The 71,061-nt window shown below is 41.3% G+C and overlaps 5 protein-coding genes across 5 annotated transcripts in view; 3 read left to right on the forward strand and 2 right to left on the reverse strand.

The window, feature by feature from the left end:
- The window catches only part of LOC146991869 (uncharacterized), a 5,024-nt gene extending 2,170 nt beyond the window's left edge, over positions 1–2,854 (reverse strand). Inside the window, exons 1-3 of the mRNA XM_085780042.1 lie at positions 2,767–2,854; positions 1,871–1,998; positions 878–962 (exon numbers count right to left, since the gene is read on the reverse strand). Of these exons, the coding sequence (XP_085636168.1) occupies positions 878–895 (18 nt within the window). The 5' untranslated portion in view covers positions 896–962; positions 1,871–1,998; positions 2,767–2,854. The remainder of the gene's footprint in view (positions 1–877; positions 963–1,870; positions 1,999–2,766) is intronic.
- A 1,164-nt stretch (positions 2,855–4,018) lies between these two features.
- p2rx3b (purinergic receptor P2X, ligand-gated ion channel, 3b) lies at positions 4,019–13,447 on the reverse strand. The gene is made up of 12 exons (XM_085792059.1): positions 13,309–13,447; positions 12,188–12,323; positions 11,433–11,504; positions 10,362–10,431; positions 10,138–10,231; positions 9,946–10,023; positions 9,698–9,839; positions 7,606–7,742; positions 7,267–7,360; positions 7,117–7,182; positions 6,355–6,432; positions 4,019–4,603 (listed from the first exon to the last, which is right to left on the reverse strand). The coding sequence occupies exons 1-12, from the start codon at positions 13,428–13,430 to the stop codon at positions 4,478–4,480; spliced, it is 1,215 nt and encodes a 404-aa protein (XP_085648185.1). The 5' UTR covers positions 13,431–13,447; the 3' UTR covers positions 4,019–4,477.
- A 3,413-nt stretch (positions 13,448–16,860) lies between these two features.
- On the forward strand, positions 16,861–21,974 carry pold4 (DNA polymerase delta 4, accessory subunit). Its single transcript, XM_085780054.1, has 5 exons — positions 16,861–16,955; positions 18,441–18,556; positions 18,733–18,816; positions 19,893–20,004; positions 21,661–21,974. Exons 2-5 carry the CDS (start codon positions 18,451–18,453, stop codon positions 21,683–21,685), a joined length of 327 nt encoding a protein of 108 aa, XP_085636180.1. The 5' UTR covers positions 16,861–16,955; positions 18,441–18,450; the 3' UTR covers positions 21,686–21,974.
- A 1,301-nt stretch (positions 21,975–23,275) lies between these two features.
- LOC146991872 (sarcoplasmic/endoplasmic reticulum calcium ATPase 2) lies at positions 23,276–45,995 on the forward strand. The gene is made up of 24 exons (XM_085780066.1): positions 23,276–23,650; positions 25,035–25,154; positions 25,328–25,345; positions 25,507–25,589; positions 26,073–26,177; positions 28,718–28,856; positions 35,338–35,504; positions 37,153–37,308; positions 37,421–37,562; positions 38,501–38,667; positions 39,277–39,365; positions 39,560–39,662; positions 39,794–39,925; positions 40,602–40,727; positions 40,811–41,032; positions 41,201–41,312; positions 41,884–42,122; positions 42,687–42,907; positions 42,991–43,193; positions 44,124–44,209; positions 44,449–44,582; positions 44,713–44,830; positions 45,478–45,612; positions 45,710–45,995. The coding sequence occupies exons 2-24, from the start codon at positions 25,037–25,039 to the stop codon at positions 45,890–45,892; spliced, it is 3,198 nt and encodes a 1,065-aa protein (XP_085636192.1). The 5' UTR covers positions 23,276–23,650; positions 25,035–25,036; the 3' UTR covers positions 45,893–45,995.
- Positions 45,996–52,194: 6,199 nt separating this feature from the next.
- slc43a1b (solute carrier family 43 member 1b) lies at positions 52,195–68,218 on the forward strand. Its single transcript, XM_085780097.1, has 15 exons — positions 52,195–52,493; positions 56,854–57,015; positions 57,945–58,128; positions 58,219–58,274; positions 58,751–58,827; positions 63,654–63,746; positions 63,988–64,121; positions 64,552–64,694; positions 65,775–65,921; positions 66,069–66,104; positions 66,233–66,365; positions 66,594–66,723; positions 66,841–66,914; positions 67,190–67,313; positions 67,422–68,218. The coding sequence occupies exons 2-15, from the start codon at positions 56,859–56,861 to the stop codon at positions 67,635–67,637; spliced, it is 1,704 nt and encodes a 567-aa protein (XP_085636223.1). The 5' UTR covers positions 52,195–52,493; positions 56,854–56,858; the 3' UTR covers positions 67,638–68,218.
- The last annotated feature ends 2,843 nt before the right edge of the window (positions 68,219–71,061 follow it).

A 71,061-nucleotide genomic window follows, 5' to 3' on the forward strand; every position in this document is an offset into this window, starting at 1 on the left:
GCTCAATCCAGGGGGCGGGATGAAGGCTGTCTTTCAAACTGCCTCTGCACGCAATAGGGTAGCGCTACAACCAATCAGAGCAAAGAGCAGGATGACGTAGATTAAACTTTTCCCATATCCCGTTGGCAAAACACCAAATACATCCTACTTCGAAATGAATGACTTCAGTGCAGTTTCTTGCTCAACTTTTAAAGAAAATGACAAGTTAAATTCTTTCAAAGTTGATGCCAACGCCGATTCAAACGATTCCTTTGCCAAAGCCATCTTGTCATGTTTTTCACCGTCGCAAGTATGTCGTCATCATGTTAAGCCCGCCCAACGACTCTCTAAACAGATAGAGCGCTGTGATTGGTGAACACAAACGTTGTTCGAGACTCAAAAAGTCCCTATGGCTCGTTTCTAGACTGACCTGCGGAGCAAATATATTTGCTGCCGTTAGGGTGCGTCTAGATTTCTAGGCTACTGCAGTCACATTTTTGAGTTAAATTGCAAATGTTTTGCGTGCATTGCTGATGTTGTATGTTGTATCGGTCTCTTTGCAGAGTGATAGATAGATTTGGACAGTCTCTGATTGTTGGGATACCCCTGGAGTATTTTCTCAGTTGGATGCCCAGCACATCGATATGGCCAATCAGGATTCAGATTCCTGCATTATAGATGATCTCATATTGAAGGAGACAGAGCTCAACTCTGTCCCAGTTCTACCTCGAGCTCTGTTGAATCTGAGGTCGCACCATAAAGATCTATGCAAAAGTGAGAAAGATCATTTCTACAGGTTTTTCTTTTTCTGATTTCCTTGGCGTGTTAACTTGACACAGACCCTTTAGTCTTGGTCATGACGACTTGATGGATAATGTTCATTTTTGTCAGACCTCACCTCGTCGGAGGAACTCATTCCAAATCCTTATTGGTCGAGGGTAGCGTCCTGTGAATGCTCTTCTCCACGTCGGCAGGTTTCAGCTCTGAAATCATAAAATCAGACAAGCTGCTCAGACCAGACCAGGAAGGACAAAGACAACAGGACAATAATCCTGCAGCTGGAAGTGACAGTTGTAGGGTTCATATTGAATCACAAAGGCTGTGCCCAACACAGGGAATACACACTCCACACACATGGGGTCTGCCTAGCTACCACCGCCTGATACAGCAGCTCTATAACAAATCTAATCTGCTGAATAATTTTGATAAACTTGACATTTATAGCACTTTTTAAGAAACAAGTTCAGAAAGAAGCAGAAAGTGGTGCAATCCTGACATAGAGATGAAGTGAAACGAAGACTAGAGTTTCAAATGACAAAAAAACAACAAAAGCACAATGTAATATATTGAACAAACTCAAAATAAATGGTTTTTAAAAGAAAAATCACACACAAACAGGAAAGTGTCACTATTTACAGGTTTATAACTCCTCCGGTGTGACAGCTCTGTAGATTTCCAGTTTTAGGTTTTATTTCACAGAGCAGATAAAACAGATATGGGCGTTTGATCCTTGTGTCTTCATAACCATTTATCATTATGATCATTTTTTATAGTGTTGGTTTAAGGTTCTCAAACTAAATGCATCAGTGTTGTTGGGTACTGCAGACAGTACATGACCATTTTTTCATCCATGCAAGAGCAGCTTTAATAAATTCTCAAATGTACATAAAAAGCACGTGTAACACTGACCGTACATCTGATGATCTTTCCCTGATTAGATATTCAACAGCTTTCTGCAGTTCTGCACTAGTCACTGTATTATACAGAGAGGAAGTGAACCACTTCTCCACATGAAGACCAGATTAACCAATTGTTTGCTAAAATGAATAAACCCACTTGATCACCAACAGTGCAACAGAAATATGGTTAAGTTGCCATAGTATTGCCATACCTGTTTATTCAGACGTTGACTGAAAACTGAACGTTCTCCTGGGCGTTGTTTTTCGAGCTTCATGAAAACATGAGAGAAGAATGAGGCAAGCTGCTCTGAGTAGGACAAACTGGAGTAGTCGGACGAATCTGCCAAAAGAAAAACAGTGAATGCAAATTTATTAAGGATCTCAGTTTGTTATTGGTGTAAAATATTTCTGAACTTGGTTTTAGCCCTGCTTGCAGGTGAACTCAAGTTTGAGCTATAGGCCGTTTCTGAGACCATCTTTCTACTTCTACTTTACTTTTTTTTTTAGACCAGACGCTCTGAACTTTCTCACATGACTTGTGATTATGCATTTAGGTTCATTTTTTTTCTTTAATAATGCTAAAGCAAATAGAACAATTGGGGGAAGGCTCAAACTGGATTTAAACTGATTCATCAGACCAGTATGTTATAGTGCAGTTGCATACAACACAAGACAACTATCTAAACCAACACACATACGTAGAGGATTGTTTTGTACAGGTGGTGACTTCTCAGTGCTCTGTGGTCACGGTTTCTACCTCATCTACAGTCAAAGTGAGAAAACATCATTCACTGCTGTGTTCACTGACAGTAGGATTTCACAGCAGCTGTAACCCCCTAACCACAGATAATGTAACTCCAAAGGGACAAAACTAAAATAAAAACCACCGTTTTGCCCCCCATAGTCAACAGGCACATCTGGCTCAGAGCTAATGTAAACATCTGCAGCACTGCACTGCACATCCAAGCTAACGAGCTAATGCAAGAAAAACAGCCACACGCCGCTGCGTTCACGTGTAAAACTGTTTTTCCGGCTTCAAACATGGACTGACGCTGATATCCACAGGTAGCAGACACGGACAAACAGGAAACAGAAAAGAAACAAACACCTTTTTTCTCCTCGGCATCAGTCTTTCCTCTGGTCGCATCACTGTTGCCACGCAAAGGCCGCCATCTTGGAGTCGACGTCGCTTCTTCTTCCTCTTCTGTGAGTTCTGTGAGCAGCACATCGCCGCCTACTGGAGCGTGAACCGGACGATAAACTCCCTACAGGTGTGTTCACCATCACTTAGTGCGGGTATCAATCCTCACCTTTTTTTCACCAAACCTATTGCGGCCTATCAGTGTATTTTTTTTTTTGTGCTTTTCTGCCTAGGACAGTTGAGAGGGACAGGAAATGGGGAGGCAGAGGGAGGGGGGATGACATGCAGCACAGGGCCACCGGGCAGCAAGTGTTTGTTTTAATCAGTTTCAAGATGTAATATAAATCTATTCACATGGACTCCCTGCCCAATATTCCTGACATGTTTTGCACAGATGATCCTTGATGATAGTTGATAGTTTTAAAGGAAGCCTGCAGGAAACTATATTAAATGATAATAATAATAATAATAATAATAATAATAAAAATAATAGGCTAATAATAATAATAATAAATCTTTCACACATGTTATTTGTTATTAAAACAAAAAACAAAAACAACACAACACAAAGACTGAAAAATCTTCACCAAAATCTCCATTTCCCATGATGACTGACGGCAGAAAGAGAAGATCATTTGTAGGCTACCTACAGCCATCAGGCTTTTTAATTACCTACTCTAGATGAGCTGCCAGACGAACTAATTTGCCTTTGGGGGTTAATAAAGTAATTTGTATTGTATCATATCATATCGTAATCATATCGTGAATATCGAGGCTCATGAACTCTGCACCAAACTGCCCTCTGCACTTCAAAACTGCACGTTACCCCCCGCAACATGTCACTGCATGACTTTTATTTATTTTTTTATGTATTATACAATTTTAGGTTTCTAATGTGGTTATTTATTGTCTTTTTATTATCTCACTGGTCCTGAGAAACATGTTCTTTGTGTTTTAACATGTAGAAAGACAAATAAAGAATCTGAATCTGTAAATCCATCTGTACCTTCAGTATAGCCTACCACAGACAGTGTCATTGTTTCATTCATACACAGCACACTGAGATGTAGATAGAAGCAGAATGCAATGATTTGCAAAAAAGAAAAAAGATGTGCATATGCTCAAATTTTTATTCCTATGTTCAATCCACAATCCACTAAACAGAGTAAATCTCAATGAAAACCACCATAAAGCAATCAAAGAGGACCAAGTGAGTGAACCCTGTTCATGCCAGGTGTTTAGTTTATTTGAGTTGTTCTGTCACACAGGCTTTATTATAAGCAGGTGGAAAAGAAAGCAGCAAGGAGAGTTCAAACATGAGATAATGTAAATAAGTCTAATTCTAACAATCTTTAAAGACAAATTTTAACCAGCTTTGAAAATCCTGAACCGATATCAGGGTTTAAAAACATCACCATGCAAAGACAGCTTTCATATTTTATTTATTTACCGATCTATTTCTAATACATTCTACATTAGACACTAGCTGTTATATTTTATTGCAACAGTCCAAGATCTGTGATGTATTCTGACACTGATAAACTGGGTAACACTGGGATACTGTATTTTATAGAGAGAGCTCTGTAAAATTAGGTCGGTAAAATGTTGAAAAATGTATCAAACTTAAAACACCGACATCTCTAGAGAGGCAACTGGCTGTTGCTCCTGTCCTGTCAGTTTAGCCATAATGTTCAATAGAAAACGCCCCTGAGTCACTGGACTTCATGATGGTGTCGTTATGTCTGAGTGACAGCTGGGAACGGTAAAACCCGTTGCTTTGGGAATCCAGTGGGCTGTCTGACACCTACAGCAAGTGAGAGAAAGAGAGAGAGACACACAGGAGGAGTATTATTGTTCAGTTTAGTACAATATTTTAACACAAATTAGGTATTAGGGCAGACTGGAGGACACTGTTACCCTCCAATTGTGATACAGAGCCTTTCAGCCTCTTTTAGGTCATTATTTTGGCTTTCTACTGCTGTTGATACCTATTCTAACCATTTAAGGTTTACTATGTGACAATAATTTAATAGCTTGGTCTGATGTTTCAGAAAGTCAACTAATGCTGCTTGAAGGTTTGACAGACTTTATATTGGTGATAATTAACGTTTAGGTCTTAAAGGGATAGTTCACCCTAGAATGATATTTCGCTCATTATCTACTCACCCTCATGTGGACTAAGGGCTGGAAGAAGCTTCAGAGTCCTCCGTCCCTTCTCTGAGTTACAGGGGGTCTCAGCGTAGCAGTGCATGTCCATATAACGGTTGTAAAGGGACACCAGAGCTCTTCGTAAAAAAACACACACAAAAAAACATCCAAATACCTCCATGCTGCTCGTATGTAATGTCCGTCTTGTGCTGAAGCCCCAAATTGCGTAATTGTCCCGAAAAAAATTAAATAAGTCTATATTTTAAGCTTGTTTGTAGCGGAAGCTTCTCAAAGCTCCTCTTCCTGGTCCGTCCAAATCTCGCGTGATTCGCAGTAACCGCACTGACGCTGGCGCAAATCACGCGAGATTTGGACGGACCAGGAAGAGGAGCTTCGAGAAGCTTCCGCTACAAACAAGCTTAAAATATAGACTTATTTAATTTTTTTCGGGACAATTACGCAATTTGGGGCTTCAGCACAAGACGGACATTACATACGAGCATCATGGAGGTATTTGGATGTTTTTTTGTGTGTGTTTTTTTACGAAGAGCTCTGGTGTCCCTTTACAACCGTTGCATTGAAATGCACTGCTACGCCAAGACCCCCTGTAACTCAGAGAAGGGACGGAGGACTCTGAAACTTCTTCCAGCCCTTAGTCCACATGAGGGTGAGTAGATAATGAGCGAAATATCATTCTAGGGTGAACTATCCCTTTAAAGAAGAAGTAAGTGATCCGGTCGTTTTGGCTAATGCTGCGTTCCAGGCAGGCTTTTGAAACCGTAAATTACAGCTTCAAGTCACAACTTACGACTTTGTAGCGTTCCAGGCAACCCACTCGTGTTTTTCCGACCTGTTTTACCGGTGAAAGTCACTATAACGGCCACTCGTAACTTCCGACCGGTGAACTCGTACCAGATCGAACTGGTATGACTTCACAGGTCGGAAAAACACGAGTTACGGGTTGCCTTGAACGCACCATAACGTCTTGTCAGCCGACGGAGTGAGCAGCCCCCGCCCTCGTCATGGATCTATTGGTCCTCGTCCCTACGTCACCACATTCACGGCGTCCCTTGGCTGCACACACAGCCCTGCATGCCGTTCTCTCTCCTCATTGGATAAAAACTTGTAGGATACGATAAATGTTTTCTCCTCGGCTCAGAGCAGAGCAGAGGGACTGAGAGACCCGTGTTTCGGTCCAAACACTCTATGTAAGTGATTGCTGTCGGAAGATATAACTATTTAAGACTTACATTAACACAAAAATATCGCTTACTTCTGCTTTAACTACCTGATATGTTTTACTTTCATTCTGAGATTTTAGCACACTGCAACAAAACTTTTGCTTATGTTTTTTTCTTAATCTAAAAAGTGGCTTAGCTGAGCTCTGAGGGCCACCATGTACTTCACCTCTTCAAATTTCTTGGCTTTGTACTGCTCCGCTCCTTTCAAGAAGTTCAGCAGTATGATGTCACACAGCACCGTACCCTGCATAGGAATAAGAATAAGAAACTTTCACATCAATAAAAATTTAAATTAGAGGTGTACAAGTTAGTGTAAAATGAAGAGACAATATTGTTGAAGTTTTCATTAAAGGGACAACAAGGAGTTTCTATTTGGTTATAAAAAAGTCTCACGTTAATGTGGATGAATCTCCACTACCCACACTTGTTAATGGGCCCATTTTCGATAAATATATCGATTTGTCTCTATCGTCATTTTGTTATTATTAGTGGTGGCGGAAATGCTGGTTTCGTGGCGAGTCATGAGAATAACGCCGCCGAATCGCCGTTTATGGTCGGAACTACGACGGTATGTGATCGTCTTTGAACCTCTGACTTTAATTATTGATGAATGAAAACATGAGTCCGTCTTGCGCCGGTCAAAGAATTTTACGGTGCGCGCGGAGGCTCATAAATGTAGTGTGAAAACGCTTCGCTTTTCCAAAACTCCTCGTTGTCCCTTTAAGCTTGTCATTATCTTTTATATCAATTGACTCTGACATTGTTTGTATACTTTGTTAAATAAAGAGAATAAAAAAATAAGAGAAGAATAAGAATAGGAACAAGAATAAGAACAAAAACACGTATAGCATTCAAAGATGCTCTGGCCCTAAACATGACTGGTAACAAACTTAATGCTTGTTGTGTCGGGTATACTGGTCCAACTCACCACTCCCACTGATGTGAAGGCTGCCACCATGTTTATGAGTGTGGGAATCATATTAAATTTCCCCGCCTACAAAGGAATAACAATCATATAAGCAGGTTTCAATCATTTTCATTTATTAGGAAAAAGTCAAATGCACTATTGTGTACTCACATTTCCATTGACCAGAACATCAAACCTAATGGCATAGGCTTTGACTAATGTGCGGTAGTCTGTCCCATTCTCCATCTTAAAGTATTTGGCAAACCTATGAAGACAGATAGACCAAGAAAATGATCTCAGTGTTGCAATGTGCACCTGAAAAGTAAATCGTTGTTTCCACAGAGAGAGAGAAAAAAGAAATTCATAAGTGAATATGTCACTTCCATATAGTATGTGACACTTTAATCTGTAGGTTTTTGTTTTGATTTTGTGTGTAAATGAGATTATGTTGTTGTTGGTAGAGGAAAGGTCATGTGTTGATCACAGAAGTCCAACAACTAAGCTGAATACCTGAAATTGTAGCCCGGTGAGACGGCGTTCTTCTGTGACATGGCGTCCAGTCGGGTGAACGAGTATGAAGGGTTGCACTGGTCATCTGACTTGTCCAGATCACATATCCAGCCAATCTTTATTCCAATCACTCCGCCCTTTCAGCACAAGAGAGGGAAGTACATAAGTGTGTCTATATGTGTGTGTGAGTGCACTGACAACAACTACTGCTACTAGGCCAGTAGCATTAACGTCGACTGTGATGAAAGCACTTGAACGCATCGTGGTAGGGAAGCTACAGGGTGAGGTTGAACACCTCCTGGATCCCTGCCAATTTGCTTACAAGTATGGCTTTGGCACTGATGATGCCTTAAACACCATATCACATTTAATTATTAAACATCTCGAAAATTCCAGAGCCTATGCAAGACTTTTGTTCATGGATTTTACATCTGCCTTTAATACCATACTCCCTCACATCCTTTTAAACAAGCTGGAACAGATGAATGTGAATCCTTACATAATTAAATGGTATTTTTCTTTTCTTACAGGCAGGCAGCAGCAGGTTAAAATCAATTCAACTCTCTCCGAGGTTCAGGTGATTAACACTGGCGCTCCACAGGGTTGCGTCAGTTCGCCTATTCTATTCACATTATATACTAACGATTGTAGGAACTATCACCCGAATAATCATGTTTTTAAATTCTCTGACGACACGGCCATACTGAGTCTACTGACAGTGGACTCAGATGTCGCCGTGTACAAGTCAGAGGTAGAAAGATGTGTGCAGTGGTGTGAGAAGCATAATCTGATTTTAAATGTTAAGAAAACAAAAGAAATGCTGTTCGATTCCAGGTCTGTTGGTGATCACAGTCTAGTCTTTCTGAATGAGGAGAGGGTTGAACAGGTTACAGTACACAAGTATTTGGGCATTTATTTTGATTCTAAGTTACAGTGGGCTCACCATGTAGACTATGTTTGTTCAAGGATCAGCCAGCGCCTGTACTTTTTGCGCAGGCTTAGGGTTCATGGAGTGGATGAAGATGCCATGTTGTTGTTCTACAGAGCAGCCATAGAAACCATCATTACAACTTGGTTTGGCAACCTGACCATTAAATGTAAAGTACAACTAAAGTACTGCCTCCATCATCTCTCCAGGAGATATTCGAACAAACAGTTATGAAGCAAGGTCAAAAAATCACCTCAGACCCAAATCACATCCTCCACAGGGAGTATGAGTTGATGCCTTCAGGCAGAAAGTACAGGTTACCAAGCTGTAAGCTCAATAGATACAAATTCTCATTTATTCCATTATCAATTAAGCTACTTAATAACAGGAAATAAGTTGCATGTTATGTTGTGGTGTGTATAGAGTAATGTGCAATAATGAGTGTGCTGCTGAATGTAAAGAGGAATGTGCAATAATGTTGCTGTAGCAAGGGGTCAGATGGGCATCATGTTATTATTATTATTATTGTCTTTTTATTTTTATGTGTATAGGTGATTTCAGGACATTGTGCGGGGACGCGCAAGGAGCTGGGGGATATGATGTTGTGTTTGTTTATGGTCTTGATGTAGGCCACTGTTTTGTGTATGTGTTCATGGCGCCTGGAGTCTCTGGTCTGTCCACGACGAATTTCTCCCAAGGGAGACAATAAAGACAAACTAACTAACTACTGTTATCTCTTGCTTAAAGCTAGAGTTACACGTGGTGTATAATGCTTTTAAAGCTTAATACTGACATAATGTGCTTTTAACTGAATTTAATTTAAATGTGTTTTTCCCTATCCTCAGTTGTTCCTGAATGTTGGAGAATGGTCACCACCCCATAATGCTGTTGCAAGTGACATGTCTTTTAATATAAAGTTATTCTGTACAGTTAGAATTTTTAATTGTGTGACTGGTAAATGCAGGATCTTTTTTTAATGTAGTGCAATTGTTACTTGATTTCAAGTACATAAATACTAATGACACAGCTTTAAGGATAAATATATTCAAATGCTATGTCAGTGTAAAGTTCAGTGTAACATTTCAGCATGTTCTCACAGACACAGACAATGTTCCTCTAAAGACCTGACTTGAAATTAAACTTGTAAATGTGGCTGGACTCTACCTTGTCTGCGAGTTTCGTGAAGTTCTGCCGTGCGTAGCGGACCACGTCTCCCACTCTGAAGATGGGGCAGTAGGTGTTGTTTTCCATGTCAAAGTTACACGTTTTGATGTAACTGTCAGTGATCGATGGAAGGAAATTCCCTCTGCACACACACATGCACACATCAACATGTCAGTCAGACATTGATACCACCATCATCATTCTCTATCATCATCATCATGTCATCACAAGCTACCGAGAGGTCATACTTAGTGTAATTGAAGGTTGGGAAGCGGATGCTGTTCTTGATAAAAATGGTGAAATTCTCCACTTCCATCATGGGCGTACTGAGAGAGAGGAAAAAAGAGGAAAACAGCGGATGTCTATTCATTTTCAAGCATGTCTTTTGTTAAGCTTTAGTGTGTGTTGAGCACATTGTCATATGCACAGCATCGTCTTACGTCTTGATGGTGTCTATCTCTGCAGGACACCATCCTTTTATCTCACACATCTTGATAGTTGCATTGAAAGGGACACATTTCCCTGTGAGAATCCCTGAGGGCGAAAAGAAAAGCTTTTGAACAAACTGAAGAAGCAAACAAATACTGTTGGGGTTACAGTTAGTTTTTCATCAAATATTGTGAAGACAGAAGAAGAAGAAAAAGAGACAGACAGAAGGTCTCACCATAACCTCCTGGTTTATTCAGGTGTCTGGTGCAGTTGCTGTCTTGAGTACAAATATACTTCTTCTCACTCTGGGTTACATTCAATAACACACACACACACACACACACACACACACACACACACACACACACACACACACACACACACACACACACACACACACACACACACACACAAAATTTAAATCAGATTATATGGTAAGAGGAGAAGACAGATAGAGCAGAAAATAGACGTGCAGCAAGAGCTTAGTAATGTCACTGAAATGATATTCAAATCATGAAATGACTTCAAAACCTCACAAATAACCATTAGCATTTATCATGCCCCAATAAATGATGTGAAAAAAAACATAAAATCCAATTATTGGTCAATGTGAATGCGTCTGTGGCCTGTCAGTGTGGTCAGTGCGGCTAAATTCATCTAACTTTATCCAGTAATGCGTGAAACGTGATATCGTTATTGGCTGCCTTCATGTGTTGTCTTCTTGATGCACAGAGCGGATCAGAATTCATTGCCCTGAGTTTAGCCAGTGAATCCAAAAAGGGAGGAGTCCGTGTGTCAGCTCTCTTATAAACACAGACAGGCCCATTGAAACTAGGAAAAAATAAACAGTTTGGCCCTTTAAATTGTGGCTGAATCAAACTCTAAAAACGTGTAGTGAGGAATGGACGTTATTTTTCAATACTGAGCTCCTGCAGATTGTTGGCTGGTAGGATCAAGCAGAAGAAAGCAAGAAAGCAAACACTGAAGGCCGCAGTTCCTCTAATGACCACTAGAGTCTGGCTCCATCAGTGACAACGCCGTTTTTGTGAATTAGAGCTATATAAAGTATTTAAATTAGTGATGTTAATAGTAACAATAATGGCAGACTGGCAGCAATATTAAGAAAGAGAGTGACTGTAAAGCATCACGTACTAAGGTATATTTACAGGTGGTCAATGGAGAGATGCATCAGCTTTATCCAACTAGTCTTTGCTACTTTAGCCTGGTAGAAGTAGGACCTACTAGTGATGTGGAGGCACTAGTGGTGGTAGTGCAGTAATGGCAGTAAGTAGTAACAGTAACTAACCTCAGGGCAGTATCCTTGGACTTGGTTCTCTGTTGTGATCAATTTTGTTATGATGCAGAAGACTGAAGCTCCCTGCAGAAAATATACAACACGTCAAATCAACAAACCAACAAACTGACTCAATCGATCAATCAATCGATCAATCAATCGATCAATCAATCAATCAATCAATCAATCAATCAATCAATCAATCAATCAATCAATCAATCAATCAATCAATCAATCAATCAATCAATCAATCAATCAATCAATTGTTGGAGTTCTGGACCAGTCTAGTCAATCTAATATGATTTGCCTAAAAATAATGGTTAAAAAAAAAGTCCCTTCCCCTTCTAGGTGGGGCCTTCTTTCAATATATATTGCGTCACGTTTTTCATTGATTGATTGATTGATTCTTTGACCACACAGGTTCCAAACATATAACATAGACATACATACAAACATTTCATGATGCATATAGGGCCGTACTAAGTTTATCACATTTGTGTTGATTCTATTATTTCTTAGTCAAGTACAAGTTGTATTTTTTTTAAATTATATTTTAAATGTCCATTTATTTTATTACAACACCGTTCTAGTGAGTGCGTATAGTAATTCTTATTGCTTTGTTATTTTATGATCTTGCACACAGCTGCTACTATGTTTGTTGCGCACACACACACACACCCTCTCTACTTTTCTGAGCTTAACATTAAATGTTCTTTTTTCCAACACCATCCATCCATCCATCCATCCATCCATCCATCCATCCATACCTGTGTAGGGGTAACGTAGTCTGCAACATCCATGACTTTGTCGTTGTAAACTCCAAAACCTTTGACCTTTGTCATCACAGAGGATTCAATAGCTGTGTCTGTCACTTGGTAGGCCTTCTCATAGACAAAGACCCACCTGAAGCACACACACACACACACACACACACACACACACACACACACACACACACACACACACACACACACACACACACACACACACACACACACACAAATGATGAAGATGTGATGCTGAGCTGAAACTGAAATGTGAATCCTGTGCTGTACAGTTGGGTTGCACAGAGACAGAAACACTGTTTTCGTGTTTTTCTTTTCTTTGTTCCCACTTCTCTCCATCGGTTTGTCATTGATAATACTAAACCTGATACTCGTTAGAATAAAGAAGATTTCTTGCTTATTTTCTCTCTCGGATTTCATTCTAAGACACGACATTTTTTCACCTTGTCATTCACGTTAATTCGGTGATAAGCTGAATTCTGCCATGATTTGAAAAAGGTGGAGATGAGCAGCGTCTGGTTTGCTTTTTAGTATTTTTATGAAACATGCTGCTGTTTTCAGCTATAGGTTTAGACATTATTACAAGTGGATAGTACCTGCCATTTTGTGCTTTCTTCCTTTCTTTTTGTGTGTGTGAATGTGATTGGTGTAACTGAATGTCAACTCCACTACTAATATCAGAGAAACTCAAATGACAGGTTGTTAATTGCAACAGCATAGTAAAAAAAAAAAAAAATACATACAATACATTTCTGAGTTGGTGTAATCCAAACCCTTGTAATACACAACGTATTACTATGTAGATGATAAATAAAAAAACCCAAAGCTAAATACCAACAACTAAATTTTATAACTGTACAAAAACAAATAATATACCACACTGACAGTAGCTAAAATATTATGTAATATTTGAACATGAATGTTTGTAATTAACATTTAATTCACTGTGATTTAGTAACATAATCAAATGCTTGTTTTCAATGACAGATCCATTGCATTACATTTTAGTTTTCTGTAGCTGGAAGTTTTTTTTTTAGCTTAATTCAACACTGGAGAACTCTGCATGATCACACAATTACACCAGAGAGAAAAGAAACACTTACCCGATGAAGTAAGTGATGATGAGGAGCTGGACGACACGGTTGATGATGCCAATAGTCCAGCTCTTCACTACCACCGACTTAGTGGTTTCATAGGTGAAGAAGTCCGTTATGCAAGACCACATCCTAGCAGTGTGTGAATGTCCAGAAATACAAAAAAAAAAAGTTTGTTTATAGGAATTGCAGTCTGTATTTTTTGTAGGAAGATTACAGACTCAAGTCCTGAAATGTGGTCGACATCCTCAGTTTTTAATTTGTGTAAAAAAACAGTAGACGAGTATCCTGATCTCCAAGAGGTGTGTCTCCTACTTGATGGAAAATTCTCTGAAATCAATTGGGAGAAGCCAGCGGCTCGATCTTCAGCTGGTGCTCTCTTCCTTTGACTTCAGACTTAATGTGCCATAACTAGTTAACACATAAACAGCCCTCTTTCTCTCTCTCTCTCTCTCTCTCTCTCTCTCTCTCTCTTTGTGCTTTCACCCATACAGTCTCTTCTTTCCCCTCTTCTCTCTCTCTATCTTTGACTCACTCTCTGGTTACCCTCTCCTTCCCCTTAAATGACTCCTCACAGCCCCCTTCCCTCCCCCTGCTCAGTGCACAATAGATAGAGTCAAATGTGTCACAACGTGTATTACAATATAATGTTTTAGTTCTTAAAGTGTCTACAGGAAGCAACATGACACCAATAATACCTAGTCAAAGCAGAAGGATCTAAAATCTGCTTTCAATCAGCTTTTTTCTCAAATGTGTAACTAGTGGGAATAAGATATAAGTGATTTGGTTTGGCTACCGAACCCAAAACTTTGCAATGCAAACTGACAACCTGGGAATGACATTTAACAATCAACTTACTCTAGTTGTGTTCATTCGGGCCTATACATGACGCTACCCACAGATATACAGTATGAAGAGTTGTTTTCAGGTGGTGTGTGTGTGGCGCTGAGAGTTACTGTAATACTGTAACTGTGGCTGTAGCATAAACCCCTATTTGCTCTGTTTTTCTCAAATGCTTAAGGCAAATTCTATTTCTGGCTAATTAAGGTTCAAAAAGACATTATCTAAAATCTAATCTAATAATCTAATCTAAAATGTAATAACACAAAGCTAGAATTTCATTCACTTCATTGTGGTAGTAAAACCATTAATGTGCATTAAATGACCTTGGGCGACGTATTGTTGTTTCAGATTATCTTTGATAATTTTAGACTATTCATTTGGTTTGTTATTGACTGTCAGGCTTTTCCTTTTATCCTTAAGATTTAACTATTATTAAGTTAGATTATGTATGTAACTCCAACATCTGGCTTACTATGCAAGATTATATCCAAACTGCTTTACCATAAATATGGAATAGAACAATAAAATAACAGTGAATATGAAATTAGCCAAAAACCTTTGACTGTCCATGAAAGCACACCTTTCGCTGACCCCACCCAACAAACTGATCATGGAAAAATCCTTGGGTAAACACTAAGAAGTGCAGTTTAAATATTTAATGATTGAAAGTTGCTTGTGTCCATCACATCAGAGGTGGTTGAGCCGACCTTATCCTGTATAAAACGCTACTAAGCCCATGTACCACTTTGACATCCGAATACAAACCACAAACCATATCCAGCAGATAACATTTCACTGTAATCCAATCACAAGCTGCCTTCCATCTTATGCCATCCAGACTCCCTGAATGTCTGCATTATACTGTATAGCAGTCACTTACGATGAGTCAATAATGGACTGCCATGGAATGAGAACCAGGAAACGGTCAAATGTCATTAATTCTCTCTCCCTCTCTTTTTCATCGTTCAAAGAGAAGAAGAGGAGGAGACAGCAGCTTGGGCAGGAGGATACAATAGGTAGAACAAGAGTGGTAGTGGGGAAAAGAAAGGCGATGGGAGGAAGTAGCAGGTATAAGACAGTAAAAGAGATGGGTGGACTGAGTACAGGTTTACACAAACACATAAAACAAAGGCTGAAGAGAACAGGAAGTCTAGTTAATGTTGTTGAAGGGTCGTTGAAAGTCAGACTGACCGACGACGCATGTTAATGAAGCTGAAGAACATACTTTGCTCATGATGCAACATGCACATGTGCGTGCACACACACAAGCACCCCAACTTAGATCAGATTATACAGTAAGAGGAGAGGACACACAGTAGAAAATACCAAGGAAGAGGCCTGAGGGTCAAAAGGATTTGTATTGATTTGGATATTTACACCAATATTCACTCATCATTCAACTTCCATTATCATCGCCATCATTTTTATTACATCCGACCATGTGATTGAAGCATTAGCCACAAAAATCATGTCAGTACACCAGCGATATGATATAGATGGGTGGATTTCTTATTTACTGTAAAAGCTACACACTTTAGTCCTATTTTACATTTGTACACATAAACAAATATTATAATTCCATCCATCCATCTTCTTCCACTCACCCGGGACCGGATCGCGGGGGCAGCAGCCTGAACTGGGACACCCAGACTTCCCTCTTCCTCAATATTATAATTATACACCGATAATATTTTCTGCTCCAACTGCTGCTGCTAAATCTTGTAGTTATTATAAGTTGTGTTCATTAAGATGAACAGTGGGGCCCACAAAGACTCCCAGTATCTTAGTATGACTAAATTATATTATGGTCTTTATTGCAGCCACCCAGCCTCCCTCAGAGAGCACTGAGGCCGTGTGGCCTTGGGCTCGGCCATGTACACAGTCATGACACAGTAATTACACAGGAATTGCCTGGAACATGATGAATAAAGTGATAATAATACTGGATCATCCCGTATAATACAAGATCGTCCTGTATTGAGAAATAAAATGCACTGTCTGAATCAATACTATGCTCACCTATACTCTAATGCTACCATAGGTTTTCAAGTAGCCTATTAAATCAGAATGACAGGCGAATTGTCTGTTAATGTCACTAACCGTCGTTGCCCTGGTTGAAATGAATTTTAAAAAACGATATTTACATAGGGGGCCCACTTCTGTATTATTTATTCAGGGGCCCCAGATTTATTGGCAATGGCCCTGAAAACCACAAATCTAGATGTGCACGGCAGAACTGTAACCTCCTTTTGACCAAACAGATTTCCCCCCTCAAAGGAAAATGAAATGTAGCATGAAGCTCTGCGACAGTAGCATACAACTCTTTAAAAAATGAAAAAATAAATTTAAGCAATTGAAGATACAAACTCTCATAGAGGATAATTACAATAATACAGGTGAAATAGGCTATACAATGCAAAAAAAACAAAACAAAACAAAAAAAACATTTGGGGATTCATAAAGGAAAACAAAACAGATCAAAACAAAAGCAAAACAACACCCAATAGTAACACATAAGGTGTGGAAATACATTATATCAGGCATTTAAATTAAACATAAAACGGAGCAGTGGAATAATAAATAAAAAAGATGAATTATACATTTTAAACACACAACTCTTGTGTATAATTGTGTAATTCAGTGCTCTGCTGATCTGTAATAAGCGGAGTGGTCGTGGGGTGGCAGCACGGGGGAATGGTTTCCTCTGCACCGACAGAAGAAGAAGGAGGCGTCGTCGTCGTCGTCATTGTTTTGCTGGTTTCATTTCCAAACAGGACACATTCATCTGACAGAGCAGCAGTCTGTTAAACACGGTAAGTTCAGCCGACTGCTAAATAAAATATCATGAACAACGTCGACTGGTGTTGCACGCGCTGGGACGCGTCTGTGCTCGATCGATAAGATGATTTCCTGCAGCTTCGATAAACACACACACACACACACACACACACACAGACACAGACACACACACACAGACACACACAGGCCCCTCTGTAGCTGTTATGACACGGACAGGAAATGTAACTATGTTGAATGGACTGACTATAAACTTGTAACAACTTGTGCTTTATGACGTAATCAACAGGGTGCAACATTGAAGCTGAAACTGTTGCGTTAAACTGCACTTTTATTTTGAAAGTTTAAACCCTGAAATAACAACATGACCTGTGCAGGACGAGATTATTGAATGTGTCGAGTCAACAACAGCCTCACTCTCTATGGAACAAATGTTGTCACTTAATTATTGCTTACCAACTAATGCATAGATTATTAAATAAGTTCGAGTAGAAACGGGTTAAATGTCAGTGCAGAACTGATAACTACTGTGTTACTAGCCTACTATAATTTTACATGCAGAGGTGTTAATAACGTCATAGGCTACTGACTTGAGAGTCCTTTGGCCAACACTTAAAAACAAACAAACAAAAAAAACGTATTCCTCAATCAGCACTAAATTAAAAGTAGCCTAGTTTTAATATCGATTCAGTTTCATGACATGAAACTTGAACAGAGTTTTCGTTTTATATTTGCCTTTTTCTAGTCGTTGATGGAAATACAAACCTGGCACCTCTCGAGGAAAAGTCACAGTGCAGTGTCTTCATAGAGATGCAGCATAATACCAATAATAGCTCATCCTACGCATTAAAAAAAGTGATTAATAATATTCATGGACTTGCCCATTTGACCAAATCTGCACCTAAATGTGAAGGTTCATCCCTGACCCTTTAATGCAAGTGCATTTAAGTGTTTAATGCAGTCATTTTAGCAGAGGTAACAGTACTTATCAGGCTATTAATGATAATAAGTATTGTAGTACAGTAGGTGGCTGCAGTATCAGATTCATCAGGTGGAAACAGCTGCAGCAGTTTGCTGAAATGAAACTACATCTAATCTTGTCATGACCACTGAAACTGATTTGGCAGCTGGTGTTTCATATAACTTGATTTGTCTTGCATTATTCTCGCCACCATAACTTGTTACCAGAAGTTTTAAGAGTTACACACGTGTCTCTTACCCCCACCTCTGTCTTAGATAATTGTGAATTATTTAATTTACAGAGAAAACAACAGCTGTCATGTCCACACATTGAAATGTGAAGTGTTTCCTCTGTTATAGTTGAGTATAGATGAGGTTTGAAAAAAGATTTGAGCAGTACAAAAATCGCAAAGTCACTGCTCAGCTGATATTGAGTTTATTCTGGTGTGCTACCCTGTGAATGTTAATATTTGTAGATGTTGTGAAACTGGCAGTGTTTGTATTGATCGACCAACACGTGTGCATGTGTGTATTTGTTCCAGATAAGCCAACATGACAACCAAGCACCGACTGATCACTGATTCATTCAAGGTTGTGAAGAAAGCAAGAAAGGGGGGAAGACGAGAGAAGAAACCCACTCCTCCTCCGCCACCACAAGGTGAGGAGCAGCTCAGTGTTTGTGTAGCAGTCATGTGTGGTGTCTTGTGTCCATGTTTCATGTATTCATGTGCTGATTCTTGCAACATGTGTAAAGACTTTATATTTTTATTTTTAAGGTAACTGCGTTCTTGTTGTTGTGTGAAGTTATGACTCTGACTCTTTTTGATGATCTAGAGAATGAGACTGAGACGGTCAGAGAGGTGGAGCTGCAGAAGCTCAGACAGTTTGATCTGGACTGGAGATTTGGACCCTGCACAGGTAACACACACACACACACACACACACACACACACACACACACACACACACACACACACACACACACACACACACACACACACACACATTTTCACATTTTACATCTTTATAGAATACAACAGCAATTTGGTTGAGAGACAAAAGGAGATGTGATAATCAGCCCACGCCAGCTGCTGTGGCTCCCTCTAGTGTCAGTTTCACCAGTCTACAATACAATACTTTTATATCAATCTCCTCAAGCGTATGGTCTTGTTGTCCTTCATTGGACGAGGTTTAGAAACAGCTTTCTTCTGACAGGGATTTTGCTAATTGGAGTCATATGTTTGGTGGTAGCGGGAACTGAGGCACTCAGAGTAGGAAGGTGATTTTAAAAAGCCTTTATTGCAGCATGGCCAAACAAATTAAAACCAAGCCAACGCGTTGCGGCCACAGGCCTTCATCAGGGCTGGTATAAAATGGCCGCCCATATGTAACCTGTATATATAGAGAGAGGTCACATGACTGGGCGGGCCCCATGGTAGAGGCACATGTGAGGCTTGGTTTTAATTTGTTTGGCCATGCTGCAATAAAGGCTTTTTAAAATCACCTTCCTACTCTGAGTGCCTCAGTTCCCGCTACCACCCAGTATTTGGATCCTCACACTGAAGAGCACCAGAGGTAGAGACAAGAGACAAAGACAATTGATACCCATGCAGCACTCCATGCAAGTTTTTTGATTGAGTCATATGTTCGTTGTTTGGCAGCTTCTGTTTGGTCCTCTATCTGTGATGTAGCTCCTTTTCTAACTCAGGGAGCTTGAGGCATCGTTTTTTTGATGGTTTCTGCAAAGTGTTTTGCAGTCCTGCTCTCCCACCTCAAAAACAGGCTGTGATCTGGCTCACTGATCTGTAGTTAGAGTTACAGGGGAAATCCTGCGAGAGAGGATGTAAAACTACACAATGAAATAATTTTCTGGTTGTTAAAACCATGAATATATCTTCTTATGGATAAAAGAAAACCCGAGGAGAAGATGACAATGTGGGACCTTTAATGACAGAAAGAATTGAATAATTGATCATATTGCCTCTGTCTGCCAGGTATCACCAGGCTGCAGAGATGGGAGAGAGCAAAGGTCCACGGTCTGAACCCTCCTGAGGAGATCAGAGACCTGCTGCTGCAAGAACACACTGACCCCGAATACAACCATAGGTACCACACACACACACACACACACACACACACTCTAAGAGTATGTTGTATATTATGAACATGAAAGGGAAAATAAGGAACATGCCCACATGTGTTTATTTCCATGCTACCCTTGCATATCGCTTTGCCGGTGCTACACGTGTCATCACATCAGTCTTTGTTGTGTGCAACATAGAGCTGCCATATGAGCAGAGTTTAAATTATTATTATTTTTGCCTATTAATTGCCTGTTTCGGCTGCGGCGGTGCGCCTAGTGTTATCACAGTTACACACAACTTTTTTTTCATCAACTGATCCGGACCGCGGACCACTTGCGTGCTACTATTTAAACGGATCATGGATCAACAATGATCCGTTGCACCACGACCCGTCCATTCCTCTGCTCCACACATACGCTCTCTGGTGTCGATCGGCTGAGCCAGAGCACAATGGATATGTGGCGCTGCACAGCTGTAGTGTGTGTCTATGTGTTTTATAACATCGGCAAGAAAAGAAAACTGACACAAGCTGCTGGTGTTGATACAGTACACTGCTGTTATGATAGTTATGACAGTTTGTTGTTCATTTTATTTTATATTGGTTAATTTTTTCCTTAGTCTTAGTGAATGAATGAATGAATGAATGAATGAATGTTTTATTTTCGTGTCATGCCACCACAAAAAACAAAAACTAGACAGTCCTTCCTGTTGGTGTTACTTGCCACACAGGTGTGACATAAATTAACAATTTCAGATTACTTTCAGTACTCAACTATATATCGCTCTTCGTCTCATTGCCCAAGCCTTTTCAAGAAATAAAGAAAATGCAAAAATATTCAAATAAAAAAGAAGTTTTAGCTTCTCAGCATCGTCCAACCACACAAATTCGTATACATACATAAGTTACAAATTCTATCATCTTCTGCTGTGCCGACTTATCTGCCTGTCTCAATATGAAGACCAAGAATACCAGCTCTCAATTGAGCACACAGGGATCTTTTCTTTTTAGACAAATTATACAAAACATAGTTTTCTGGGCCAAATACCTGTTTTATTTCGCAGTAAGTACGCAGTTTTGGTTTACCCCAAGTATCTTAATGCCCATCTATCTTTACTTTGTTGAAAAATAATTTCTTTTAATACTTAGTTGTATTTATATTATTTAAATTAATAGTCTCTTCAACTCGCATGTCACAAAATGCCTTAAAAATAAAAAGGCACAGATTTTTGAAAAAGTTCATATGTTTTCCATTCTTTAAGCACCGGCACCACTTCAAAAGTACCGGTTTGGCACCGGTATCGGATAAAACCTAAAACGTTACCCATCCCTAGTGATCACATGACTGACTTGACTGATCAACTGTATTTAAGTTAACTGGAAAAAGCTGCATAGATCAACCCTGTGAATACATGATCAGTAATTAACAATAATAACTTCTCCTCCTCACTCATAAGCAAGATACATGCTGACACCTTGCAATTAGTCTACCACACATGATTATCAGTGACATTATTTTATATACTGTATCATGCTGTGACAAAAAACATGTATGCATTTGTTTAAGTAAAGGTCACGAAGTGTTGAAAAATGTAAAAATGTAACCCCGACTCTTGTAGACAGAATTATACTAATAATACAAACTGATGTTAAGTTTTTTTTCTGTTGTTTGTCTTTCAGCCTGTGGAGTGAATATCCTCTTTGAAAAAAATCATCGTAAAGAGAGGAAAAGAACAACGAAAAAGAGAACTCAAGTTGTTTTTAGATGTCAACATTTTCAGTAATGTAGTAGCTCAAGTCCTCAGACCCTTTCAAACAGGAAAAAATGTAAGGAAACCACAGCAACAGAGGGGGGATCCCGCTCTAAGCATGGTGACAGAAGAATGTAACAACTTCCGTGTTTGTGTGGTTTAAAAATTTTTTTTTATACGCTTTTACTATGTTTAACTTCTACACACTAAGTTTTTAGTTACATAATATTATAATGACATTTTAATAAAAAAAAAGAAAAAAAAGAAAGCAAAATATCCTGTTCTTTTTTGTAATGTAATAAATGCATGCAGCTTTAGGTGAGATGTTTCATGTTTTAGCATTGTTGCCTCTTGCATCTAGCATGCGGTCTGACTGACATACATTTGCCTGACATACAGTCTTTTTATAACTGACCTAACCCACAATCTCTCTCTCACACACACTCTCTCTCTGTCTGTCTGTCTGTCTGTCTGTCTATCTGTCTATCTATCTATCTATCTATCTATCTATCTATCTATCTATCTATCTATCTATCTATCTATCTATCTATCTATCTATCTATCTATCTATCTATCTATCTATCTATCTGTCTGTCTATCTATCTATCTATCTATCTATCTATCTATCTCACGCTCTCTCTCTTCCTCTCTCCCCCTTTTACACTCAACTCTGCCAGATACTTGTGTTAGTGGTTAAAGATACAGCACAGAAGACAATAAACTTTATGGAAAACATATTTACAATACCAATATAAGAAATACATTGCTTTGATCGTCGTTAAATTATATGATTATAAATATATAATCAATATATAATACTGATTAATTATATATAATTTAAGAGGCACTGAATTTGCCTTTTACCTGTGGGAGGGCGAAAATCATGCTTTAAACCTATAATCCCGCCTTCATCGTCATTTGATTGGTAAGCATTGTCGTCACTCGCTCGCAGCCCAACGCTGATTGGCTCACATGTCTGTCAGTTTCAAAGACGGCAGACGCACCTCCCGCTGATTGATCAGGAACTCGATGACTGGGAATCACGGGCGGGTCATTTTTGCAGTAAAGCCAGCAGTGGGCGGGACTATTGAAGAGCTCTAGACGCCTATTCGCCAATTTGCTGTGTCAATCTGACGTCCTGGCCTCTCATTGGATGATTCTAGGCAGCCGTTGGGACTAATGCGTCGCCAAATGCCGTTAAGCACGTTCGATACGGGGGCGCAGCATCAAGAGCGGAGGAGTTATTCGCGACAAAACAGGAAGTTACACCACTTCTTTATAAAACAAAAGCCGACAATCTGATGATGTTGGACGAAATTAAGCTGAAAGTTTCTCGTTGGATATGTAATTCTTAAAGGCATTATAAAAAAATAGCCCTAAATAGTCACCCTCATGAAATATATATTCACGTGTTAGTGCTAGGCCGCATTTCTCAAGGATGTGTCTTTTATTTTGAAAGCTCAAACCGGATGTTGTGCGTCTTCGCTCGTCTAACTTGATGTGATTGGATGCTGTATCTTGTCGCCTGAGTAATACTGACCTACAGACTCTCCTGCAGCCCGGATAAAGAGTAATAACAACCATATTGTCTGTCTGGCTAAACTAGTCTCGAACCGTATTTTAGAGAAACGGTTACATTTAATAAGCCGTCATAATTTATTTATTTTTTTAAACGGACAATATATTTACCTGCTATCGGAGAAAAAAACACAACTTCAATGGGAATAACGACCGGATGATTTTTCACTTGTAGTGAAACCAAATAGCATGTTGTGAAACAGTGTTTTTTTCTTCTTCTTAATTTATCCTTCTCCGATAATATAATGCTATATAGTGCTGTGATATAATCCTGACTTTACTACAATTGTAGCGGCAGTGGGAGAGAGACAACACACGGACAACAGCGACCGACCGCTCTGGTAAGCAACCTGTTCATCTCCGGAGGATTAACGTTAACGGTGGACCAGCAGCAGCACCGCTACTAGCTGCCCAGCTAGCTCTAACATCCACGTAGCTAACTACCGTGACTACCATGGTGACTACTAGCTTAGTAACCACGGCGGCTTCTGCCACTTATGACCCGTCACACCTGTCGTTTGACACGGTTTTTTAGTGTACACAATAATATCAAACCGCCCGCTGACAAACCCCCTCAGTCATTATGAGCAACATGTATCTGGCTGTGTCATCCCGATGTATAACCAGGATTTAGGCGAGGCCACTCGTAGGAATTGCAGATAAAGTGTTAAATGCTGTAAATGTAGTGTAATGCAACGTAAGAGCAAATGGTGTTGACGTGGTGGTTGATTTTTGTGTATTTTTGCAGATGCTGAACGCGACATAGGGCGTTCAGTATAGAGTACATTTTGCCTTACATGGGCCTTTTCCATATATCCCGACTGTGGGCCTTTTTTTTTTTTTTTTTGGGAATCAGTGGGGACAGAGTATTGATACTCAATCGGTACAGATAATGAATTAAATGAAGTTAAAAGTTTCTGAATCATCACCGCTATTACACACGGACATAGCGGCGGAAGCAGCATGGGAACAGATAGGGTTGATGTTTTTTTTTTTTTTTTTCACTGTTATATTATCACTTTTGAATGGTAGTTGGTGCATTGGATGTGGACCGATTTAACCAGTGGCACCTGCTTGTGTGCAGAAGGCCGAAATTATACTTCATAGAGACACGTCTCATCCAGTAAAAGGCAGGAGAGCCTTAAATTGCTGGGTTTTTTAATGTAGTTTCAGTGGCCAAGTAGGCTACATAAGCACAGCACACACAGCCAAAAAGGCAGCGAATAGAAACAAATGTTGCCCAGTGTGATGCAATACAGGGAGATATTTTTGTCAGCACCAGATCACACCCCACGGATAGTAAGTAATGTCTCCTGGGGCCTGTTAAATCTCCGTGGGCTCCAGTTTGTGTGCATTTTAGTCCCCAACCAAGTAATGCAGCTAGAGCCTGTAGTTGGCACTGCAAGTGGCAAAACACAACCACATTCAAGAAGCAGGTTACTTTTTAAAATGTTCAAACAACCACTGAATTCATTTCTGTCCGTGAAAATCAGAGTAGTTTCAGTCAGTGAGTGTCATTTGCTTCATACTTCCTCCCAAAAATAGACAAGATGAACAATAATCGATACATTCACTTGTGTGCATACAGCACAAGCAAATCACTGTAGAGTCTCTCAATCCAATGTTCCCTGTGGTGGCAGAATAGAAAGTAGTAGAATAAGGGTGTGAAAAAACTCACTGCAGACATTTATATTGCTGGTCTTCTTTCTCCCCCTACCCCCACAGTGATGGATAATGCTCATACTAAAACAGTGGAGGAGGCTCTGGGCTTCTTCTGTGTGAACGAGTCTACAGGCGTGAGCTGTGAGCAGCTGAAGAAGAACAGGGAGAGATGGGGACCCAACGGTAGGTTAACTAACTTAACTTGTTTTAACACAGTACTAAAACTCTGTGCACTGGAAGTCATCCATGATGCAAATGTATGGGGAATGAAAATAATCTGCACTGTTAAAAAAAAATGTGTCAGTGGTGATGATGATGTTTTTTTCTTTTTTTTTCTCCTACATCTTTACTCACAGAATTACCAGCTGAAGAAGGTGAGATCTATCTATCTATCTATCTATCTATCTATCTATCTATCTATCTATCTATCTATCTATCTATCTATCTATCTATCTATCTATCTATCTATCTATCTATCTATCTATCACAGTCTTTCACACTGCTGCTCACCATGTTTCTTGTGGTTCCTGTGCAGGTAAATCCCTTTGGGAGCTGGTCCTGGAGCAGTTTGAGGATCTGTTGGTGCGAATCCTGCTGCTGGCTGCATGCATCTCCTTTGTAAGGAAACACAGCTGTATCCAAATCATAAGCAAACACATGCACATGCTTATACACAAGTCATCACAGTGGTTTCACACTGTGTATGAATCAAGTCAAGTGATTTGTTGATCTCACAGCTCTAATCCTAATGCAGATCTCAAATACTAAATCACCTGTGCAAAAGCGCCTATATCTGTAAATTCATACAACATACGCAACTACAAACAATACACTGCAATGGTTATGCCCACAATTACTTACTTATATTAATCATAATAAGGTTTATAACTAGTGAAACAGGTCCAGTAGCAAATACAGAAGTCCACAATAACTTCCGTGGCCCTAGACTCTGGCTCGAAGACTTGAGATTTGACTTTGACTTATAAAAAGTGACCATCTCTCATACCTAAACACATACAGATGGGATGGGTGGAGGTAACACAGTATCACACTGCACACCAATCATCAGCTTTCTCTCTGTCTTCTCTTCTGTCTTTGTAGACCCTTGCTTGGTTTGAAGAAGGGGAAGGAACAATCACAGCCTTTGTCGAACCGTTTGTCATCCTCCTCATCCTCATTGCCAACGCTATCGTAGGAGTATGGCAGGTAAAGACTGTTCATACTCTTTTGGAGTTTGCACTGATGTATGTCGAACAACAGGTTCTTTTTTTTTTTTTACTGAAATTGGTACAAAGCAGAAAACAGAGGAGACATCAGAGCAGAAGGAGGAGTGTATGACCGCTGAGCTGACTGAGGCAGACGGACGGTGAATCACAGGTGCTGCGGTCTGTGCTGCCCAAATGTTGTCAACATACAGCATACAGTGCTATAATGTAGAAGTGTAAATTGACCTTAAATGCAGACAGCCCCATCATTCACATACTGCTCAGTCTTCATATTTTGTGGTAGGAGATGATGGGCTCCATATCCCTCCAGTCTGTTTGGTAATTTCCTCGCACCAGACCAGTGTGTCTGCATTGATGTAGGAGATACGTGCTTTTGTGTCTTTACTTGGCAGATGCACACACACGCACACACACACACACACACACACACACACACCTGAGAATCAAAATCCACATCACATCTTTTATACCTCCAAGCTGGTGTCAGTCAGAGCCGAAGACGTTGTTCTTCTGTGCGCATGTTCGTCCCATTTTCGTGTCGGTTATCTCAGTATCTCCTCATAATGCCTCAGTAATGAACTGAGTAAATGGTGTTGGCTGAAAGGTCAAAGGTCAAGGTCACAGTCACCTCACAAGACGTGATTTTGGCCTTGAGAACACAATATATCCAGAACAGAAGAGGTGTTTTGGGGGAGGTTTAAATTCTAGTTTGCAGATTGTTACATAAAGTGACACATGAAGAGTGTGAGAAAGATTAGCAGCTGTATCATTCACAGAAGCATAATCCAAACATCAGTCCCCTCCTGTTCTCCGTGACGACTTAACTACTCACCAACATCTGTGTTTCTGATTAAAACACCTGCATGAACAGCTGTGTTTCATTTACAGTGTCAGGGTTTCACAAAGGGAAAGCTGCAGCCTGGTTTCACTCATGATTTAAATCTCTGGATCAGTCTGGATCCAACAAAAAAAAATTCCATAACAATGAAATTGCAGAAATTTCTGTCGACTCATGATGAGGACAGCTCTGTCCTCATCATGAGTCGACAGAAACTGTTCTCTGAAGAGTTAGGAACGTTTATTACAGTTTTGTCATATAAAGTAACGTTCATAAATACAGTATATGCAGTTGTGCAAGAAGCTTATGATCAGTAACACCTCAAAATGATTGATCTTATATTCTGTAGGATGCTACAGGATAGTGTAACGGACACATGATGAGGGAGAGACAGCAACACCCTCCATCAGTCAGTGGATGATGTTCACTTGTTTTTCTTCTTCATAGTGAGAGCTCACACTGTCCCACGTCCTGCTCTCTTCCCTCTCTGCTGGCTCAGCTCAGACTTCTTCATTCATTATTCAAATTTCTGTATGAGACTCTGGGATTTAATGTTCACTTGTCTCTTGTGTTTTTCTAATTTGTGTTTATTTTTATGTTTTGTTCCGCTGGAGTTTTTTTGGAGTTGTAATGAATAAAAGATCCTCAGCAGTTGGAAGCTGTGTGCATTGTCTGTCAGACTTGAATAAGAAATATAGTCCAACTTGCTGACATGGGCCTTGATACATACAGTACTAGGTTTTGGCCCATTCTGGTTAACTTGTTGATGGAGATTAACTTTTTCAATCTCAGCCATTCGTCAGTGGAGTTGATTCTCTGTCTCTTCTCCATGTTGTTTCTGAGACAGTTTGACTTTGATTGCTTTTGTACACAAATAAATTTCACTCAGTCGCTGCTGACCCTTGAGAAACTTAAGTGACATGGTCCACACTTGAGGTTTACTTCTGCTGTCTGCAGAGACGTCCAGCAACACTGCTGAACCGGTGCTAGTTTGAAATCTCTGGTGGAAACAACAACTGATTGGGTCTTCATTCGTTCTCTTTACATTACCATGTCCTTTTTGTGTGAATGATGTCATATGTTCTGTTATGCGTGGACAACAGAGAAACTGTATTTCTGCAGTAATTTAGATCAACAGAATCCAAAATGTAATTTATTGATATACTCCAGCTTTTTTAAAATCATCATTGGTATAACTGGAAAACACAAGAAAATGAATTTCAATTGCGTTTGCAAGTGTTTTGTCCCACATGCGGGACGACAGTGTTGCTCATCTTGTGTTATGTTTTGGTCAGGTATTTCCTGTTGACCTAGTTTTGGTTTTAACAAATAAAAAATCAGGGCAAGCAGTTTTTGAGTGCCTGTTGGATGTGCCTGTCTCTGGGTGCAGCCTCATCTTCGCTGCGTGATGGGGTGATGTTTGGATTATGACGATTCAATCCTGATGTGGATGATGAGAATCAAACCGGATGTAGTCTGCGCAGACCACTCACACACTCATGAATTGAATCATATAACTTTGATAACAGCTGGAAGAAATGTGCTCTTCTATGATCAGGGTTCAGGGATGTGACATGACGACACCTAGACCTCAGCCGTACCTGTGGCTTTGCCCTGAGGTGAAGCTGCTTAATCCAAAGCAACCATCTTACACACTCTTATCTTCCTGTGTTGGCCTCTAGGAACGCAATGCAGAGAACGCTATTGAGGCTCTGAAGGAGTATGAGCCAGAAATGGGAAAGGTGTATCGCCAGGACAAGAAGAGCGTCCAGAGAGTCCGAGCCAGAGACATAGTCCCCGGAGACATCGTGGAAGTTGCAGGTAAAAAGATAAATACCACCGCTAAAAGCATCATCACTCATGTAGTGGTTAATGACAGAATGAGTGGGTTAACCTGATCCTGACACACTGTGCAATATGCAATTTTAATATCTCACCTTAAAGGTCCCATACAGTATGAAGGTAGATGTCCTTGTCTTCTTTGATATACATATAGCTGGTCCAGGTTCTGTATTAATCCTGTTAAAGTATTAAAGTCTCAGTCCATAGAGAAATCCACACAGGCTCTAATCAGAAACTGACCCTTAAACCCAGCCATCAGGACTTCAGTAACTTTGTGATGTCGCAACAAAACTCTCAACAAAACCTGGACCCTCTATCCAACCTTGTAGGATTACTGTAGGTCTCTCTGGGCATTTTACCTGAAATCTGCGACAGTTTTTGGATCTCTCAGAAAACTGACAGGCAAAGGGAGGCACCGAGCCTCCTCACTCCTGATTGGCTCACAACCTGTTGTTACTGGAGCTACAGTTGTTGAGCAATGTCTTATGGATCAAAATTTAAAATGAAACCCAGGAGAAGTGCAAAATATCGGACCTTAAAAATCCTTTTAGTGATACTGTACTCAAAATACTCTTGACCGTCAAATGCTCATTGTGTGAACCATCTGAAATCAGCATTCATGACGATCCCACACAGCTGCTGCTGCGTCGTTCAAAAGTCAAGTCAACAATAGCAATTGTTGTTCTTTTACCATTGTTTGTAAACACCAAAAATATTTCAGTAGAGGTTCTGGGTTTGTTGTCATCTCTGTATGTAGTTTTATTACAGTAATCAAGAGTTACTGTTACCATTGTGTTCGGCTGAACATTTGCCATGTGATCAGGCGAAATCCAGATCACAGTGGCTCCAATTACGAACCATAAATGAATTATTGTGGTGCTGCAGAGGCGCCCGGCCTGTAGATCATATTTTTGGACATATAGCAAAATGATATTTGGGATATGACCCAGCAAAAAAAAAAAGGTAGTTTTAGTATGAAAATATGAATTCATATTTTTTTCAATTAAAATGCAAATATGGCAGTTTCATCTGAAATCTGCCAAAGTGATAACCATCTGATTTGACCTTGGTGCTGTGACCAATAAGTGTGAGTGTGAACACAACATTTGCATTTATTTAATATTCCTAATAAAAGAAGATGCAGTGTCATATTGCTGTTACGACACTCAGACTGTTACCTGCTGCGTCTGCATCAGCTGTTTCATAACCTGTGCCAGCAGCTTCGCTCAGCACAGAGTGGAATTGAGACATGAGACACTTGTCCACTGAGTATCCACCATGTCTGTGTCTTCTAACCTAACATCACTTCCTGTTGTTCTGCTTGTGTTTGCATATTAGCAAAGCTAAATCGTGCAGTTTGGTTTAATTCCAGACACAATTAAAACAGACAGCGTGTAGTTGTAGCTGCAGTTTTATGTTATGTTTAGTCAAAAGACCTGAGGCTTACATTACTGTTTGTTATTCTACAGGTTCTACAATCGGTCATTCATTCATTAGGTTCTGTAAATGTGTAACAATACAACAACTTACAATACAAGCACTTACCCCAGTACTTAAACACAAGTAAGAAATGACAGAACAATTTGACCAGGAGGATGTATTCTGTACTCTGACTTTAGGAGTAGTGATGATGGTTCATGAGTTGAGAAAGTAAATGAAATACCAACAGAGATCATTAATGGTGGAAAACTTCATGTTCATGTTGTTTCAGTGCTATTTATAATGTCTACTACTAGAATGGAAAGAACTTCCATTGCATGATTGTTTAGACATCTCTGAAATAACAACTGTAGCTCCTTTGTTTAGTCGCTCCTGGCAAACCTCATAATCTGCATGCCTGCCGCTGCATCTCTGCCCTCTCCTCTGGCTGTCGTCATGGAAACCTTGCGACAGGCGCACAGGGCCTTGATGGAAAATATGTGATTGGAGCACTTCTAAAGGCAACAACCCTAGGAGGAGTATAGAAAGATGACGGGAGTAGGACGGTGTGAAAAACATATGTGACGTTTTAAATTCACAGCTTTGTGTAGAAATCTATTTCATCCGGTCAGTGAGTTTTTGAGCGTCTCCATCTCTTAGAGTTTGATGGTGCTTATCGCCTCTAATGGTCTGATGGCGCTTGAATTCAGCTCTGTGGTTGGTGGTGATAACTTTAGAGTGGAGTCATTATATTTTCAGGTGGTTCATCTGTCTGTCTTATTTATCATAAAGATGATGCCTAGGGTAACACAACACATTGAAGGATTTTCTTCTGGTACAAAGGTTGACATTTATTATAGGAAGAAATGATTAGACAACGCTGGGCAAGATGACTGTGACCTCACAAAGTGAGACTGGGATCATGCTTTCTTTAACTTGGCTGGTTGGCGGAGATAAAAAAAACAAACACAAAACCAGATTATTTAAGATTTTACTGAAATCCTTCAAAGTCTTAAAGCAGATAACAGCGGCACGGCCGTTTCGGCTAATGCTGTGTTCAAGGCAGGCTTTTGAAACCGTAAGTTACAGCTTCAAGTCACAACTACGACTTGGTAGCGTTCCAGGTAACCCGTAGCTCGTGTTTTTACCGTCCTGTTGTCTGTGAAAGTTCCCTATAACGGCCACTCGTAACTTCCGACCCGTGAACTCGTACCAGATCGAACTGGTATGACTTCACAGGAAGGAAAAACACAAAGTACGAGTTTCCTTGAACGCACCATGAGTTAGCAGCCCCCGCCCTTGTCAGGCATCAATTGGTCCTCGTGCTACGTCACCACATTCACGCGCATCCCTTGGCTGCACACACAGCCCTTCATGCCGTTCTCTCCCCTCATTGGATAACACTTGTATCCCACAAGGCAAGGCAAGGCAAGGCATCTTTATTTATATAGCGCATTTCATACCAAGGCAACTCAATGTGCTTTACATAAAGACAAAACATTAAAAAAAGAAGCATAAGACAGAATAAAAACAAACAAAACACTAAAAGCAGAGTTAAAAGCAAGAGCAAATAAAAGTAAAAGAAAAAAAAATAGATAAGTTTAAAGTTCTCAGCTATAAGCACATGAAAAGAGAAATGTTTTTAACCTGGATTTAAAAGTGCTCACAGTTGGGGCTGATCTCAGTTCTGCTGGTAGTTTGTTCCACTTGTGAGCAGCATAACAGCTAAATGCTGCTTCACCATGTCTGGTCTGAACTCTGAGCTCCATTATCTGACCTGAGTCAGTAGATCTCAGAGCTCTACTGGGTTTATACTCTACTGACATGTCTTTCATGTATTCCGGACCTAAACCATTCAGTGATTTGTAAACCAGTAGCAGAACTTTAAAATCTATTCTGTAGCTGACTGGGAGCCAATGTAAGGTCTTAAGAACCGGGGTGATGTGATCTGATCTCTTTGTTCTGGTTAAAACTCGAGCTGCAGCGTTCTGAATGAGCTGCAGCTGTTTGATACTTTTTTGGGGGAGACCAGTCAGAAGACCGTTACAGTAGTCAAGTCTACTGGAGATAAAAGCATGAATCAGCTTCTCCTGATCAGTTTGGGACATAAAGCCCTTAATTCTGGATATGTTCTTCAGTTGATAAAAGGCTGATTTGGTAACTGATTTGATATGGCTGTTGAAGGTCAGATCTGAGTCTATCAGCACGCCAAGGTTTCGGACTTGGTCTTTAGTTTCTAAAGACAGTGACTCAAGGTGTTTACTGACAGCAACCCTCTTCTCTTTATTTCCAAAAACAATGACCTCAGTTTTTTCTTGATTTAACTGAAGGAAATTTTGGCTCATCCAATTTTTGACTTGCTCTAAACAGTGACATAATGACTCTATTGGACTGCAGTCATCTGGAGACAGTGCAAGATATATCTGTGTGTCATCTGCATAACTATGATAGTTGACATTAGAGTTCTGTAGAATTTGACCCAAAGGCAGCATATACATGTTAAACAGAAGGGGTCCAAGGACTGACCCCTGAGGAACTCCACACGTCATAGGAAAATTTTCTCCTCGGGTTACAGCAGAGCAGAGTGACGGAGAGACTCGTGTTTAGGCTGAAATACTTCATGTAAGTGATTGCTGACGGAAAATAGGACTATTTAGGACTTATATTAACAAAAACATTCCACTGATATCTGCTTTAACTATATGAGTCTGGACAGATGTGAATATAAACTGGTTGGTGAGGGTTTATTACCATGAGGAGGGAGGTTGTGTTTCTATTTTGCCACTGTCACTCATGCGATTGGTCTCTACATGAGATCAGTCATTAGGAGATGAAATACATAATCTGGTCAACAGTGTTGCTTTTAACGTCTCTTCGAGCTGCTGGGCGTGTTTCCAAGTGTTTTTTCATTTGTTGGAGTCAGACACAGACGAGAGATCAGGTTGGTTCTTACTCAACTGAACATTCAACAACTGAACTGACACAGTTTTCTGTATTTGAGTGAACATGGTGAGATCCCTTGTATTCACAGCTGAGATCTACACACACACACGCACACACAAACACACACCTAACCCTGTTTCCTCTCTGAGCAGCTTAAAATAGCAGAGGGTATCTGGAGGACTCAAGAGTTTTCTTATTAGGTCAAGATGTGTGTGTGTGTGCGTGCGTGCGTGCGTGCGTGTGTGTGTGTGTGCGTGCGTGTGTGTGTGTATGTGATTTAGTGCCCCTTTGACTGTAGTAAAAGTACTCATCCTCCAGAGCGTGGGAAATCTGTGATCAGAGCTGGAGGCTGTGTTCATGATTATCACTGCTGTATTCTCTGTGCAACATGTAACGCAGTCTTTTTGGGTTTTGGATTTAAGACGCCAGTAACTTCAACCCCATGTAGCTATAGTACTACACATTACTCTATGACATATATAAACCATACATAAGCCTTTGTGTTTGCAGAGCAGTGATGCGTGCGCAGCTGCGTGAGGAAGACCTGTTGTGGTGTCCTGGTTCCAGACATCTGAGTCTCTGCTCACATCTGAGCTTTTAAGACTCACCCACTTTGGATGGAGACAGAGGGACTGGGCAGTTAATCTAATTTTATTTTCAGTTATGAAATTAACTTGAAAACAAGATAGTAGAGATACAATTATTATTGTTTTGCAGCATCTTGAGCAGTTTTCTGGTTTTGTAGACTTTTTTGATGCTGCAAATCTGTGAGAGATCATTAGCTGCTATATCTCAGGCTAAGAAATCAAAAAACTTGTCTATTCATTTCCCAACAAAATTAGCAGGTATGGGCATGTTTTTAAATTTAGTTTTTTAAGTGAGGGTACATTTGTAACAAAATGTGGTTGAGCCCCTTCTTCTTCACAGTCATTTTAGTGGCAGGATCATGACAGTCGGACAGTGTTGAGTCACTAACTTTATGTAATGATGATGTAGAAGAGCTAAAAAGTCTGCAGTGAAGAAATGTTTTATTTCTGTAAGTTCCCACCAGGGGCATCATGGGAAATAATCACAAAGGAATCCAGTCTTGTAAATATTGACCCTGCAAGATCCTCAGTGATTACAGACTAAAAGCTCTGAGACACATGACATATCGTCTTTAGATCTGAGAGGAAGTCAGACTTTAGACTTTTTAAAGTCTTGACCGGTCCGTCCTTAACATGACAAACATGTCCACCAATGTTCAATTGGAAGCGTCCTGTCTGAAAAAGCATAAAATCAGATCGAATGCCTTCCACTCAAACACTGATGGATGTTTAATTTAAATAAATACATTGATTATGATTGAATGTAGAATAAGATTGATGGGAAGGGATGTATGTATCGTTGTAGCTTTAACAGGTCTCATTATGTTAAACTCTCCTTAACTGCTCGGTGTAACGAAGAGAGAAAGCACAGCTCTGATGTGTCAGTGCAGCCTCTCAGTCTGACTCACTCACATGCATCAACACTCATGTAAACAGTTTGTGAACAGCTCTGCTTCTCCAAACCGAAGAATGCTGACCTTTATTGTGCTCTGGTCTGTCCTCATTTTTCTTGAGGCAAACATGTCCTTTCACATCATGAACATTATTTCTTCTTTTTGATTTTCTCTGTGTCTCTGTTCCACGGGAGCTGGTTATAGTCTTGTATCCAGGTCAAGGATCTTATTCACTATATTCAGGTCTTTAATAAAACCGGTGATAGTCTGAAGGCACTTCTGCATCAAATAGGAAGCAGAAACTTATATGATAAATGACTTGATTTAGCTACTCAAATTCAACATTGTAAACCTGATATCTCAGTAACGCCTTTAAGGAACCTCTTTGAATTTGGGACAAACATTCACTTGGACCCAAAGACAAACTGATTCTAGTCCAGTGGTCAAAGGAAAAATGTCAAATGTCTTTCTGTGAGCGCACCAAATATGTTTTTTTTGGCCATAAGCTCATGAATTCAAACAATAACTGTGACCAATTGAACCCTAATTTATATCACAGCATAGTAGTGTGGACATAGCAACAACATGAAATCAAGACTTTCTCTTTTTCTCTCCCAGTTGGGGATAAGGTCCCAGCTGACATCAGGCTGACTTCCATCCGCTCCACGACTCTGAGGGTCGACCAGTCCATCCTGACGGGCGAGTCTGTGTCAGTGCTCAAACACACAGACCCTGTACCAGATCCCAGAGCTGTGAACCAGGACAAGAAGAACATGCTCTTCTCTGTGAGTCTCAACAACCACTTTGTCTGTTACGTTGCCCTTGAAAGATATTTTTGTTATCGCCAACAACAGTCAGCTACGCTCTTGTGGAACATGTAAGCATCTTTTGGGGATAGAGTCAGCAAAGATGTGGCCCTTTATGGTCATCCAGCCCAACCTATCTAGTAATATTGGGTAAGTTGGACAACATGGGACCCATCTTTGACACTCCTTTCTTGCCAGGTCAAAGAAGGCTGCTTTGTAAGCTCCATCTGCAGGAGCTGTTGAAATGGTGCATTTAGTCACAGTGTTGTGACGCAGTCAGTCTTCATGCAGCCTCTGAAGGACGTGACCCCTGAATTGGGACGCAGCTGTTGAGTGAAAGACACTGTTATTTACTCTGACTCAGCACTGCTGCTGTGAATAACGAAAGGTGAAGAAAGAAGTGTGTATTAACCCACAAGTAAAAAATAATCCTCAATAGATGGGCCATTTCTTCCTGTTTGAGTAGCATTTGATTAAATCTGTATCTGCAGCGGTGTTCGGAAATTATTTGGCCTTTTTAGAAATGAAATTTTTTTGTGAGATGGTTTGGGCTTTGGGCTGAGAGTAAGGATGAGCACCAAAACCTATTTTTAAACAAGCTCCAATCCATTATGTGTTCTGCTCTTAGTATTTGAGCAATTAAGACAATAGACGTCCTGTTTATTTTTGTGACATTGAAGTTCTCTTACAAATGGAGAAATGTAGAGTTTTGGACCGACCAGCTCAATGTTTAATGATGAAAAGTAACCATCAGCTGGTCGTCAGGGGTTTGTTCTTAAATTCACCTATATTAGGTTTATAATATTCATTATTTGAATTGTCTTTCTAAGATGTTGTGTTTTTCAGGTTTCAAGCAATTAATTCTGTTCTTACTTAGTTTTTTATCTCACAAAAAGTACAGAAAAGAATAATCTCCAAGTAAGAGATTGATAAATTTCACTGATAAAAATAGTGGTTCTGTTAGAATATTACTGATACCCATCCCTACAAAAACAACTCACATTTTCCTAAATATCAAAGTCACTGTTTGTATCTTCACTCGTATGCTTTTTCTATTCAGAGGCAGAGCTACTCTACAATCCCTGTTCACTCACCGATACACACACACATACACATCTGACATTCAGTGGGTGTGTGTATTATATCTGGACACCTCAAAGGCTGCTGAGTCAACAGGTGGTCTGTGGTCAAAGAGCGACAGCGCCTGATGTTTTATTCAGTGCCATCACTCTAACAGAATGCGAGAGCTGCAGGTCGTCTTTGTTGTTGCGGTTACCAGACCGCCGCTGGACAGAGTGTGACTTCACATACCGACCTGAAGAAAACACATCACAGTCTTGTGTTACAGAGAATCAGCACATTGCAGGGCTCCAGATTCGCCCTAAATGGAGGCATTTGAGACAGTGCAAGTAAATTTTATCATCTACTTGCACATACGCAACCAGTAAATTTGCCTTTTTTATTTAACTCAAAGTGCCGTTAATTTGTCATTACAGGTGGCAAGCCAATGTTTGCGAGTATCATGAACGAAAAGGAAATGTGAATATTTGCTTTGCAAGTCGATTTAAAGTGTGCGCCCCAAAATTTTCTGCTTATGCTCCTGCTTATGCTCATGGCCTTTTCCCAGGGCACCAACATAGCAGCGGGGCGAGCCATCGGGGTTGTCGTGGCCACAGGGGTGCAGACGGAGATCGGAAAGATCCGAGATGAGATGGCGTCCACCGACCCTGAAAGGACCCCACTGCAACAGAAACTGGACCAGTTCGGAGAGCAGCTGTCTAAGGCAGGTCCCTGTGCCGAGTGTCGTGCAAGAGAGTTTCCAGTGTTGCTGTCAAATCAATAAATGTCCGTGTCATGTGTAACTGCCTAACCGTTGTGTGGCTGTAACCCTGCAGGTCATCAGTTTGATCTGTGTGGCAGTGTGGGCCATCAATGTGGGACACTTCAATGACCCAGTGCATGGAGGCAGTTGGCTGAGAGGAGCTGTTTACTACTTCAAGATTGCAGTCGCACTGGCTGTGGCTGCCATACCAGAAGGTCAAACAGCTTTCCTCTGTTTATTTATTTGCAATTCTTTATCTAGAGAGGATAATGTGGAACATTTCACAGAGAGAAATAACCTTGCAGTTACAAGTCAGGAAGCAACCAGGGCCCAGTGATGTTTTGTTTTTTTGGCTTGACAGTGGGGTCAGGCTACATAATAACAAATTATCAAACAAAGGACTTCGACCTACAGACCTGCCTCTGATAAAAGGTTATTACATAGTAAGCAAAGACTAAATTATTGTGGAGGTGTGTGTGAGGTTCTCTGAGTGATCACTGTTCAGTAAATTCAGCTTAGTTATTGTCTTTTATTTATGCGTTTGGTGATCTTGTCAGACTCTCAGACTTAGACTTAGACTTTATTTGTCCCAGAAGGGAGATTTGTTTTCACTTGACAGTAAACACACATACAAGCATCAAACAGAAAGCAGACATGACACAAATGAGTTAGACATACAGTTATATGCCAGTTATAAAAACAGGACTGTGCCTCAGGCGGTCCAGACACGTAAACTAGGTTTTGCCCTGTTCTTGTTTACCGGCTGGCGGCTGATATTAGCACACCAAACTAGTAACAAACGTTTCCTAAGAATAAAGGTGTTGAATTGGAAAGATATTTTTATTAGATGTCCTCCCAATGTTTTGTGCGTCTGTCCAAAAATGTTTTATTACTCAACATCCCAAAGATACAGTATATGCCATTCTGGCTGCAACACTGTCTCCAGCACTTTGGATCCTCTCCTCTAAAGTGTGATTTCTGCTTAATGAGACTAGGTCAAACATCTTATGCATCCACTTGATGATGTAACAAAACAAAACAAAAAACAGTAGAGAAAGAAACAACTGACTCTGAGACCAGCTGCTGCAGTGTAGAAGGTCCTCACTCTGTGACAGTCTTGTCACCATCCTCTACCAATGGTGTTTCTTCTCAGGCCTCCCAGCAGTCATCACCACCTGCCTGGCCCTCGGCACCAGGAGGATGGCCAGGAAGAACGCCATAGTCCGCAGCCTGCCGTCGGTGGAGACACTGGGTTGTACGTCTGTCATCTGCTCCGACAAAACAGGAACACTGACCACCAACCAGATGTCAGTCTGCAGGGTGAGATTATAGGGAAGCATCACATTGGCCTGATAAACATGGAGCTGCCATCCACCAGTCATCCTCATCAAGCTCTTATATCCTCCATCTCACATCTGTTTAAATGTCCCATACAGTATAAAGGTAGCTGTGCATGTGGCTGTTTGATTATAAAGCAGTTTGAGCCCCGATATTAAAGCTGTGAAAGTATCAGATCCACAGAGAAATGCACACAGCCTGTATTCAGAAACTGAACCTTACTAACAAAATCTCAACAGAGCACTCACTGCACTCAGCCAGGGCCCAAGCCCAAGCAATCTGTTATATTTATGTTTTGATTGGATCACTCAGAACAGTCAGCAAATCAAAGGAGAGGCTCAAAGTTGATTTTGTGTTGGTATTTCTGCAGCACTAACTCCCATCAGTACAACAATGTCGTCATGCTGAACTCACCATAGTGGCTGTTGGCTACACTCATTTTACACTGAAATCCCCAAGAACTTCAACTTCCTGTTGAAGTTCAGACTCAGTTATGAATGATGCATTTTTGCATGTGAAAATAACCTCATGTGATCCTCTAACATTATTGAACTAATGTCTATCTGTGTGTGTGTGTGTGTGTGTGTTTAGATATTTGTAGTGGACAGTGTGTCTGCGGATCGTTGCAGCCTGAACGAGTTTTCAGTTACTGGATCTACTTACGCCCCTGAAGGGGAAGTGTGAGTGTTTTTAACCTTTAACCCTCTAACCACTGGATGTTTATGTATTATGAAAGACAACATTTCTAAGCATACAGTTCCTCTCTCCCTCCTTTTTGGTATTAACTTGCTCCCCTCCCCTCCCCCTTCTCCACGTCTGCTCCTCTGCCTTGAGGTGTCCTCCACCTGTTCTTTCTGTCCTCCTCTGTCTCTAGCCTCAAGGATGGCTCAGTGGTGAAGTGCAGTCAGTACGAAGGCCTGGTAGAGATGGCCTCCATCTGTGCTCTGTGCAATGACTCATCGCTGGACTATAACGAGGTACAAAGTGCAGCCGATGACCATACATGGTCCTGGAACATTTTCAATTGAACATGAATGTGTTATCACAAATGCAGTCTTAAACTGCTGGTGAGTAAACAGCATACTTTGTGTGTGTGTGTGTGTTCCAGGCAAAGGGAGTGTTTGAGAAGGTTGGGGAGGCGACGGAGACTGCCCTCTGCTGTTTGGTAGAGAAAATGAACGTGTTTGATACCGACCTGAGAGGACTGAGCCCCGCTGAGAGAGCTACAGCATGCTGCTCTGTAAGTGTGTGTGTGTGCGTGTGCGTGTGTGTGTGTGTCCTCTTTGGGAGCCTTTCCAGTATAAACACCAAACCTGCTGGGAGAAGTAGTCCTCAGGAGGACCAAACCAAAGCTCGGTCCTAATTAGGCAAGTCAGACGGCCAGGCTGTCTGTAATGAATGGAAGTAAATGCAATGTCCTAATAAGATAGCTGTGCAAAATATATTTGTGTATGAGACATAAAGACGTCTCTTTAAATCTTTAATCTTTAAGTCCATTCAGTAAAGGGGTATAGGTAGAGCATCCCTGTGTAGTTTGATTATAAAGTGGGACGAGGGTCTATATTAATACTGTGCATAGAATCAAAGCCTTGCTCCACAGAAAAGTTCACACTGCCTGTATTTAAAAAACTGAAGCTGTGAGGACGTCTGTAACTTTGTGATGTCACAACGAAGCAGTTGCTGCCATCAGCCATGGGACCATCCAGCCTTGTACACTTTCCCTGATGCGACATCAAAACTATTAAATTTTCATTTAAAAAATTTCAAATGAATATGATCCCAATAACGTAGAAAAACTCCATCGAGCTGGTTTTTGGTATATAATAACATATAATAACATCACAATAGCCAAGGTGCTGTGTTTGTCAACGATACGGTGTATGTACTGAAGCTGTTTTCTTATTGGCTGTGCTCAGGTGATAAAGCAGCTGATGAGAAAGGAGCTGACGCTGGAGTTCTCCAGAGACAGGAAGTCTATGTCTGTCTTCTGTTCATCCAATAAGCTGACCAGGTCTGCCTCTGGTGCCAAGATGTTTGTCAAGGTCAGTTCCACACTGTTCGCCACGATTCCTTTCATCGTCCGCTCTTACATCTTGACGTCTGACCGTTCTCCGTCTCTGCTCAGGGAGCTCCAGAGAGCGTGCTGGAGCGCTGTTGTTACATCCGGGTCAGCGGCTCTGCTCGCGTGCCTTTAACCCCAGCGCTTCGGGAGCAGCTCTTGTCCACTGTGCGGGACTGGGGGTCGGGCAGAGACACGTTGCGTTGCCTCGCCATGGCAACAAGGGACACACCCCCTGACATCCAAAGTCTCAACCTGGAGAACTCAGCTACGTTTGCTGACTATGAGGTGATGATGATGACCGCTCATGGTCCAGCTCTGATGTAATAGTTAATGTCAGTTGGGTGCAGAACGGGACTCACTTTGTCTTTACCAGTCTCTCTAAATCAGAAAATGAACTGTTGTAGAAATGTACTTATTGTGCTGAACTAGTCCTCTGTGTCTTCCTCTCCCTAGTCGGACTTGACCTTCGTGGGCTGCGTAGGCATGTTGGACCCGCCCAGGAAAGAGGTGCTGGGCGCAGTCCGCATGTGTCGGCAGGCCGGCATACGAGTCATTATGATCACAGGTACAGCTGATGTATAGTATGCACGCACACACACACACACACAACTGCATTTGTGCAAAAATCTTCAAACCTTTGTGCCACAAAAAGGCACACTCCTGCAATTTATCCATAAAGATCTGTGTATCTATCACTGGCTCTGTTCAGATCTGGTGTTAACATGTCTTTAGAGTGACCTCTTGTGATAAGATCTCACTTTTTGCTTCTTATACAATGAAGGATACATACAATCTGGCGGGTTAGTACATCGTCGATGTGCTCGACTGAGTGACAGATCTGGAGAAAGAGAGAGAGCAGTGCACGGAGGGTTTGAGCAAACCATCACACAATGCTCAGCGCTAAAATGAGGTCGGGTTCGTGATGAAACTGTGTTAGATTGTCACAGAGGACATCAGAGGAGCGGCTGGTCCCTCAGCGGAGCCACATGTGGCCCAGACGACCTCTGAATCTTAATAGCAGTTCTGAACGGGGCCATTGTTACATAATACATCTAACGTCAACCTGAACTCTGAGAAAATATCTCAAAGTCGTCTACAACATTTCTACAAACTAATCAAACAACTTCCCATCACAGGTGACAATAAAGGGACGGCTCTGTCCATCTGTCGGAGGGTGGGAATCATCACGGAGCAGGAGGAGGAGCAGGACGGCACGGCGGTCAACGGAGGCCTGACGGGAAGGGAATTCGATGAGCTGCCTCCCCACCTGCAGCGTCAGGCTTGTCGGACAGTGCGGTGCTTTGCCCGGGTGGAGCCGGCACACAAGAGCCGCATAGTGGAGTATCTGCAGAGCCTGAGTGACATCACCGCCATGGTGAGTGTGTTTCCTCGTTGTCAACCTGTGACATCCTCAGTTGATCCTCGTACAAATTCCTGAGCATTTGACTTGAAGGAACTCATTTTCTCATTTATAGAAATTGATTTTCAACAAGATTTAAATCAGCTTGAACACTGTTGAACTGCTGCTTTTTCACATTTATCCCTATGTATTAGAGTCCATGTGTTACATTTTATTTTTTTTGCTCTTATTGACACTACTATTCCTCATGAGTTAATCTCATACACATCACATTCCTTCATTTTATACTCTTTTTTATATTATTTTTGCTGTTTATATTATATATATTTTGAATCAGTTAGGTTCTCATCGTTCTTCTGTTGTCACAACATTTTGTTTTACATATTTTTCAAATATTCATTTACAGATCTGTAATATTTCAACTTTATGTGGGTTGAATAAACCTGTTTTGCTTTTTGCCTCTTCCTGCATACTGTGTTCTGTTTTCTTTGTCATTTCCTATGTATTTTAATCCGTGCAGGAATAAATGAAACTGGAAAAAAAAACGAAAACCCCCCCACCCCTCTCTAATGCGTTCAGACAGGTGATGGGGTGAATGATGCACCGGCGCTGAAGAAGGCTGAGATTGGCATTGCTATGGGCAGCGGCACGGCGGTGGCCAAGTCGGCCTCCGAGATGATCCTTGCTGACGACAACTTCTCCACCATCGTGGCGGCGGTGGAGGAAGGCAGAGCCATTTACAACAACATGAAACAGTTCATCAGATACCTGATATCATCTAACATAGGGGAGGTGGTCTGGTCAGTAGAGGAAACACCAGACTGATGCAAACAGCCTGCAGGAAGTCCAGTCTTGCACTGACCCTCTCTTTTTTCCTCCATAGTATTTTCCTGACCGCTGCGCTCGGCATGCCGGAAGCACTGATCCCAGTCCAGCTGTTGTGGGTCAACCTGGTGACTGACGGTTTCCCGGCAACTGCCCTGGGCTTCAACCCTCCTGACCTGGATATCATGTCGCGCCCTCCTCGCTCCCATAAAGAGCCTCTCATCTCCAGCTGGTTGTTCTGTCGCTACCTCATCGTCGGATGTGAGTCTTGAGCGTTTCGTCATTATGAACCTCAAAACTAAGGATTTTAGTATTGTGTATTGATTGTAGACAGGATGCTCCAGCTGTCCCCTGGAGCAGTGTCATAAATGGCCAAGCAGTGGATGTGGTGACCAGCTATAAGTGTCTTGGCACCGTGTTTGACAACAAATTGAAATTTGATCTCAACACAGAAGCGCTGTGTAAGAAGGGCCAGCAGCGCCTTTTCTGTCTCAGAAAACTAGCCACATTTCAAGTCGATAAGACCTTCATGACTCTGTTCTACAGATCCTTGATTGAGTCGGTTATTTCCTTTTCTATTATTTGCTGGTATGGCAACCTTGGCACTAAACAGAAAAATGCCCTACAGGACATTGTGAAGGCTGCTAGTAAGATTGTGGGGACTCAGTTTGTTGAACTGAACTGCTTCTTTAAAAAGCAAGTACTGAGGAAAGCTACAGTAGGAGTATCTGTTTAGACAGTACCCGTCCTCTTAGCTCTGAGTATGTCTGGTTACCATCTGGTGTGAGCCTATGTGCCCCCAAGGTGAAAAAGAACAGGTACAGATGTTCATTCATTCATCCATTAGGGAACTGAACCTGGGTGAACAGGGGAAGATGATAGTGATGGTGATGTTGACGATGTGGTTGATGTTGGTGATCTTCCACTGTGGCCGAATACTTCACGGTTGCTTTGCTGTTTTTTATAGTAGGGCTGTGATCTGTTGTATGTGTGTTGGACTGCATGTATTGTTTTTATGTTTTCTATACACCTACTGCAACCAAATTGCTTACTTAACCATAGTTGACTTGACTTGACTTGATCAGTGCAAAGTTGCAAACACATCGAAGCATCTCTCCTGTCAGACGAGGTGTCCTTCACAGACGCAGCAGCTCATAAACCACTCCCCTACTTCCCGTCCTTCCTGTGCAGGTTATGTGGGAGCAGCCACGGTCGGAGCTGCTGCCTGGTGGTTCATGGCAGCACATGATGGACCTAAACTTTCCTTCTATCAACTGGTAAACACACAATATACCTGCACCTGCTGCTCATGCTCTGTGGCCTTTCATAATGTGCTGTGGTTCAGTGGACATGCTCAAGGAGCGTCTTTGTATTACACATACAAATAGTACAAAAAAATATAGATTGATTTAGGTCTGGGGAATACACTGACATATTTAAAGTAGTCCTGTCAAAAGTAACATGTTAATTTTTGCAATTATTTTGAAACGTCATCAGGCCTTTGTTTCCTCCACAGTCTCACTATCTGCAGTGCAGTGAAGGCCATGCAGAGTTTGCAGGTGTGCAGTGTTCAGTCTTCGAGTCTCCTTATCCCATGACTATGGCTCTGTCAGTCCTGGTCACCATAGAGATGTGCAATGCCCTAAACAGGTAAGAACTGTGTGTGTGTGTAATGATCTGGTGCAGAACTACTGTATCTCCAAGTTTTTGAAGGCTGTGGGTCTAGGAGAGAGATGAAGTTGTTGCAGCCTTGTAACCAGTGAACCGTCATGTTTTTCAGTCTTTCAGAGAACCAGTCTCTGTTGAAAATGCCTCCATGGTCCAATCCCTGGCTGGTGGGCGCCATCTGTCTGTCCATGGCCTTACACTTCCTCATCCTATACGTGGACCCACTGCCGGTGAGGAAACAGTCAAGTGTTAAAATAAACCTAATTTTATACATCTGATACCTCAGAGCCCAGCCACATGGATACGGGTTCAACTGAATCCACATAAGTCATTTATCGTCCAGACGGAAACAACGTTTTGGGGGGGAGCGATGATGTCATACCCCCCACTGCTCTAACCTATAACCTGAGACACACCGCTAGAGCTACATGTATACAGTCTATGGACGTAACATAACAACAACAAGTCGACTACTGTCGGGTCCTCGGACACTGTGGCTGAAATGCGCCCGTTAAATCATCACAGTCATATTTTCTCTGACACGACTCCCAGTCCACATTTAATCGACTTATAATGTTTGGAGTTTGAATACAGCAGGGAAGTCTTCTGTCTTCTTCTCAGTTTTTGGTGTTTATGTGTGGCAGCGTTACAGCGCCACACATGCTGCACACAGGCCTGGAGTATGTACTACAGCGTTTAGTTTTCAGTGGATCTGTGTGTACGCAGATATTTCTTGAAATGATTCCGTGTCTACGGAAAACCTTTTCAAAATGAACAAGAAAAATATCGTTGTAGGTGAAGCGCCGTTTCCGTATGGACAAGGCCTCAGTGACACTTTGAAGGAACATGAGCATCTGGCCTCCCTCTGTTTCCCCAGGTGATCTTCCAGATCCGCCCTCTGTCGTGGCCTCAGTGGGTGGTGGTGCTGAAGATGTCGCTTCCTGTCATCTTGATGGATGAGGCCCTGAAGTTCCTTGCCCGCAACTACATAGAGCCAGGAAACCAGATCCTGGTGAGGTCTTCTCTTTGTCTGCAGCAGAGTTACTTGATAACGTGAAGTGCTTTATGTCTGACGCTTTTCCTTTCCTTGAAACCTGTGACTCAAAAAGCCAACAGAGGAGGAGGAGGAGGAGCAGAGGACAAGGGCCAACGCCGGGTTGGTCAGCGCCATAATGGCACGGCTACACCAGTCAGTGAAGGGCGTGTCCTGGTCGTTCGTCTTCATCTCTGCGCCACTCGTGATCTGGATCTTCAGCCTGGACTCTGACATCACTAACATCTTCTGGGAGTGATGGGGGGACACATGAAAAGACAGGAGACTGGAAGAGGACAGAGAGAAGCTGAAGAAGGAGATCGGGGGATAAAAATGCGGGAGAAGGAATGTGGAGGAGTGAGGCATGCCAGGAGAGAAAGAAGACGATAAATACTTGAGATGAAGGAATGTGAGTGATGAAGAGGAAGAGTGATTATTTTTGGCCAGTAGACAATCAGAAAATGAAGAGAAAGGAGGTGGCAAGGCAGGTTTAGACTATCAATGAGAAGGTGCTTTGTGTAGCTAATTGTCCACACTTGACTGTTATTCTACCTACTAAACGTTTTGCTGCACCAACTATTTGGACCACAGTGAAATGTCTGTTTTAGTCCTCTGTTAGCATAGCATGCTAACTAAGTCTTGAGTCTTTATACATTAGCAAATTAGCATGTTAGTCCTCACTGACTGTCTGCATTTCTGCCTTAAAGCAACACAGCATTCAGAGTTTCTCACCAAAATGGAGCCACAGGGGGAACGCAGTTTGTTTTGGTGCATTTGAAGCAGATCTTGTTCTGTTTCACTTGTTTTCAGGTGATAAATCTTTCTTGAATTATTATTCCTATCTTCAAAACAAGAAACAAAACAATGTGTTGTAAGTGTAGGTATGACTTTTTTTATTAACATATACAGTATATAGTCATTGGCATAAATAGTGCTATTTTAATGAAATGTTATTTAAAGTATCTTCGGTTTGCATCTTATTTAGAGCCAGTTTTACCCCTATAACTTTAACTTCTGTTTGCAAGGTCAAGTTACCATGTTAAGTTCAGCTGATACAACAGGTTGCTGAAGAGGGAAATTAAATCAGTTCTTTAAAATTAAAGTCAACAGCTTGTGGGGTTTTACATAAAATTATGCTACACACAGCACCTTTTTCAGATGGTCGGCAAATAAGTGGATGATGAAGACGAGAGAGAAGCTCTGAATGGTCCACAGTCTCACATATATACACTCACACCAGCTACACACACAATGTAATTCTCCAGTAATAATAATAACAAGAGGTCAGTAACACATGATGAGGCCAGATGAGTAGACACACAGTAGAGCCCCAGCCAGCCGCTCCAGCACTCTTCATGCTGCGAAGCAGAAATAGTCACGCAAAAGGCTGACACCCTGTGCATGCAACTACAACAAGCATTTAACCCGTGAAGGAAGGAAGAAAGAAAGAAAGACTGCCGGCAGACGGTGTGCGGACGCATGTGAGCGCACATCACACACGCCTCACACGAGGCAGTGGAAGAATCAGGATCAGCCCGCTCTCTCTCTCTGACACATCTCAGCTGTTGTTCCTTCACTGTCTCTCAGCTGAAAAAGCTCATGAGTGATAGTTGGGGTTTACTTGATGTGGGACGTCGTCAATGTTTAGTCAGTGTGTTGCATCTGCAGTAGATTCAGATCAGTGCTGCTGGTCAAGTAGAAGCAGCAGGGAACACGTTACATTCACAGATGATGTGCTTTGCCGCGCAGACGTCGCTAAGATCTAATATTAATATCAACAACTCAAAAGCCGTTTGAATGTTTGTTACGTGCAGAATATTTCCCCGTCAAAACTTGACAGCACTTTCCCTCGGTGCCAAGTCTTTCTTAACTGATGAGCTACCGTATTCCTACGCACAAGTGCACCAACAGAGAGAGCTTAACTTCACTTTGTTCTGATGGGAAGATAAAGTTTGGTCCCCAGCAGCACATTGATCTGAATCTTCTATCAATCCATGCAGCCCCACCTCAAATAACCCCAACTGTTGTTCTTACGTCTTAAATGTAACTTGACGTGTTCTAGTTGTTCAGACACCCTGCGGCTTCACACCTTGACTGAAGCTGGACCTAAAGCCTTCACATCAGGATCAATGAGTTGAATCTGCTTAATTAGTTCATAAAGATGTTGACTATAGTATTTATATCCGTGGTTTAGACTTTAGAGGTGGTCGTGTACTCTCATGATGCTGTCAGCATCGGGACGTGACTTGACTGACACGTGTATGTAAGTTGAATGGATTAATATGGGTCTCTATGTTAGGGCTTTACATGATTATACTCTATGTGTTTATTACCCCCTCTGCTTGCTCCCATGCCTGTTTACCACAGATCCTGCCCCTGCATTAGCCGACAGGTTGCGAACTCTAACACACAGTGATATCTAACACACAAGTGGAGCAGTTGTAGGCCTGACAACGAGTAAATGTTTTTAATTATTTAAATGTTTTTTTTTTGCGTCCGAGTGCGTGAATCTGTGATCCGCCTGCCATTTCCTCCAGTGGTGCCATTGTGACATCTCACTCTGTTTGCCATCGAAGGGATTATTATTTTTCTTTGAACTTGAACGTGAACTTGGTTGTGTGTCACACGTGTGGAAGAAAATCCAAACTTTAGAGACGTATTATTTTTAGAGGAATTCAGAATGAAGTCACAGTTTGTGTTGTCCAGCAGTTCAGCTGCACAATTATAGCTTATTACACTGATACTCTGATTGTTTCTTCTAACATTTTGACTCTATTCTAATATTATGATCTTTTTTTTTTCAAAATGACACCATAAATCTCTTGATTTGTTCATGAAATTGTATCATGTTATTTTATCTTTTTTTTTCCACTCCTGATGTTGCTTTTGAAGTAAAATTTAGTTTTTTTGTTTTTTTTTATTAACACTATGATTTCTTTTTCAGTATATTGCAATATTCTGCTCAAAATGTTTTGTTTTTTCCCTTAATTGAAACATTTAATAAAAACAAAGTGGTTGCTTTAAAATCTAAATGTTAAACTTTGTAATATCTAAAACTGTTACATAGACAAACAATTCTTTCACAATTTTTGTTTTGTTTTTATTTATTTCTTCTTGTCATTTGTTTGAATTAGAGTTCAGCTGTTGTCGCCCGTCGTCGTCTAATGAACCAAAAACCACAGAAGAAGTTGTTTCTGTTGTTCTGCTTCTTTGTCTCTTCTCAGTTTTAAACTCAAATGTTTCTGTTGCAATAGGGTGAAAACTACAAAGAGTATTTGTTGCAATAACATATTTTCATTTTGATACCATTAAACACAGGAGAAAAATAGATTCTTATTTATTTATATTTTACTTTTCTGCATGGCTGTATGACATGACAGCCCAGCTCTGACCAATCCTGACTGTACCAAGTTTGTTTACACCTTTGTCCTTCATTATTGTTATTATTGTTATGATTATTATTATTGTCATTTTCAATGGTTAGCAGAAAGCCATGTCTTGAGGAGTAGGACGAGTGGAGGGGAGGAGTTTCTGAGAAGTGTCACTGTAAATGAAAAGTTGTTCTTGACTGACTTGCCTGTTGAAATAAAGGGTGATTTGAAGAACTTCATAATAGGAGAGACTGTTTTCAAATGTGTTTCATCTTGATGCGCTTCATCTTGTTTCTGTCTCAAAACACTGTCACTGATATTTATACTGAAGCTAATCGATTCTTCATTCTTCTTGTCTTTGCTTTGTATTTCTACAGTTTAGGGGTCTGTTGTCTTGGGAAACAACCCTAACTAAAACAAAACAAGAAATATATGACGCATCCATTGTGGATGGACCCTGAAGACTCGAACCTTTTCATTATGAAATAAATTGAGCTTGTAATTACTGAATGAAGGGTCTCTCTAGCTCGATCCAGTCTCGACATTTCCAACAGTTTGTGTTGTGTCCCAGACTTGGGCTGAGTGATACATTACTGCACATCAGATTTTTGTGATTAAAACGTTTTTGTTGATAATATTGTTCATGTCAAATGAAAACTGGCTCTTGAAAAGAGAAAGAAAATCTCTCTCCAATGACAGTCCAGGTCAGCGACTAAACAGTCGAATCAACTTGTAACATTCCAAGTTTATAGAACTGATTTTGTGGAGCAGAGTTAAAAACAGCCATGTGCTCTGAGCAAAGCAAGGAAGGCAAGTGGTGTCTGATGAGCTTAAGTTAAAGGGGACCTATTATGCTCCTTTTTGCACAAACTAAAATAGTTCCTGGGTGTCTTAAAGACATGTCTGTGACGTGCTTCGGTCAAAATACCCCAAAGATCAAACATCACAGCACTCTCAAAAACAGGGCTCTGCAAAACGGTCTGTTTCAGTGGCCCCTCCCTTTAAATGCAAATGAACCACTCCCTCAGCATTGCGTTACCATGACGATGTCTACTACTAGTACCTATACTGATTTGGCCAAAATGTAGTATGCAAACAAAAGCTAAATCTGCAGTAGGCAAATTGCCAGATCTCCAGTCTGCATCTGACCAGTCTACATTGTGTAATGAAATGTGCCCATGACCGTCTCACCCTAACCAAAGATGGTATGGAGTAGTCTTTGCCATGTAGGCTACTGTAACCATGTAACATGTAATATAAAAATGCAAAAATAAATATATAAAATAAATTAAAAATATATGCAGACTGGTCAGTTCATTGTAAAACAGTTATTTATAAATGTGGTGATTTGTGCACATAGACTACAGCAGCACTGCTCCTCTCCTCCTTCTCACAGCTTCACTTTTCATTCAAACTAATCCAACTGCCACAAGATTTCATCAATGAGACCAACATTCTGCTAAATAGACTAACCACACGGCGGTAAATGTCTAAAAAACCTGCGGGTATGTTTATTAGCGATGGTTTTCTCTACCGCGATGAGCACGGACGCCTGCCCGGCCAAGGAGGCCTGCAGACGGGCTCTGCCTGTGTGAGGAGCCGCTGCAGCTCCGGAGCTCCGGTGCTCCGGCGGTCCAGCGTTACGTCGGTCCGGCGAACAACGTCGCCCCGGCGGAACGTCGCTCCTCACACAGGTACAGCTTCACTTACATGAAACGTCTGCGTAAACTCCTAAATAAAACTTAGTAAAGTGACGCTACAGCGCTAAAACATGCAGGGAAGAAGCAGGAAGTAGTCCGCTCCGCTCTCCGCTGTGACCCCAGGCACAACAGAGCAGCATGGGAGGAGGCGGGGCCGGCTGGAGCAGAGACCTCGGCATGACCATGTAGGGGAGTCCGGCACGCATCGACGTAGACGCGAGCTCATGTAAAAAAAAACTCAGCGCAACCGAGTGCCAGGTGTGCAGAGAAATCTCTATTATTATCATTATTATTATCTAGCAGGGTTTACCTCCAAATGCATTAACCTCAGGATATGACACTTCCACGGCCTCTAGAACCATTATCCAACATTTTAAACATATATAAAAGTCTGAAAAGCTGGAAAAGCATAATAGGTCCCCTTTAAAATAGACATCAGTGACAACAATACAAAGGTCAAATATCTCTTCCATCATCTCAGGAAATCAATCCGATGCCCGTTTGCATCCAGCGTGTCATTTACGTAGTGCCCTCTAAACATCAATGATGCACACAAAATCATAGGGATCCTTACTTAAAGCAGAAGTAAGCGATCCGGTCGTTTTCGCTAATGCTGCGTTCCAGGCAGGCTTTTGAAATCGTAAATTACAGCTTCAAGTCACAACTTACGACTTTGTAGCGTTTCAGGCAACCCACTCGTGTTTTTCCGACCTGTTTTACCGGTGAAAGTCACTATAACGGCCACTCGTAACTTCCGACCCGTGAACTCGTACCAGATCGAACTGGTACCACTTCACAGGTCGGAAAAACCACGAGTTACGAGTTGCCTTGAACGCACCATAACAGTCCTCGTCCCTCCGTCACCACATTCACGGCGTCCCTTGGCTGCACACACAGCCCTGCATGCCGTTCTCTCTCCTCATTGGATAAAAACTGTAGGATACGATAAATGTTTTCTCCTCGGCTCAGAGCAGAGCAGAGTGACTGACAGACCCGTGTTTCAGACCAAACACTCTATGTAAGTGATTGCTGTCGGAAGATATAACTATTTAAGACTTATATTAACACAAATATATCACTTACTTCTGCTTTAAATATTGTTTTTCCTTCTCCTCTTCTCTGAGCAGCTGAACACTCGATAATTTTGTCCTTTTTCATCTCAAGAGTTCAACACATTAAGACAAACTGAAACCAACATGTGATGCAAACAATCAGTCAAAGACTCACATTTTGTTCAGTAATGAGAACATGAACAGAAGCTGCTGTGTGTGTGTGTGTGTGTGTGTGTGTGTGTGTGTGTGTATGTGTGTGTGTGTGTGTGTGTGTTAAAACAGCCATGCTGTAGTCGACCACATGATGGGGCCAGCGAGCCAGCGGACAGTGAGGGGGACATCCTCTTTGTCCAACACGTCTGACTTTCACGAGGAGGGGGTTCACAGCATTTCTGTCAAACCTTCCAGACACATGAGGTGTGGACAAATTTAGCCTCCGGTCCGTTAAAGTCAACAAGTTAATGCTGTGTTTCTAAGTGTGTGTGTGTGTGTGTGTGTGTGTGTGTGTGTGTGTTGAACACAGTAGTTTGGGTGGGCAAGCCTTGAGCTCCATTTATAGACATACTGTACACAGAGAGAGGCAGAGAGTCAAAGTGAGCGCACATGTGCTAGTTGGTACAGCTGCCACACCGAGGGAAGGAAATCTCACTTTAACTCTGCAGGAGCAGGAAAGAATCAAGTCAAACTCTCTCCTGAGACATCTGTCAGTCATCACCGTATCAAAACATCTCAGTCAAGTAAGTGACTTTAAACATGTTGTGTATTCATTCGTGGCTGTTCACCACCAAGATCCATGTGAAGACCTCCCCTCATGGAGGATCTCACCACTGTTGGCAACACAACAGCTGCAAAGGCTCCACAGCTGGAAGAAAACCATCCACTCAGCCACTTTAACAGCTGCTACATACTTTTTTCCTTTGCACATGAATTCAACAGAAGCTCTTTTACACTGTCTATCTGCTGTGACTAAGAGGTTCACACTTGACTAACCAACTATTGAACAATATGTCAACACTCAGCATAATGAAGTGGTGTCTGTGTAGATGCAGTGTTTGTCCTTGAAGACTTTTCACACTGTAGGTTAAGTGACGTGCAAAACAATTAACAGGACAAAGTGTGTGGAGAGAGGGCTGACTTCTGACTGTAGGATAGATCTGTGTCTGTCTGCTACAACTTGTTCAGCATTGGTACTTTCATCAACATGGTTTTATTTATCTTTAAAGCTCTCTTTCTCTCTCTATATATTTTTTTTTAAAGATCTCTGGGTGTGATCTCTGGTGATCTTTCACACTGTTTCTCATGTTGATGTTACAGTAAAAAGCAGCACCGACGAGAGCCTTTGCAAAATGATGGCGCTGCTAAAATTAAGATTATATTCAATTGCAGTTCAAAAATCTCTATCTCATCTCTCTATCTGCTCCAAGGCTGTGTTTTATTTGTTTATCTAAATCATTACTGACGTCAGAGGGAGTCTGGGTCACTCACGTGTAAAGTGTGAGACACCGTGAGTCACGCGTGGGGCTAAAGGTTTAGACCTAGTTCTGCTCATGGACACTACGATACAAGGTGACTTGTGCAAAGACATCATCTTTAGAAGAAGAACTCATCTTAAGTATTTTAAAGATTTAATTCACGGAGCAGCTTCCAGACACTTTTGAGGTGGAATGTTTTCTTAGATGTTGACAACATGAGAAAGTCCTGACTGATGGTGAGATCTGAAATGATGATGTATGCATTATTGTCCTCATAGGGAAATGTATCTTAGACTCAGTGCAAAAAAACCCTCCACAGTTTACACATAACACAACAAAATGCACACATCCAATACATAATTAAAAATCTTTCAAGTGTATACAAAGCTGTAGATAGCATGGCTCTCATCAAGCTGCTTCTCCTTCTCAATAGTGTTGCATTCACATACATGCTGCATTGTAGTTTCTGATGTTTAAAAGCAGTCTACGAGTGTGTGTGAGCATGAGTTAGCAGCTGACTGTGCTCAGGCTTCTCTGTCTGGTGTTGTCAAGGATCATTAATCTCCCCTGTATTTGGCCCTAAGACCCCTCAGTCATCCTCCACAGAGGGTGTCGTGTCTAATTGTACTGTTGTTTTACTCTCTGGGCCACAGACCTCTGGGCCGTTTTCCCTGTTCACAGTCATTTTAGTGTTATACATAATATGTGATATAATAGCCTATAAAGACGCCATATTTCCACTATGTTTGCACGTATTCACCTATTCATTTTATATCATCTATTAGACACAAATGTAAATACACCAGATGTTCTTCATAGTAAGTTGTCAACAGCCTGATCATCCCACATCCCAAAATGCACTAATGCAACAGAGCACTTCAGAGCCAACTGTGGTACCAGAAACTGTTTCCCATAGAGCAAACTTTGTCCCTCATACACATTTCACCCTGACCTGAGGCTACACCTGACAACAGGTGGCATTGGGATCTATCTCCATCTTTGGTGGGCATAAATCAAGAAAAAGAAAAGAAACAGTCTTAACAGCCTGCGGAGGTGAAGCTGAAACGATCATCTGTGTTCCCCTCCAGAGTCATTACATCTATTTAGCAACTTTGTATTACAAATGTTACTGTCTTTAAATTATTATGTAAATACTCAGAGGTTTGGTGGCATCTGAGTAAGAAAACTGTTTGAAATTTGGTGGTTGTTCACATTTTGTGTCAAAGTCACAAAAAGTTATTCACAGCTATAAAGTTAGAATCTGTTGATGTTGCACATTAATTATGTGTAAAACAACTAAACCCGTGTTGTATATGTTGTAAAATTTGTTGAGTTGTCTCCTCAAATTCTCCCAAATACTCCCATCAATACTCAAACCAGAGAAACCTGTGATTTTAGTCATGGTAAGGTTCAGTGTCACGGTTATCATATCCCATGTGATCATGTGTCTGTGTTGTGTTTGTCTGACAGAAGCTCAGCAAAGACTTTTTTTTTTCTTTTTTATTAATATATATTGTTGGGGGCCGCCAGCTGGGGCAAGGACTGTATATGGGGCTCCTGCTCTCCCAACTGAGCTGAATGATGCCCCAGCAAAGACTTTCATCCAGTTTAAGTTTTCACTTTGAACCACATTTTAGTCATCAGACGTCTGGATCTTAAATGACCAGAGAATCAAGCTGCTGCTGGACGCCGTGTCTGTGTCACCGATGTGTCAGTGAATCTGTGATTTCTAACAGTGAAACTGGTCGGTTGTGGGGAGGAGGAGACCACTGTGGATAATTCAGCTCCAGGTAAAAACCTCCTGAACCACTGAGACCAGAGGAATCAAAACCAGAAGAAGCTGAGGACAACAACTCCCATAATCTTACACTGCATTTACCTTGTTACCCAAATATAGTCTTTGTCCTGGTTACGCTCTGTGTGTTGTGATGAACGGTGAAGCTGCTGAGGCAGTGATGTCAGCGTTGAGACATGAGAGATGACAACTGGTAATATATATATATAAATACGTGACAGCTTTTCTCCACTGTTTATTCCAAATGCAAGTTGTTTTATTAGTCTGTTGCTGTAATCATAATTTTTCATATTTTAATTGATTAGTCAATTGACAAAAAAACAAAAAATCATTTGGATATTCAGAAAAGAAATGAAATAAAAATTAAGTGCAGGATGTTCAGAGTCTAAGCTGATTTTCTAGATATCTGTTTTATGTTATATTCAGTGTTATGACAGTTATTATAACCCACCTGTGTTTTACTGTGAAGGAACTAAGAAAGTGTTTAAAGTTGAGCAGTGAGAGAGCGAGAGAGAGAGAGAGAGAGAGAGATTTCCTGTGTCAGCAGGACTCCCAATGTTCAAACATGTGACACACACACACACACACACACACACACACACACACACACACACACACACACACAGAGAGAGAGAGAGAGAGAGAGAGTTTTAAATTCAGTCATTCAAATATTTACTCACCAACACTGGGAAGAACATTGGGATCCTTGATTTGTTGTTGATTTGTAGTTCAACCTGAATGTTTCAGTGTGTGTGTGTGTGCGTGTGTGCGTGGAGCTGGGTGCACGTTGGGTTGGATTGCTGCATGACACCTGATAGCTCCGGCTGCAGTTGAAGGTCAGGAGGGGTCAGATTTCTACCTCTCTGGTCTCATCTTTCCGTCCACTCGTTTCTTTTCAGATTTCCTGTCAGTTCACTGACATCGCGTGCAGCCTAACTCCGCCCATTTCTACCACACAGTTTCACTGTGATGGTGCGTCATGGTGACAACACACTTGCACTGTCCCTTTCTGACCCAGGCCTAGTGACTGTGGTGAAAGTTTTTCCCTATTCAGAAATCTCTGAGTCTTTTACTGGACACGTTTATATAATCAAACACACACTCTTATTTTGATATTTGGTTGTTTTAGGAGACATATCGACCACGCAGTTCTGGATTTATAGGACTTTTGCATTATTTATAGTTTGTCTTATAAGCCTGTGCAATATTATCTACATCACTGTGTATTGTAGATTGATATTCAAATATAAAATCCTCCAAAGTCCATCCGTGTTTCATGTCCTGATATATACGTCACCGCTACATTGGACTGCTGTAAAACCCAAGTAAACGGATAAAACATTTATATTTCTCTGTCTATGTCTATGGTCCCAGCTTTCATGTTTGGCTGCAATGATAAGTTCTCAGGATTGGATAGTCAAGACTTGTGAACGCATTTCCAGATCTCCAGGAGCCGGCGCCGTGTTTCATTACAACTTCATCTTTTAGGCCTGGTCATCAGTTGTAGCAGCTATGACATGTTACAACATGAAACCACAGCTGCACACTGCCACAACTGGCACAATCCTCCATATGGTTTCCATCATAAAGCTTATATGAGATGTTCAGATGAGCCTGACTAATGATAGCGTAGCTCTGCTGTGTGTGTTGAAATGCGAATGCAGTTTGATCTCTGTGCTGGAGAAGTGTCACCATTGTGCACTAAAAATTTTGTTAAGACGTTAAATTTCAATCAGAGACAAATGCAGTAAATGGTGGACTAACGCTGTCTTGTTCCCATGTGTGTGTGTGTGTGTGTGTGTGTGTGTGTGTGTGTGTGTGTGTCTCCAGCTGCCATGGCTCCCAGCTTGGCCCAGGCGTACAGCAGGAGGTGGTGGATGGCCGTCACAGCCATCATAGAGAACCTGCTTTTCTCTGCTGTCCTGTTGGGCTGGGCCTCACTGCTCATCATGCTGAAGAACGAAGGTTTCTACTCCCACGTTTGCGACGTCGGTAAGACCCGCCTGTTCTCCTTCTTCTTCTTCTTGTCTCTAGTGCAGACACTTGAGTGGAGTGGAGTGAGAGCTGAGGTGAAGAAGGAGATCCTGAACCTGCTGGTTCTGGATCAAAAGCTCCAGTTTCATTCTGTCGCTTTGTCTCGGACATGTGAAAGTGAACAACAGAGTTTTACTCAATATGTCTGTCCACTTTCTGCTGTTGGTGTTGGTGGGACAGATGGGAGCAGAGTCTGCACTGGCTCAGCCTCTGATAAAGACAGATGTCCTCAGGCCTCGTGAACTTTTAATATCTGGCTCACATCTCACAACAGTAATGTATAGTGGTGAAGCAATCAATGGATATTCACTCAGTCTTCTGGATTCATACAATATCTCAACGTACAAGTTTTAAAACTAAGTTACTGATGTTGCTGCTGAGAAACAGCCAACAGGAAAAGGCTGGATTATACAGTACCACACCACGAAAACGGAGCCTTCCGACAACATCAATATGATATCATTTATGTAATACTCACTAGTCTCAAAGGTCTGCTTTAAACTGCATCGTTTTACTTGCCAAGTGTTTGAAATCCATGACCAGAATAGTCAGATGTTCAGTCACCGTTTTACTTATTGATGGGATCATGAAAACCTAATTACCTCTAGCACTGTTTTCATCCACAAGGTGCTCTGTATATCAGCGATGAACAGTCACAATGTGGCAGACAGGAAAAACACAAAATTATCCAAGAACAATTCAAAGACCCAAACATTCACCGCTGACACTAACTGAGGGATGAGGGCACTTTCTGTTAGTAGCATTAGTGCACTGTGTTCATTCTGGTTCATACTGTTGTATGTCCAGCCGTCTCAGAGCAGAGAGGGGACATGTTGGCAGGCTGAGCCCCCTCCTCTGACTCTGTCTCTGTCTCTGACCCTGTCCAGGCAATGAGACGCTCCAAACCAACTCCACTTCTTTCGAGAGTGGAGCGTGGCCGAGCTGCGTGGAGCAGGAGGAGATCTTGAACCTCGGCTTCACCATTGGCTCGTTCCTTTTGAGTGCAGCCACTTTACCCCTGGGGATCTTGATGGACAGATTTGGGCCACGTCCTCTGAGGCTCATTGGCAGGTATGACAGACCTTGAATCATTTACTGTGACTGTGTTTGTGAGAGTTTTCCAGACATGCTCTGTCATTCTGTGTCTCTATGTGTTTCCAGTTCATGTTTCGCTTTCTCCTGTGCAATGATAGCTGCTGCAGCGTACGACCCTGAAGGTGAGACAACAGTCAATACACCAACCCTTAAAACATCATGTACTTGTTTCAGTCCAGCCTTGTTAATAATTGTTCTATTCAACCACAACAAACTCCAACTGGAGTAATAATCCAGTTCAACCAAATATATCCAGTTCAACCAACACAACTTGCAAGCAGGGCTTGTGTTAACCAAATATTTTCCATCATGACAAGAAAACCTGGAGGCCAGCCGTCACTTTGACAGATAAGAACATAGGATAGGCTATGTCTGATTATCAATAAATATTACAATTAAAGTGACAGTCAGAAAGCCGTTTTTGGAAGACAGTGCCAGGTAAAACCAATCAATACCTAAACCGTCTGAGCTTTGCTTAGGTTTGGTGGAAATGATGGAAATAGGTACAAAACCTAAGAGCCACATAATGAAATAAAATAAAAATATTTACTCTTAAAGTTTCATCATAGCTCATGGCATTCTTCATTTGTTCCATCAGCGTTGTCTGCCCTCATCTTCCCTGCTGTCTCCTTCAATGGCTTTGGAGGAATCTGCCTGACCTTCACCTCACTCACAGTACGATTCCTACGCACTTACACATTCGCATGTACAAACATTTATAAAATAACTGAGAGGGGTCAAACATGTCCTCATATAACAAGAAACCACAAAAAACCCACACACATTTACAATTCATTTTTAAGTACAATAAAAAACATGCTGCTAATTTAGCAGATAATATCTGTCACTGAAACACATCTTTGCGTCTTCACCTCCATCTCATCCCTTATTCTTCTTTATGCACAACTTATTGCGTATCACCACTTACACATAAAAAATATTCAGACTGTGTAATTCAGACCATGATTGATGGGTATTAAGGCTGTAAAGTGAGTGTCAAATGTACGCCGCAATCCGGCCTGCAGATGACATAAAAGACAAAAGAGGCATAATATTATTGAAATTGCACATATTTTCCCCAAGAAATTTCAGATTGTTCATAATGTTTTGTAAAAGGATAACTGTAAACATCTTAATAATGCACTTGTACTTATTTGCAGTAAAACAAAGTGAAACATTTCTCGTTATTTATATAGGTCATTATGCTATTATTTTACTGGTCCAGGCAGCTTGAGATCAAATTGCGCTGTATGTGGCCCCTGAACTAAAGTGAGTTTGATACCCCTGGTCTAGTCTTCAACACTCAAGTGTTGGTGAGTAGTATTTCTGCTAACCACAGTTGTGAGGAGTGGTTATCTGAGTCACCATAGCCTTTCTGTCAGTCTCGTCAGTTCATTAATTGCAAATCTTCTCTACTTCTAAAGTTAGCAACCAAACCAGCTAGCCCCAGTGCAACACAACCATCTCCTCATTCAGCATTTCAAAGTCACTGTAGTGTCCCCTCAAGAGGAAGTGTTGCTCAGAGGACATAGTCTAAAGTCTTGTTCTGTAGCACAATGATAACTGAGGTTGCTGGTAAACACTACCAGTGGTTCCTGGAAGAAATCATGTCCAATCACAAAAACAGTTTACAAATAACACTTGTTTCAGTTTTCTTGCCTACAAATGTCATATTACAGCAGCTGTTAATCCTCATGTAGACTTGGTGGTGGGGAATTGTTGGATGTGTGTGAACACTTGTAGTTTTACAATTGCTGGACCCATGTTAACATGAAAACACAGGGGGTGGGATGCTGTCCAGATGGGCAGAAATACAAGTTCTTGACCTAGTTGTCTTTGCACCTGTTGTTCAGTTAAATCCTGTGTGTTAATATTACCTACAGCTGATCCCTGTCCACTGTATTTTCTGCCTCTATTCAAGTGCCGAGTAGACTCAGCCTCAGTTCAGAGGTTTTCAATTAGTTAATTGACAATTGGTGACTTGAAGACAAATAAGAATTAAATGCTTGTTGTTCGTTTATGCTGTTTGTAACAGACAGAGGCTATTTCTCTCTAAACTAACAAGGTTTCAGGTTCAGCACCCACAAGGTGACACGATTGGTTTCCTAGGTTTGTGATGTATGAAGCTCTGGCTGTCTGAACCTGTTTTTGTGAAACTGTCACTGGTTCACTGTAGTTCATGGTGAAAACAATTATGGTGTTAAATGATCACTTCACACACCATGTCTTGCATTATATATAATAAAAAAAACACCATAAGGATTTTACCAAGGTTAAAAGCCTGATTTTCATCTGAGGGGGTTGATGAAGCATGATTTCACTGACACACTTACTGCATTAAAGGACAACATGACCTCCACCTTCATCATCAAAATAAATTAGGTAATATCTCTGGCTGTGGTGTCGATCCGCCAGTAGAGCTCAGAGACACGGGACAGTGAAGCTGTTCTGGAGACACATGTTGAAACAGCTGACTAACACCCACACAAGCACACTTGATGTTGGTTTTTCCTTTCATTTGCCACCTGATTGTTGGTATTTTGTTCTGTATTTGTGTCGTAAAAACATTGCCTGTGTCTGGTTGGGTCTGCTTTTTCAGTTGTGTACCTCAGATGATAAGCACACGTTTCCGTGTGAGTGTGTGCATTTTGGAAAGCCGCACATGTTGTTCCACTTGTTCTAAATTCTCCTGCAGTCTCTCAGCCAATCCAAAATCTGGGCAGTCAACACACCCTCCCACAGGCCTGTCCACCTGCCAACCCCGTCTCGCTCTCTCTCCTCCTCCCACTTCTGACGTAGACCATGCCCTGGACTTGACATTGTCTTTTTGGCCATTCCTGAGTGCATGTGTGTTTGTTCCTGTGTGTTGCGGTGTGTGTGTGTGTGCGTGTTACTAGGTTGATAAAACTGCCTAACATAGCCTATAATATTGTGTAGGCTACATTCCCGTCTAGCTTAGGTAGCTGGCAATATTGTTTGGTGCTGTGTCAACTTTGATAAGAGAGTTTGCACAATAATGAACTTACCAGAGACACCAGTGTTGTCCAGATCTTCCTACTTACAACAGACATTTAAGGTCAAAGTCTCTAATCTGAGCTCAGTCTGTATTAAACTCTCAACAATACAACTGTACTGAGAGCCCACTCATGGGACAAAGTTGTTTGGCGTGATGACATTTGTTAATTAGCCCTACAGTAAACACAAAGTTCGGAGCCCACCCCTCTTCTAACTTTGATTTTGATGTGGTACACTACAGAAGACAGGCAGTCAGGCCTTTAGAGGCAAAGTCACAAACACAACCGCTAATGGAAAGAGAAATGGAGGGGCGGGCAGATAAGAATGGAAAAACAGAGGCAAAGCTGCAACAGCATGGAAAAATGAGGAGAGAGAGAGAGAGAGAGAGAGAGAGAGATTCAGAGCAGAGAGGTTTCATGTTAGTTAAACCTGCAGCATGCAACAGGTGAGCAAAAGGAGAGGGTCGTTTGGCAGCAAAATAAAATGGCAAAAATATTAGTTAGATGCTGACATAGATATAGCCAGCAGTTCACAGAAACGTAACTCAGACTTGACGTCAGAGATAAAACAACCCCTATCACTTTCAGCAGCAGTCTTCCACACAATTAATTAACTATCAATAGAAATATCACCATCTTCTCCGCCGTATGTGGAAAAATTCAAGGCAGCTTGGGAACTAACCCTACAGGGAAGTGGAGGAGCACTTCCAATACGCTGGGCCTCACCACAAAAAAACTTGTTTACCACGACTGGGACGACTGGGAGTATTTCAAGAGCATGACCATTTTACGATATGTCTGCTGTTTCCTACTCCTTCTTCTTTCCTTCCGCCTTCTTCTTTGTTGGTTTATTTATGCATGTGAAACTTGTGAAACGCGCTCTCTGGCCCACTGGATTTTCCATCCGGGCTGCCGTACAAACATGACACGGCGCAAGATGACGGCACTCTCTAAAGCAAGACCCTTGCTACATGTATATATATTAAGGACGAACAGATTTGATTTTATAGCGATTATACACTTCTCACACTACACTTGTCATGGGTAGTATATTCAGATTTTGCCAATAAACCTTGCCAATTATTACACACTGAACCTTTAACAAGCTGTCTTATTATGTTGTGGAGTTGTAGTGAATAAAAACTAAATTGTTATGTATCCCAGACAGAGGTTGTGAGCCGTGTGAGAGACTATAGGGATGATAGTTTATGTTGGGGTGTGGACTTCATCCTTGCCCAGCGCCCCAAGTTTTCAAAGATAATTTTTTCTACATTTGATTGTATTTTCTTCTTTTTAAATATGATTTAATCTCTCGGAAAATATTGCACTGTTTTGCAAATGACAACACTTTGCAGCCTAGATCAGATCACTACACAGAACTGTGGTGATATTGGCTGAATGAAACAGATCCGCAGACAAATTGGGCAACAGTCAGCCCAACAGGAAACAGGTTAAATGGCTAGACTTTGTTTACTTTTCTCTGCTTATGCAATGTTGTTATGTGATTTGATCAGATCTTACCCTGAGTATGGATTCATTGGTAGAGAGGAATGATGTAAATACATCCACACCATCAGCTGAAAGTAAATGATCTATACAAATCATTGCTCATTGGTCCTGAATTGTTGTTAAGGACCCTGGCTCCACACTGGTTAGGTTTTTATCCACTGAATTAAGAATATGTCAGAGGAGATCCTTTGAGTTAACCTACAGGGTGAAGAATACACAGGCAGTGTAGCTACACAATACCCCTCCCCCCCAAACAACACAGCTGCTTGTTTTCTTTTTGACCGGGCACCAGTTGATGTTGGTAAGGGGTACTGAGAAACACAGCTGGTGACTTTGTAAAACAGAAATGTCGTCCAAAAGGTCTGACCTGAGCAGTGAGTTTAAACTGAGTGTCAGCCGAGCCACGTGCAGCAAGATGTGACTGGCAGATTTCCTTCTGCATCTATAGTTAGAGTGAGTCTGTAGACATGAACGCGTGTTGCGCACACACACGCACGCACACACACGCACACACACACACACACGCACACACACGCACACACACGCACACACACACACACACACACACACACACACACACACACACACACACATCAAAACTTAAGCATCTGCGTTGCCAGAGAATGTTCACACGCGCAAGTTGTACTGACAGAAAGTTGGCTGACGTGTGTGTGTGTGTGTGTGTGTGTGTGTGTGTGTGTGTGTGTTCATCAGCTTCTTCCACTCTCCCAGCTGAAAAGCTTTCATGTATACACAGCACCATCCTGTGGTTAAACTGTTAAGGTGCATTGAACCTCTGTAGTGAACATTAGTTTTCTAAAAAAAAAACAGTTCTTTATTTCTGTCAGTTTAATGTTGTATGTTGTTTGGTGCAACAGCTGATTCATACATTTAAAAGTGTTTTTTTTTTCACATTTACTGCTCACAACCTTACGATAAGGAGGAGTTTACTTCATTTCTCATCTCTCTCTTCATCAGCTTCCAAACATGTTTGGCAATATTCGATCAACAGTCCTCTCCCTTATGATCGGCTCCTACGCTTCTTCAGCCGTCACCTTCCCCGGTGTCAAGGTACTTTCTCTCTCTCTCTCTCTCTCTCTCTCTCTCTCTCTCTCTCTCTCTCTCATTGTCACAGTTGTATTTTTATTACATTATATTCATTGGAACAATCACAAGAGACGGTTTTCTAAAGAATATATACTGACTGACTGACATCTGAAAGGTTGGTCAGCTTTGAAAGAAGAAGCTGAGGGAACATGACATCCTTCTGTCTATTTGCCTCTGTTCAACCCTCCCTTTCTTACCGCTGCAGGTGATCTATGACCTTGGCGTGTCGTTCCGTGTCATCATGTGGGTCTGGTCTGGTATGGCCTGCATGGTTTTCCTCAACTGCTTCCTGAACTGGCCTGTTGAATCCTTCCCTGCACCTGAGGACATAAGATACACGTCAGTGCACTGGACATCTCGTAGTCACACTTTCTCCACTACAAGCAGGCGGCGTCTCACATTAAGGGTTATCATTTGGATGTTGAAGACACAGAGTTTGGTTTTAACAGCTAATTTTCTCAAGTCAAGTCAAATCATTTACTGTATATTTACATGGCACCAATTCATAACAAAGTAATCTCAAGGCACTTTTCAAATAGAGAAGGTCTAGACTCTCTCTACGTAACAGTATTTATGGAGACCCAACTGTTTCCATCAAGCACAACAGGGTGGGCAGGTAACAGATTACTGTAGGTGTGAAAAATGTTAAAATCTTACAGTAATACCACTGATGCAAAACTTATAACACTCAGCCTGGGCTGCTCAGTTCCCACCAGGTTCAAATTCTGGGGCTGTTTACCCATGAAACCTCTTCCTCCTCTTTCGACAGGAAAAAGGTGAAGATGAGTGGGGTTGTGACGGAGGACAAGATGACTGGAGACATGTACATCACTCATGTGACCACAATGGAGGACACAATGGGCGGCAAGATGTCAGACCCCAAGCCGACGGATTCTCAAAGCGCAGCACCAGGTAAGGCGGTTGTTAAAGGGATAGTTCAACATTTTTGGCAAATTGGCCCATTGCCATAATCCCTATAGTCTAGCATAGTTTCGTTACCTTTATTTGTTGGTGTGAGCTGTTTTTAGAACGGCTGAGTAGAGAAGCGAGCTGCTCAGAGCTACGCTATGGAGGCTCATGGGATTTCTTGGTTTCCCTCATCAGACTCATCAAATACACAATCCAACAACTCCAAAACGCTCTGGTGGACAAGTTGTGACCTGCACATTCACCACGATATGAGATAATAATGGAACATTACAAGACAGAGTTGTTTTAGAGGGAAATGCAGAGACTGCTTGCTGAAAAACTGTGCATCAGCGGTTTTGCATGAATTTACCTCTAAAACAACTCTGTCTTGTAACACTCTGTTATTATCTCATAGCGTGGTGAATGTGCAGGTCACAACTTGTCCACCAGAGCGTTTTGGAGTTGTTGGATTGTGTATTTAATGAGTTTGATGAGAGAAACCAAGAAATCCCATGAGCCTCCGTAGCGTAGCTCTGAGCAGCTTGCGGCTCTGCTCTGCCGTTCTAAAAATAGCTTGCACCGACAATTAAAGGTAATGAACCTACTGCTATGATTATAGCGATTATGGCAATGGGCCAATTTGCCAAAATGTTGAACTATCCCTTTAAGAAGATTTTTAGATTATTTATTTATTTGCTTTTAATTTGCTTTTTAATGCTTTATAAATCATGTATTAGCTACAAATTAGATAAAAAGGGTACAGTGACCTGTGAGCCCATATTTATCTGTGCTGGTTAGTCTCATATCTCATTGAGCACCGGGTTTATTTCACTCAACACATTTAAAATACAAATGATGGAAAATAAGCAACTTTGGTAAATAACTAGCCAGCAAAGGAATTAGACTTGATTTAGCCTTAGAGCAAGATGCAAACTAGGAAGATGTGCTCGCCTCACTCTGAGCTTCAAAACGCTCCTCAGAAACCTGTGGGTGATGTCACAGCAGCTACATCCCATACTTATTTATGGTCTATAGCTTTCACACATTATCACTCTCTCATCCTCTCCCTCCCTCTTTCTTCAGGCTCAGTGCCGCTCTGTCACTCGGTGTGTTCTCCCATCTTCCTGTGGAGTCTCATCACCATGGCAATGACACAGCTGAGGCTCATCTTCTTCATGGGTGCCATGAATAAAATGCTGGAGTTTCTGGTCACCCACGGCAATCCCCACCGTGAGAATAATAATTTGCATGATTTCGTTTTTTCAAATGAAGTTCTCAAGTTGGATAGAGACACTGTGGAAAACTGTCTGATTGTGCCACTGATGTACTGTATTTCATTAAAATGTATGTGAACTGATCAGGTTTTTCTCTCCTCAGCCTCAGAAGAGGAAAAGATGGAGATGGAGGAACAAGGTAAGAGTCAAAATGTGCAGTAGGCTTTTACCTGTGAATGCTTCCCACTGTCACTCAATTCATGAATCTCTGGCAGGTAAATCCAACTATCTACCTGACATCTCTCCCTCTTATTTTGTCTTCCCCAGTTGGTTTCTACTCATCTATCTTTGGTACGATGCAGCTGCTGTGTCTACTGACTTGTCCTTTAATTGGCTACATCATGGACTGGAGATTGAAGGAGTGTGAGGAGGAAAAAGCAAACACACACACAGACAAAAGGTAACAAGGGGGTTCACTGGCCTCTATTTAAATTTGAGCATTGTGTTGCCACATCTGCATTTACAGCAGACAGTCTGATGCTCACTGTATGAGTTCGACTTGGGAGGTTTCGACAGGATCTTAAAACCAAACTGAAAGAGCTCATGGTTGCTGTCCATATATATATGCTCTGGGGAAACCAATCGTCATCTGGGACTCACACCCATTACTCCTCTTTGTCCCCTTCAGTCAATCAGATCCCCCAAAGAGAGACAGAAAGGTCCAGAAACTGACCAATGCCTTGAGGGCGTACACGTTCACCAACGTCCTATTGGTCACCTTTGGAATAATTTCCATAATTGACAACCTGCCCATACAGGTTAGAAAAATACATGCATAGACATGTAAAGATCAAATTTTCCATGTGAACACAGAAACACACACTGTGGTGTTTGGTGACGCCTAGAAGATGTTTATTTGTGTCTTTCTTTGTCAGGTCGTGGCATTTGTTCTACATACTATGGTGAGAGGATTTGTCCACTCCTGCTGTGGAGGCCTCTATGCTGCTGTGTGAGTACTGACACCTACAAGCTGCTCTAACCAATGTGTCTGTGATAACACTGGATGTGTAATTACTGTGTTTAATGTGAATAGTGGTGTTTGTAGTTAGAGACTCATTCCTCTTTTCCACTGAAATTTGTGGGTTATTTAAACTAATCAAAGCTGATTGAGCCTTTTCCCACTGTTAATATGTCTGATATACATATACATTTTAGTTCTCATGTGTTCTTATACAGTAAGAATGAGTGGGGAAAAAAACTAATATCATTTGTTCTTCTCTCTAGATATCCAGCCAATCACTTTGGGACGCTAACAGGCATGCAGTCAATGGTCAGTGCTGCTTTCGCCTTGCTCCAGCAGCCGCTCTTTATGCTGATGGTGGGACACTTGCGTGGAGATCCTTACTGGGTAGAAAACACACACACACACGCAAATACACACAAACACAATCAACGTGAAGTCAATAGCATGTAAATACACACCGCACATGCACTGACGTGTCTCTCCTTACAACAGATCAATTTGAGCCTCCTCATCTTCTCCCTGGCTGGCTTCCTGTTGCCGGGCTACCTGTTCTATCATCGCAGAAACCTAATCAGGGCAAACGCAGCACATGATGCCAGCAACCACAAAGAAAACACTCCTCTCAACCAATTAGATAGTGAAACCGCAAAGCCCCTAACCAATGGACACGCAGCTAATGGATACACAGCAAACGGGCATAATGTTTAAGATAGTTGGTTATTGGAGTGAAATTTGTCAGTTTCTTTTAGTTTTTTTTTCTTTTTTGTAATTACTGTTCAGTAGTTTACAAATTTACAAAGTTACGGTTGTAGCTCTAACGTCAGGCTTCTCTTTCAGAAAATAGCCGTTGACTTTTTCAATAGACACTAAAAGGCTCAGTAAAGGCGACTCAGTGAATATCATTGTGACATTGCGACGTATGAAAGCCTTGGGTTTGAATCACAGCTGTGTTTCCAGCTGTGTTGGACTAACACTCTAAATTAGAGCGAATATAGACAGGTGAACTGCATGCTGGGAAAAGTCCAGTTCCAAGTTCCAAACCACTGACCCTTGGCAATAAGTGACAAACAAACGTAAAAGCTCAAGGACCACACCAGTGTTTTCTGCATGTTTCATCATATTTAATACGCACAGTAGCTTTAGAGAATGTGCTTGAAATGTTTGCTGAGTCATTCATCATGATAAACAGCAAAATGCAAGAGTGTAAAAGTGTACAGGTAGTATACTTGTTATTTTAACATAGCAAGACAATCCAAGATTAAAGTGTAATTAGTTGTGATGTTAAGATAGCAGGCTTAGTAGCAATTAGAAACTCACTCACTCTGTGGTTCCATGGCGACTACAAAATGTATACAGTATGTCAATGTATATCTGATAACTTCACAACCTTCAGGGAGCATTACAAAAAATCCACCGGTGGGCATTTTAGGTAGAAATATTATTTAAATATCATGTTGAGCTTTAGATGAAAGGAAATGATTGATACCACTCTCAATGTGTTAATCTGTATGTAACCAATTACCACCCCAATCCCTAAAAGCTGAAAACATGGAAGAACATAAAATCCTGGCTCCACCTACCAACACCTTTGACACTCACAAATCATCCTTAGTTCACATTAGAAATGTAAAAACTATTGTGCTTCCCTTCCCAAGGACAACCTTTGACTACCTGCAGTCTGTTCATTTTAGTCTGTGTCAGCAGCAAAGTAAACATGGAGGTCAAATATGCCCCTGCTGCAATAATCAATCAAAACATGAGGCACCTTATCTGAATATGCATCTCAACTCATGTCAAGAAAAGCATTTCATCTTTATGTAATAAGTTCATCTGACTGTCATGGGATAAATTAAATTACAGTTAGCTAGCTAGTTAATTTGTGTTGCACAAACGCACAGGATTTATTCACCAGATGCCTGGGGATCAAAAGCATTGAACTAGTACAGACAGTTTGTATATGTCTCCAGTGACCTGTATCATGATTCAGCTGCAACGAAACCAGCGTGCTGAGTAAATATTTTGTAGAAATGATACCGGTCATTCACTTCACACACCCTCACTCACTCACACTAGCAGTTATGCCAGTGATCAGAAGAGAAAGTTGATATTGTATCAATCAAAGCTCTGTTATGGTGCATTAGGGCCAGAGACTGCTCCCTTTTCATGTCAATGAAAAATGCCTTGAGACATTCGCTTTTGCATGTAAGCAAAAAATGTTTTCTGAATAACGGGTCAGTCCCACCTCTCTCTTGGGGCAATGTGAACATTGCAGACTGGTCAGTTTTAAACCAGAGTAAGACAAGTCTGTTCCCTTTCACCTTGACATGACAGGGAATTGAACTGTAACTGTAACATTCGGAGGACCAATATGAGTTTAGGAGCTGATGCCACAAGAAGTAACCTCAGTATGACGTGACGGAGAATCAGCAAGTACAATGATTTTGATGCAGGTGCTAGTCCCATAGATAAAAACAATCTTGTTCATTTTTATGTGATTGAGCCGTCCTTGATTTAGTCCAGTAGAAAAGTGAAACAGCAACAAACATGACTTGGAATAAAGAGTATTGGTATGACTATTATACTAACTAACAACTGGTCAGCCAGAGATAATAGATGATTATATTGTGTGGTGAGGCTTGCATGCTAAGAGCCCCACATGGCTTCTAGTGTCCTGTAAACAAGGAGCTTGTATAGTCTTAATAGGGTTAGTTTAGGTAGATTTGTCCAGCGATTATGCAAAGACATGTAAAAATCGCCGAAATATGTGTTTGTGTGTGACATAGCATGCATGCTTGGTTTCCGTCTGGTGTCTGTTCAAAGGCCAGTTCATACTTTACATGTGCCTGAGCTTGCAAGGGTCAACCCACATCAGCATGACCTAGCTGTTATCATCTGCCCATGTCCAATAGAGTCCACATGGACACATATGCGGACAGTGCAGCTCAAAATGATTCAGCCGTGCATGCTTCAGGTTATAAAACGGATTATTTTTTGAAGAGTTTGTGCACTGAGGATCCATTGTTATCAACATTCATGAATCTTCCTTGAACCTCTGGTGAGAAATCACACAGAGACTTGACAGATGATGTTTTTTTTTTTTTTCCCGGTGTGCATGCTTCTTACACTTCTTTTTTTTGTATAGCAGTTGACACTGGTGCGTTACAAAGGGCACACAACCCCTCCAAAACAAAGAGGACTTTAATGTTTTCTATGTTCAATAACATGTCCATAACAACTACACACAGTAACAAATAGAGGTCAGCTTTAGGAAGTAACTTGACTTGAGAAAATAATTGATTATGTTCAGTAGATCTACCAGCGCTGCAGTTCCCCCATTTTACATTTTCACATTGGCAACTCTAAATTGCCCATCAATGTGAATGTGAGCGTGTAAAGTTATGTCAACCCTGTGATAGACTGTCCATGATGCACCCTGTCCACTTCCTGCAGCTGGGATCAGGCTCCGCCCATGGACAAACTGTATAGCCCATGGATGGATGGGCATTTCTGTCCTCCCAAAATATTTGTAGGAGTATGTCCCCAAACCCATATGCCGAACCATCTCCAAATGAAACCGAGTGCAGATCGGGAAATGCAGATGGGAAGAGTACCAGAACAACAAAGACGAATGTGAACCGTCAGTGGTTGAAGGAACCGTATGTACAACCAAAGAGTAGAGTCTGTAGCTGTCTAGTTATGTGTGCCTGAACGAAAGCCGGTTTGTAAAAAGACAAAACAAAACAAAAACCCCTCTGATCTGATCTGCCTACAGACAAAGTACAGCAAACACAACTTAATATACAAGTTCAGTACAAAAATGGCAACATTTTTCAACATTACAGGCCTCAAAATGGTAGTATTTATTGTATATCAATAATGTATTAGTATGCATCGTATTGTACAGGTGTTGTTGATTTTATTGTACTTTATTGTGACATATGTACAATTTAGAGCTGCATGGACACAGCACAGCAAAACTAATGGTGAAGAGAGAGCTAACGTTTTGTCACAACATTAATTTTTCAGCTTTCAGTGAGAGATATTTATCATATCTGTGAACTGAGCGGGCTGATGGCCAAACATAATTGTTAATTGTAAATAACTTTTTCCTTGAAGAAGAAACTTTATTTTG

This window comes from Trachurus japonicus, chromosome 1 (genome assembly GCF_045865225.1).
Source record: "Trachurus japonicus isolate A0001 chromosome 1, Traja_1.0".
NCBI classification, from domain to species: Eukaryota; Metazoa; Chordata; class Actinopteri; order Carangiformes; family Carangidae; genus Trachurus; species Trachurus japonicus.

What these genes read in the sequence shown, in the direction of transcription:
- p2rx3b (XM_085792059.1), bottom strand. Translation starts at nt 13,430, where the DNA reads ATGTGGTCTTGCATAACGGACTTCTTCACCTATGAAACCACTAAGTCG. An exon ending in ATCATCACTTACTTCATCGG is followed by an intron (nt 12,324 to 13,308) that starts GTAAGTGTTTCT and finishes TGTGTGCTTCAG; the next exon opens with GTGGGTCTTTGTCTATGAGA. An exon ending in GAGATAGACACCATCAAGAC is followed by an intron (nt 10,024 to 10,137) that starts GTAAGACGATGC and finishes CCTCTCTCTCAG; the next exon opens with TACGCCCATGATGGAAGTGG.
- pold4 (XM_085780054.1), top strand. Translation starts at nt 18,451, where the DNA reads ATGACAACCAAGCACCGACTGATCACTGATTCATTCAAGGTTGTGAAG. An exon ending in GAGATTTGGACCCTGCACAG is followed by an intron (nt 18,817 to 19,892) that starts GTAACACACACA and finishes TCTGTCTGCCAG; the next exon opens with GTATCACCAGGCTGCAGAGA. An exon ending in GACCCCGAATACAACCATAG is followed by an intron (nt 20,005 to 21,660) that starts GTACCACACACA and finishes TTTGTCTTTCAG; the next exon opens with CCTGTGGAGTGAATATCCTC.
- LOC146991872 (XM_085780066.1), top strand. Translation starts at nt 25,037, where the DNA reads ATGGATAATGCTCATACTAAAACAGTGGAGGAGGCTCTGGGCTTCTTC. An exon ending in CTATCGTAGGAGTATGGCAG is followed by an intron (nt 26,178 to 28,717) that starts GTAAAGACTGTT and finishes GTTGGCCTCTAG; the next exon opens with GAACGCAATGCAGAGAACGC. An exon ending in AGACATCGTGGAAGTTGCAG is followed by an intron (nt 28,857 to 35,337) that starts GTAAAAAGATAA and finishes TTTCTCTCCCAG; the next exon opens with TTGGGGATAAGGTCCCAGCT.
- slc43a1b (XM_085780097.1), top strand. Translation starts at nt 56,859, where the DNA reads ATGGCTCCCAGCTTGGCCCAGGCGTACAGCAGGAGGTGGTGGATGGCC. An exon ending in CTCCCACGTTTGCGACGTCG is followed by an intron (nt 57,016 to 57,944) that starts GTAAGACCCGCC and finishes GACCCTGTCCAG; the next exon opens with GCAATGAGACGCTCCAAACC. An exon ending in CCTGAGGACATAAGATACAC is followed by an intron (nt 64,122 to 64,551) that starts GTCAGTGCACTG and finishes CTCTTTCGACAG; the next exon opens with GAAAAAGGTGAAGATGAGTG.